This window comes from Oncorhynchus keta, chromosome 4 (assembly GCF_023373465.1).
Source record: "Oncorhynchus keta strain PuntledgeMale-10-30-2019 chromosome 4, Oket_V2, whole genome shotgun sequence".
Taxonomy (NCBI): Eukaryota; Metazoa; Chordata; class Actinopteri; order Salmoniformes; family Salmonidae; genus Oncorhynchus; species Oncorhynchus keta.
The window spans coordinates 13852541-13924629 of NC_068424.1; the positions used below are offsets into that span (position 1 = coordinate 13852541).

At 45.6% G+C, this 72089-nt stretch overlaps 1 protein-coding gene across 1 annotated transcript; it reads right to left on the reverse strand.

Moving 5' to 3' along the window:
* Nucleotides 1-15037: 15037 nt before the first annotated feature.
* Nucleotides 15038-56754, reverse strand: LOC127916483 (uncharacterized). Its single transcript, XM_052498278.1, has 3 exons — nt 55579-56754; nt 27583-27678; nt 15038-15304 (listed from the first exon to the last, which is right to left on the reverse strand). Exons 1-3 carry the CDS (start codon nt 56752-56754, stop codon nt 15038-15040), a joined length of 1539 nt encoding a protein of 512 aa, XP_052354238.1.
* Nucleotides 56755-72089: the final 15335 nt, after the last annotated feature.

A 72089-nucleotide genomic window follows, 5' to 3' on the forward strand; every position in this document is an offset into this window, starting at 1 on the left:
CAGAACAAGAATAGACTGACATGATTCAGGAGAAAAGTATTTGTTTCTGGCCATTTTGAGCCTGTAATCGAACCTGCAAATGCTGATGTTTCAGATGCTCAACTAGTCTAAAGAAGTCCAGTTTTATTGCTTCTTTAACCAGGACAACAGTTTCCAGCTGTGCTAACATAATTGCAAAATGGTTTTCTAATGATCAATTAGCCTTGTAAGAAGATCAACTTGGATTAGCTAACACAATGTGCCATTGGAACACAGGAGTGATGGTTGCTGTTTATTAATGGGCCTCTGTACCTATGTAGATATTCCATAAAAAAATCTGCAGTTTCCAGCTACAATAGTCATTTTACAACATTAGCAATGTCAAACTGTATTTCTGATCAATTTGATGTTATTTTATTGGACAAAAAAAAATGTGCTTTTCTTTCAAAAACAAGGACATTTCTAAGTGACCCCAAACGTTTGAGCGGTAGTGTATATGTGACATAACTCCTCCGTTTCTATTCATAATATCATTAACAAATATAACTCCATAACTTCCATAAACAAAATATAATTTTCAATTATTCGTTAATGAGAACTTGTAATCTGTATAAAGGCAAATAGACATTCTTGAACAAAGGATGATCCTTTCTTAATAATCTACTGTGGAACCATTTTAAGTATAACTTATGTGTGAAGCTTTTAGTGAGAGTTTTAAAGCTTTAATATTTTATCATTTTATCCCTCCCCCCAAACTCATATTTATTACATAAATAGGCACATTTAATTTGTCTGGCTTAGCATTGAAATAAAAAGGAAATATGTTTTGCTCATATGATTTAAATAAATGAGTCATATGTAGTAGGCAGTGCCATTAGTAAGTAAACTGTGATTGGACCAAAAAGTTCATCAATGTGATTTTTCCATAAATATACATACATTTACTGTACCTCTCCATGGTTGCAGAAGCATATCTATTTTTGATAGCTTTCTATTGAAATTGACTGTGGAAAATGCATTTATATTTTTTGAGATGTGAATTCCAAATATGTCTACTACTGTACCATCTACCCATTTTATTGGTAATCTACCAGGTAGTGTAAACACTGTGTTTTTTTATGATCCGATATGTAATATGGTAAACTTGATTATGTTTAATCCAGAGAGGCTAGAAAAGTGATCAATATCTTCAATGAGTGCAGGGATCCTGATTACAGACTTAAGAAAACATTTGCGGCATTGAGCATACATTGAGCATACATTGAGCATACATTGAGCATACAAGCATACATTTTTATCCCCAGGATTTCTAACCCCTTGATGTTCTTGTTGGATCTAATTTTAATAGCTAGCATTTCAATGGTCGTAATAAATAGAAGTGGAGACAACGGACAGCCTTGTTTTACTCCTCTTAAAAGCTCAAGACTTTCTGAGAAGTAACCATTATTTATTATTGTACATCTGGGGTTGCTGTACATAACTGTAACACATTGTATTAGAGATTCACCAACATTAAAGTAATCTAGGTATTTATATATAAATTCTAGTCATACTTTACCAAACGCCTTTTCAAAATATGCTATAAAGACCATGCCTGGTATCTAAGATGTTTCATAATGTTCAATTGTTTCAAGTAATTGTCGCATATTATCTCCAACATATCATCCATGTAAAAAAAAACAGTTTGATCAGGATAAACAATGTCTGATAAAATCTGTTTTACTCTATGTGCTTTTAATTTAGCCAGGATTTTCACATCACAACATTGAAGTGTTAGAGGCCTCCAGTCTTTTTAATGTATTTACATTGCTGTTATTATTATTATTATTATTACTAGGAAATAAATCCTTATAATTAACATAATTCAGGGGAAATGGAGGAGACTGAAAAGAAAACATCTGCTTAAAATATTTAGCTTCCTCTATGAAAATATAATTTGGTGAATCATGGATAACTTATTTTACAATGAGTTTCTGTAACTCCTCTCCTCTCCTCTCCTCTCCTCTCCTCTCCTCTCCTCTTTATTCATCTGAGATGGATTGTTCTTATTAAAATGCAGCATTTGATTTGAGACTCACCCCTCCACCGTCCCTCAATCTACCACCTCCCCCTTCCGCATGTACCATAATGTCTCCCTTTATCCACCAGACAGAGGAAGGCAGATTACTGAACAACATACGATTTCCTGCTGATGAACAAGACAACAAAAATAAAGAGATTGAAGCAGAGGAGAAACGTCATCCTTCTCTCCTCCCCTCATCCTAAGAGCTATCTGTTGGTCCAAGATGGGATGATCTCTTTCTCTCTCTTCCCATCTACCCTCTCTCTCAATTCAATTAAATTCAAAGGGCTTTATTGGCATGGGAAACATATTTTAACATTGCCAAAGCAAGTGAAGTAGATAATATACAAAAGTGAAATAAACAATACAAATTAAAAGTAAATATTACACTCCAAAATAATAAAGACATTTCAAGTGAGTATGTAGTATAGTATACAGTGTTGTATGTATATACGTATACAGTGTTGTAACTATGTGCAAATGGTCAAAGTACAAAAGGGAAAATAAATAAACATAAAAACAATGTTATTTATAATGGTGTTTGTTCTTCACTCGTTGCCCTTTTCTTGTGGCAACAGGTCACAAATAGATATGGCAGTAGATATGGCAGTTCATCAAAATCAGGAATGTTTTCTAATTCTTTGTGGATCTGTGTAATCTGAGGGAAGTATGTCTCTAATATGGTCATGCATTTGGCAGGAGGTTAGGAAGTGCAGCTCAGTTTCCAAGTCATTTTGTGGGCACGGTGCACATAGCCTGTCTTCTCTTGAGTGCCAGGTCTGCCTATGATAACCTGTCTCAATAGCAAGGCTATGCTCACTGAGTTTTTAGATAGTCAAAGCTTTCCTTAAGTTTGGGTCAGTCGCAGTAGTCAGTTATTCTGCCACTGGGTACTCTCTGTTTAGGGCCAAATAGCAGTCTAGTTTGCTCAGTTTTTTTGTTAATTCTTTCACATGTGTGAAGTAATTATCTTTTTGTTTTCTCATGACTTGGTTGGGTCTAATTGTGTTGCTGTCCTGGGGCTCAGTAGGGTCTGTTTGTGTTTGTGAAAAGAGCCCCAGGACCAGCTTGCTTAGGGGACTCTTCTCCAGGATCATCTCTCTGTAGGTGATGGCTTTGTAATGGAAGGTTTAGGAATCACTTCCTTTTAGGTGGTTGTAGAATTGAACTCTTCTATTCTGGATTTTGATAATTAGTGGGTATCGGCCTAATTCTGCTCTGCATCCATTATTTGGTGTTTTATGTTGTACATGGATGACATTTTAGCAGAATTCTGCATGAGTTTCAATTTGGTGGTCGTCCCATTTTGTGAATTCTTGGTGAGCGGACCCCAGACCTCCCAACCATGAAGGGCAATGGGTTCTATAAATTATTTAAATATTTTTTAGCCCGATCTTAATTAGTTTGTCAAATGTTATGTTCCTTTTGATGTTATAGATCTCTCAGATCGTTCACAGCTTTGTGGAAGTTACCTGTGGCGCTGATGTTTAGGCCAAGTAATGTATCATTTTTTGTGTTCTAGGGCAACAGTGTCTAGATAGAATTTGTATTTGTGGTCGTGGCAACTGGAGGGGGGTGGGGAGACCCCACTGCTGTAGGCGCTCATTGGTTGGTGACAGAAGCACCAGATCGTCAAGCAAACAGTAGACATTTGACTTCAGATTCTAGAAGGGTGAGGCTGGGTGCTACAGACTGTTCTAGTGCCCTTGAATATTCATTGATATATATGTTGAAGAGGGTGGGGCTTAAGACGCATCCCTGTCTCACCCCACGGCCCTGTGGAAAGAAATGTGTGCGTATTCTGCCTATTTTAACCGCACATTTGCTTGTGTACGTGGATTTCATAATGTGGTATGTTTTCTCTCTCTTTCTCTTCCCCCTCTCCATCTCTTTCTCGCTCTCTCTCTCTTCCCCTCTATTCCCTGTATCCCACCCTCTTTTTCTCTCTTTCTCTCTCTCTCTGATTTTCTCTTCATCTCACTCTCTTCCTATACTCAGGCAGGTATCACACCTAAAGCAGAAGACCCTATTGACAGTGTTCCAATAAGACGTGTCTGTTTTCTCCCCAAAAACCAACCATTCTATGTGTTCGCTTCTGTGTTCACTTCTGTGTTGTCTTCACTATATTGGCACGTGAGCAAACTCAGAGACATAAACACATGCATGCATACATGCTCATGCATTCACACCCGCACACACACAAACACACACACACACACACACACACACACACACACACACACACACACACACACACACACACACACACACACACACACACACACACACACACACACACACACACACACACACACACACACACACACACACACACACACACACACACACACACACACACACACACACACACACACACACACACACACACACACACACAAAGGCTGTCCCCTCAGCAGATATGTGGAATGTAACAGCATGCGTGAGTACCAGATGCCTCCCCCCTCACACACCTCTGTCTATCTCACACTACACTTCCTGGCCTCTCAGTGCCTCTCACCTCCTCTTATCTGGATGCATACATATCTCGTTTTGTTGTTGGGGGGTGGGGGGGTGAGTTATGAAAAGAGGAAGATGATGATATGAAGGAGAAGAGGTAGAGGAGGGATGTCTGGTCTGTTTACACCCCCCTGGCCCAGCAACAAGTGTCAGTGAGCACTGATTAGTTCCTCTACAGTCATGTCTGCATCTAGTTGGCAACAGGCCAGCTCTTACATCTCCTCTCTGCCCCTTTCCTTATCTCCTCCTTCTCCTCCCAACCTCTATCACTCTCTCCTCCTTCTCCTCCCAACCTCTATCACTCTCTCCTCCTTCTCCTCCCAACCTCTATCACTCTCTCCTCCTTCTCCTCCCAACCTCTATCACTCTCTCCTCCTTCTCCTCCCAACCTCTATCACTCTCTCCTCCTTCTCCTCCCAACCTCTATCACTCTCTCCTCCTTCTCCTCCCAACCTCTATCACTCTCTCCTCCTTCTCCTCCCAACCTCTATCACTCTCTCCTCCTTCTCCTCCCAACCTCTATCACTCTCTCCTCCTTCTCCTCCCAACCTCTATCACTCTCTCCTCCTTCTCCTCCCAACCTCTATCACTCTCTCCTCCTTCTCCTCCCAACCTCTATCACTCTCTCGTCCTACTCCGCCCTCCTCTCCCACTCCTTCACCTCTCCTCCCCCTCTCTCCCTCTCTTCTACGTTTCTCTTCCCTCTCTCCTCCCTCTCCTCTCCCTCTCTTCTCACTCCTCCCTCTCCTGCCCCTCTTTTCCTCACTCCTCCCACTGTCCTCTCCCTCTTCGTTCTGCTTCACATTACCCATTATTACATGCCTGCAATCCTTATGGCATATCAGTGACAAGCGCCAAGTGCCCCTCACCCCCTCGCCCTCACCCCCTCGCCCTCACCCCCTCGCCCCTCGCCCATCACCCCCCGCCCCCAAGCCCCTCTTCTTCCCCCCACCCCACTTCCCTTTTCCCTCCTCGCACCCCCCTCTCTTTTTTTGTGCCCCATCTCCTCCTCCTTTTCTTCACGCCCTTCCTTCCCATGAGCCCCTCTTTCCGCGCCCACTCTGCTACAGCTCTTAGTGTCCAGGTGGCATTGTGTTCCCTCATTCTTCTTGTCCTTGCAGCTCTGCTCCTTTGGCCGCCACGGAAAACTAAAGAGTCGTTGTAAAGTGCCCGGCAAAAACATCCTGTGAGCATCTGGCTGGTTTCATGGTTGTTGTTGTTGGTATTGCCGCTCTCCACAGATCTGTCAATGTTCTGTTGTCAACCAGGATTATCCAATATGGGGATATGCCCTGGGAGCCTGGAACTTTTTCTGAGCTGCTGTTGTTGTCCGTGGTTGCTCATGTCGGGACACTGTCTCCACACACACACACACACGCACGCACGCACGCACGCACGCACGCACGCACGCACGCACGCACGCACGCACACACACACACACACACACACACACACACACACACACACACACACGCAACAGAGCTGAAGCCAAATCTTTTCTCGAGAAGCTCTCTGCCACCACAACCTCAGCCTCTCGCCTGGAAAGAGCTGGGAATGCCACGGGATCTATAACACACAGACAACGCGTGCTCCGAGCCGGCCGTTTGGGGGAAAGTGAATAATCAATTAAGTATTGATTTCTTGTAAGATTTTGTCATTTTCAAAGGCAAAAACAAAGGGGGTAACTCGCAGCAGGGAGGAGAGATGCCGCGGGGGGTAGCTCGCCGAGGGGGAGAGAGACGCCGCGGGGGGTAGCTCGCCGAGGGGGAGAGAGACGCCACGGGGGGTAGCTCGCCGAGGGGGAGAGAGACGCCGCGGGGGGTAGCTCGCCGAGGGGAAGAGAGACGTCGAGGGGGGTAGCTCGCCGAGGGGGAGAGAGACGCCGCGGGGGGTAGCTCGCCGAGGGGGATAGAGACGCCGCAGGGGGTAGCTCGCCGAGGGGGAGAGAGATGCCGCGGGGGGTAGCTCGCCGAGGGGGAGAGGGACGCCGCGGGGGGTAGTTCGCCGAGGGGGAGAGAGACACCGCAATTTAAACGTTAAACACAGACGGGGAAAAAAGGAACGAGCAGACGGGAGACAACCACACTCCTTTCTTTTCTCACTCTTTCTGTCTGTCTAGAATAATTCAAACTGTATGTTGAAAGACAAGGCGAGCATGTGGCGAGCGGGCAGGCAAGGGTTAAAAGTGGGTTAAAAGTGAAAGTTGCAGAGAGAGAGAGTCAGAGAGAGAGAGAGAGCTAGAGAGAGAGAGAGAGAGAGCTAGAGAGTTGCAGAGAGAGAGAGAGAGCTAGAGAGAGAGAGAGAGAGAGCTAGCTAGAGAGAGATAGCTAGAGAGAGAGAGAGAGAGATAGCTAGAGAGAGAGACAGAGAGAGAGAGAGAGAGAGAGAGAGAGGGGGGTAATTATGCAGCTTTCTAAACAGTCCTCATCAGTATGTGGACCATGAAAAAATTGACCAGCTGGCTTTTCTCTGTGGATCAGAAGGCATGCGGAGCAGAAATGAATTAATTACTATTATACCAACAGAAGAGAGGCGGGTTTATGCAAACGAGCAATGGGGAGGGGGAGGACAGAGGAGAGGAAACACAAGGAACGATACAGTGTGGTTTTCAAGAGCCTCCACCACTCCAACACTCCACTGTATGGCTGAAGACCGCATGGAGCATGTACTTCTACACACACGCACTTTCTCACACAATCACCCTCTCATACACACACATAGTCTCTGTCTCATACACACACGCACACACACTCTCTCACACACCCTCTCACACACCCTCTCACACACACACACAGTCTCTCTCACACACACACAGTCTCTCTCTCTCACACACACACACACACACACACACACACACACACACACACACACACACACACACACACACACACACACACACACACACACACACACACACACACACACACACACACACACATTCTCACACACTCTCACACACACACACCCTCACACATACACACACACACCCACACACACACACTCTCTCACACACACACCCTCTCACATACACACACACACACACACACACACACACACACACACACACACACACACACACACACACACACACACACACACACACACACACACACACACACAGTCTCTCTCACACACACACTCACAGTCCGTCCACGCAGTCACACAGTCACACACTCATACACATAGTCACACACTCATACACACAGTCACACACTCATACACACATACACACATTCACTGTCCATCACACACAGTCACACACTCATACACACATTCACACACACACAGTCACACACACACACACAGTCACACACACACACACACACAGTCCGTCCACACAGTCACACACTCACACACACAGTCACACACACACATTCACTGTCCACACACACAGTCACACACCATACACACAGTCACACAGTCACACACATTCACTGTCCGTCCACACAGTCACACACTCATACACACATTCACAGTCCTTCCACACAGTCACACACTCATACACACAGTCACACACTCATACACACATTCACAGTCCGTCCACACAGTCACACAGTCACACACTCATACACACAGTCACACACTCATACACACATTCACAGTCCGTCCACACAGTCACACACTCATACACACATTCACAGTCCGTCCACACAGTCACACAGTCACACACTCATACACATAGTCACACACTCATACACACAGTCACACACTCATACACACATTCACAGTCCGTCCACACAGTCACACACTCATACACACAGTCACACACTCATACACACATTCACAGTCCGTCCACACAGTCACACACTCATACACACATTCACAGTCCGTCCACACAGTCACACACTCATACACACAGTCACACACTCATACACACATTCACAGTCCTTCCACACAGTCACACACTCATACACACAGTCACACACTCATACACATAGTCACACACTCATACACACATTCACAGTCCTTCCACCAGTCACACAGTCACACAGTCACACACTCATACACACAGTCACATACACATAGTCACACACTCATACACACATTCACAGTCCTTCCACACAGTCACACACTCATACACACAGTCACACACTCATACACACATTCACAGTCCGTCCACACAGTCACACAGTCATACACACAGTCACACACTCATACACATAGTCACACACTCATACACACATTCACAGTCCTTCCACACAGTCACACACTCATACACACAGTCCTTCCACACAGTCACAAACTCATACACACAGTCACACACTCATACACACATTCACAGTCCGTCCACACAGTCACACACTCATACACATTGTCACACACTCATACACACATTCACAGTCCGTCCACACAGTCACACACTCATACACACATTCGGAGTCTGTCCCTTACCCACACACAATGCTTCCCTCACTTTCCGTTTGCATACTTGTATGCTAGAAAGGTCTGAACAGCCATATGTAAAACAGCAGAATGCTAAATGGACTGGTGTGCCTGCTATATAGTAATGAGGGGGTGAGGGGGAGAGAGCGGGGAAGAGGGAGGTGAATCAAATTGGGAGGGCTGAGGTGGAGAAGGGTGGGGAGAGGAGGTGAGGAGAGGAGAGTGTCCTGTTGGCACTAAAAGGGTGCATGTGTTTCGGTGAAGAGGGGGTGTGAAACGATGTGGGAGGGCAAAGCGTTGAGTCGAGGTGGTGTTGGTACTTAAAAGGGGCACGTGTCTAGGCGAAGGGAGGGGGTGTGGGAAACAAGAAGGGGTGGGGGGAGCGTGAGAAAGAAGCGGTGATGGGGCATGGGGGGGGCGTGCTGGCGTTACGAGGGGGCGTGTGTACATGGAACACACACACTGTAAACAAACATACAGAAAAATATACTGTCACTGTGCCTGTCACACACACACTCAACAGCCACACACATCTGAGTTCTCAGGGGAGTTTGCCAGAAGGTGTGTCTGCCAGTAAGATGACGAAGTAGAGAAACACCCCCAAGGAACCACGTGGAGAAACACAGATGGAGTGAGCCAGACCGCTGGAGGTGGCACTGAGACGCACACTGAGACACACTGAGACACACGCACTGAGACACACGCACTGAGACACACTGAGACACACGCACTGAGACACACGCACTGAGACACACTGAGACACACACTGAGACACACGCACTGAGACACGCACTGAGACACACTGAGACACACACTGAGACACGCACTGAGACACGCACTGAGACACACTGAGACACACGCACTGAGACACGCACTGAGACACACTGAGACACACACTGAGACACACACTGAGACACGCACTGAGACACACTGAGACACACTGAGACACACTGAGACACACTGAGACACACTGAGACACACTGAGACACGCACTGAGACACACTGAGACACACGCACTGAGACACGCACTGAGACACACTGAGACACACTGAGACACACTGAGACACACGCACTGAGACACGCACTGAGACACACTGAGACACACGCACTGAGACACGCACTGAGACACACTGAGACACGCACTGAGACACACGCAGTGAGACACATTGAGAACACTGAGACACACTGAGACACACTGAGACACACTGAGACACGCACTGAGACACACTGAGACGCACAGACGCACTGAGACACACTGAGACACACTGAGACACACGCACTGAGACACGCACTGAGACACGCACTGAGACACACTGAGACACACTGAGACACACTGAGACACACTGAGACACATGCACTGAGACACACGCACTGAGACACGCATTGAGACACACTGAGACACGCACTGAGACACACTGAGACATACTGAGACACACTGAGACACACTGAGACACACTGAGACACGCACTGAGACACACTGAGACACACTGAGACGCACTGAGACACACTGAGACACATTGAGACACACTGAGACACACGCACTGAGACACGCACTGAGACACGCACTGAGACACACTGAGACACACTGAGACACACTGAGACACACGCACTGAGACACGCACTGAGACACACTGAGACACACTGAGACACACTGAGACACACTGAGACACACGCACTGAGACACAATGAGACACACTGAGACACACGCACTGAGACACGCACTGAGACACACTGAGACACACGCACTGAGACACACTGAGAAACACTGAGACACACTGAGACACACTGAGACACACTGAGACACACTGAGACACATGCACTGAGACACACACTGAGACACACTGAGACACACTGAGACACACTGAGACACACACACTGAGACACACTGAGACACACTGAGACACACGCACTGAGACACGCACTGAGACACACTGAGACACACTGAGTCACACGCACTGAGACACACCGAGACACACTGAGACACACTGAGACACACGCACTGAGACACGCACTGAGACACACACTGAGACACACACTGAGACACACACTGAGACACACGCACTGAGACACACTGAGACACACGCACTGAGACACACTGAGACACACACACTGAGACACACGCACTGAGACACACTGAGACACACTGAGACACACTGAGACACGCACTGAGACACACACTGAGACACACTGATACACACTGAGACACACGCACTGAGACACGCACTGAGACACACTGAGACACACTGAGACACACGCACTGAGACACACTGAGACACACTGAGACACACTGAGACACACACTGACACACACTGAGACACACTGAGACACACTGAGACACACTGAGACACACACACTGAGACACACTGAGACACACTGAGACACACGCACTGAGACACACTGAGACACACTATGACACACTGAGACATGCACTCTCACACTGAGACATGCACTGAGACACACTGAGACACACGCACTGAGACACACTGAGACACACTGAGACACACTGAGACACATGCACTGAGACACACTGAGACACACTGTGACACACTGAGACATGCACTCTCACACTGAGACATGCACTGAGACACACTGAGACACACTGAGACACACTGAGACACACACTGAGACACACTGAGACACACTGAGACACGCTGAGACACACTGAGACACACTGAGATATGCACTGAGACACACTGAGACACACTGAGACACACTGAGACACGCTGAGACACACTGAGACACACTGAGACATGCACTGAGTCACACTGAGACACACTGAGACACACTGAGACACACGCACTGAGACACGCACTGAAACACACTGAGACACACTGAGACACGCTGAGACACACTGAGACACACTGAGACACACTGAGACACACTGAGACATGCACTGAGACACACTGAGACACACTGAGACACGCTGAGACACACTGAGACATGCACTGAGACACACTGAGACACACTGAGACACACTGAGACACACTGAGACACACTGAGACATGCACTCTCACACTGAGACATGCACTGAGACACACTGAGACACACGCACTGAGACACACTGAGACACACTGAGACACACTGAGACACATGCACTGAGACACACTGAGACACACTGTGACACACTGAGACATGCACTCTCACACTGAGACACACTGAGACACACTGAGACACACTGAGACACACACTGAGACACACACTGAGACACACTGAGACACGCTGAGACACACTGAGACACACTGAGATATGCACTGAGACACACTGAGACACACTGAGACACACTGAGACACGCTGAGACACACTGAGACACACTGAGACATGCACTGAGACACACTGAGACACACTGAGACACACTGAGACACACGCACTGAGACATTCACTGAGACACGCACTGAAACACACTGAGACACACTGAGACACACTGAGACACACACTGAGACACACTGAGACACACACTGAGACACACTGAGACACGCTGAGACACACTGAGACACACTGAGACACACTGAGACATGCACTGAGACACACTGAGACACACTGAGACACGCTGAGACACACTGAGACATGCACTGAGACACACTGAGACACACTGAGACACACTGAGACACACTGAGACATGCACTCTCACACTGAGACATGCACTGAGACACACTGAGACGCACTGAGACACGCACTGAGACACACTGAGACACACTGAGACACACTGAGACACACTGAGACATGCACTGAGACACGCACTGAGACACACTGAGACACACTGAGACACACTGAGACATGCACTTTCACACTGAGACACACTGAGACACACACTGAGACACACTGAGACACACTGAGACACACTGAGACATGCACTCTCACACTGAGACACACTGAGACACACACTGAGACACACTGAGACACACTGAGACACGCTGAGACACACTGAGACACACTGAGACACACTGAGACATGCACTCTCACACTGAGACACACTGAGACACACACTGAGACACACTGAGACACACTGAGACACGCTGAGACACGCTGAGACACACTGAGACACACTGAGACATGCACTCTCACACTGAGACACTGGTGTTGGCAACGAGCCAGGGACAGAGACTGTGTGCTAGGAGAGACGCTGGAGCTGTTTATCACCTCAACTGGGATATTTTAATCAGCTGTGTCGGAGCCAGCTCTGCATCTTAGCATGTTTAACATGTTTGTGTATACACAGAGTTCACTGTTGAAACTTTCTGTGGAACATTTAATATTATTTTTTCTGTTTTTCCAGAATTTTCATCAAATAATTGTATCAGACAATGTGACATAGGCTGTGAAACACAGGTTCTACCTCCTTCATTGCACCCTGTACTTCCAAAAACAACAGAGATGTGCAAGACAGTTACCCAACACATGTTCAGTGTTGTTGATGATTATGATCAGGTTGCATACCATTTTAAATATATAGATTTTTTTACCTTAATTTCGAAAGGCAAGTCAGTTAAGAAAAAATGATTATCTGCAATGATGGCCTACCCCGGCCAAACCCCTAACCCGAACGGCTTTGGAACAATTGTGCAACGCCCCTTGGGACTCTCAATCACAGCTGGTTGTGATACAACCAGGGATCGAACCAGGAACATTAGTGATGCCTCTAGCACTGTGATGCAGTGCCGTTGACCGCTACGCCACTCGGGGGCTGTATACAGTTGAAGTCGGAAGTTTACATACACCTTAACCAAATACATCTTAACTCAGTTTTTCACAATACCTGATATTTAATCCTAGTAAAAATACCCTGTCTTCGGTCAGTTAGGATCACCACTTTATTTTAAGATTGTGAAATGTCAGAATAATAGTAGAGAATGATTTATTGCAGCTTTTATTTATTTCATCACATTCTCAGTGGGTCAGAAGTTTACATACACTGAGTTGACTGTGCCTTTAAACAGCTTGGAAATCTAATCTATTATATTCACTTTCTCCTACACAACAAAACTTTAAGTTGTAAGCTATCTTAGCTTTGGGGCGGCAGCGTAGCCTAGTGGTTAGAGCGTTGGATTAGTAACCGGAAGGTTGCGAGTTCAAACCCCCGAGCTGACAAGGTACAAATCTGTCGTTCTGCCCCTGAACAGGCAGTTAACCCACTGTCAGGCACCCAGGCTGTCATTGAAAATAAGAATATGTTCTTAACTGACTTGCCTGGTTAAATAAAGGTAAAATTTAAAAAAATTAATTTCAGCCATGCTAAATTAATCATCTGCATTGGGTTCCTTCTAATACTCCCTAACACTGGCCAAAGGTGACTTAAAGGCCTTTTTATCAAACACACTAATATAACGCACATGCACACACACACCCACACACCACACACACACACAGATCTATAGCAGACTCATCAGGACATTAAACTCTATTTCCTACCACAAATCTCATTCTAAGAAATCATTAAGCTAGGGCATAATAAACAGGCTAATGCTAGCTAGCTGCTAATGGAGATCTGAGTAAGCTAACGTCGTTACTGGGGCCTGGAATAGCAATGGCTTCTGCATGAGCACGGTTCACAGTCTGGTTGGAGAGGAGACATGGTGGATGGAGTGATGATTGTGTTTCTCTGTCTGGCTATAAATTCATCAATTATATTTTCAGTCAGTTAAATTGTATTCATACGGCCCTTTATACAACAACATTTGTATAAGTGCTTTACAGTATTACATTATCCCGGGTTAGACAGTCAAAGAGCAAGCATCAGCACAGTTCTTAGAAGGAAGAACCCTTTAGAGGAAACAGACTGAGAGAGGTAGTGATGGAGACTGGTGGAGGCTGGTGGTGGTGAAGAATGGTGGTTGTGGAGGGTAGTTGAGTCTGGTGGAGGCTGGTGGGGGCTAGTGGTGATGAAGGCTGGTGGTTGTGGAGGCTAGTTGAGTCTGGTGGAGGCTGGTGGGGGCTGGTGGATACTGGTGGAGGCTGGTGGAGGCTGGTGGAGACTGGTGGAGGCTAGTGGAGGCTGGTAGAGACTGGTGGAGGCTGGTGGAGGCTGGTGGAGACTGGTGGAGGCTGGTGGAGAGTGGAGGCTGGTGGAGGCTGGTGGAGACTGGTGGAGGCTAGTGGAGGCTAGAGACTGGTGGAGGCTGGTGGAGGCTGGTGGAGACTGGTGGTGGAGGCTGGTAGAGGGGGAGGCTGGTAGAGGCTGGGGGGCTGGAGGCTGGTGGGGGATGGTGGGGGCTGCTGGTGGTGGAGGCTGCTGGTGGGGGCTGGTGGAGATTGGTGGAGATTGGTGGTGGTGGAGGCTGGTGGAGGCTGGTGGTGGTGGAGCCTGGTGTTGTTGGAGCCTGGTGGTGGTGGTGATTGGTTGTTAGTGGAGGCTGGTGCTGGTGGAGGCTGGTGGAGGTTGGTGGAGCCTGGTGTTGTTGGAGCCTGGTGGTGGTGGTGGTGGTTGGTGGTGGAGGCTGGTACTGGTGGAGGCTTGTGGAGGCTGGTGGTGTTGGAGGCCTGTGGGTGGTGGTGGATGCTGGTGTTGATGGATACTGGTGCTGCTGGTGGGGTGGAGGGGGAGGTGAGTACTGTCGTCCTCTGGCTATGCAGTGACATTAGGAATATAATGCTTTATAATTGTCAATGTGTAGGCCTGTGTGTGTTGCCCGCGGTGTCTAAGCTAAACAATAAACTATAATTGAATTGATGGGTAAATGCAGCATTCTATCTAATGTAGCTCTTACCCCAGGCACCGCAATACCGCACAGCCCATGTGTCATATCTTTAAAAGACGGAGAGATAAGGAAATAATCGAATGAAAAGAAATGCTGTTCTTTTCTCTCTCTTGTAAATGACGACAGTCTTGGTGTGTTTCCTTCTGCTACAATGGCTGTATGTAGAAACGTGTAAACATTACAGATGTGGAAGAGTAGTGTTTTCTGCCGGCATTTAGAATACACAGATCTGAGCATTCTGATTCTAGAAGTGTAGAACTTCAGGATAGAACACTGCCAGGGGAATCACCATGAATAGGGCAGAGAGATGCTGAATGTTTAGCTTGTGTTGGTCGTCACTACCTGATCATGCTACAAAGAATATATTCTGCCTAATAACAAATGTGATTTTATGCACTCACCCCTGATCATAACTGTAACCATGAACCCAATAATCAGTACGGTTAGTGCATTCTTAAGCAGTTTTGTATTGCCACCTTTGTCCTTTCTGCCACGGATCTACCATGTTAGGTCGTCCTCTGAAACATGACATCAGTCTCAATACAGTTCAACACACACACACACACACACACACACACACACACACACACACACACACACACACACACACACACACACACACACACACACACACACACACACACACACACACACACACACACACACACACACACACACACACACACACACACACACACACACACACACACACACACACACACACACACACACACACACACACACACACACACACACACACACACACACACACACACACACACACACACACAGACAGACACACACACACATCTCTGTTTCTCATCACACTAGGGTTGGACGGGGCCACCTCAAACAAAGGCTTTTTATTAGTGGCTGTGCTGTGCCCTCCCCATAGACAATGTGGTTCTCATTTGTAAACGCATATCTGAGAGAGTATAACATGGATTTGATGTAGAACACAGGGGAAATCATGTGTTTGCTGGAACACACACATACACACTCCCTGCCATTATTACCTCTAGAGATGTTCCAACAGTATATGATTTGTGTCAAACATGGCAGAGTGATTTGACTGGCTGGTGGTGAGGACAGTAACATGAATAAACAGTGTCTGTGCTGTGATCTCCTGAAGACTAGTGTTTAATGATAAACCAGTTGGCAAGGCCAAGGGCTCGTATCAGGGGAAACCTTTAAACTGCGGATGTCATCACATGCTGTCTCAAGGTCTTCATTATCCACCAATTTGAGGCTTAGACATGATGTCATCTGTTGAAAATTCTAAGTGTGGCTTATTGATGACATCACTATGGGATGCTCGTTTGAATGTTCATGGAATTTATTGAATAGAATCCTGCAAAAAAACAGTCAGAAACAATCTTTTTCAATCAAATATCTGTCTCAAACCAAACGATAAAACACATCCAAGAGACACAGTGAACAAATCCTTCCTGCGCTCTACCTTCCGTGACATGTACTGTGAATATGTCTGATTGCTTGGTTCAACAGCATTATTGGGTTTCTTGTCAGTCTCAGATGAGGAGTGTATCTTCTGTAAAATGGAGGCAGAACATTTCTCTCTTTGAAGCCTATGCTTCAATTCCTTCCATCTCTGAAGGTTATGATGTCATCTGACATAAAGGGTTTTTACTTTTCAGTCATTTTACGATCTGCCCATGAAACCCAATACCCTCCCGTTCCTATGAAAGAATTCTCATTTTTTTACAAGAGGGAACTGATAGATGTTAAAAAAGATGGGTTTTCCCTGCGCTTTGTTCTGGTCACCCAGTCCAGACAATGTTTATTAGATTAGAAATCTGTCACTCTGACACCGGGAAAGCACAAAAAAATGCTAAACACGAAAGGGAGAGAGCGTAGCCTGTCACTGCAACCTCTCCTCTTCTTCTGGTCTTTTTACTTCAAATTGAGGCCAAATAGCTTTGGAATGCAGAGGGGGGATCCATTGGTCAGTGATTCAAGCCAGCAATATGTAGTATAGTATTTATTATGAAAGCTCCTCAGTGCGTCTGACAATTAAGGGGGGTGTAATGACTTTATAATCACATTCAAACAGGGTATTTCGGTATTTTTTTGGTATCCCCAGTAGCTGTTGCGAAAGCAGCACCTACTCTTCCTGGGGTCCACACAAAACATGAAACATGACATAAAACAGAACATTAATAGACAAGAACAGCTCAAGGACAGGACTATACATACATTTGAAACCGGGCACACACAGCCTACATATCAATACATACACACAAACTACCTAGGTCAGAGGGGAGCGGCATTGTGCCGTGAGATGTTGCTTTATCTGTTTTTTGAAAGCATTTTTGCTGTTCATTTGAGCAATTTGCGATGTAAGGGTACTCCATGCAACAATGGTTCTATATAATACTGTACATTTTCTCGAATTTGTTCTGGATTTTGGGAACGTCTGAGCTGTGTGTAAGTTTACACCGCAAACAATTTGAAATTTCCAAATCATTATTGTTTGTTATAAAAGAAGAAGTCTGTCCTCACATCTTAGCCATCTGATTACAATTAAGAGCATGACATGTCACTCTGTTCTGGCCAGCTGCAGCTTAACCATGTCTTTCTTTGCCAACTTGCCCACATGACTGGACAATAATCAAGTCAAGACAAAACTAGAGCTTGCAGGACTTGCAGTTTGGAGTGCCATGTCAAAAAAGCAGAGCGTCTCTTTATTACAGATGCACAATCGAGAGCATCCTGGCGGGCTGTATCACTGCCTGGTACGGCAACTGCTCCGCCCTCAACCGTAAGGCTCTCCAGAGGGTAGTGAGGACTGACAGTTCACAATTACCTGCCCTCCAGGACACCTTCACCAACGTTGTTACAGGAAGGCCATAAAGATCATCAAGGACATCAACCATCTAGTGAACCACTGCCTGTTCACCCCGCAATCATCCAGAAGGCGAGGTCAGACAGGTGCATCAAAGCTGGGACCGAGAGACTGAAAAACAGCTTCTATCTCAAGGTTTTCAGACTGTTAAACAGCCACCACTAACATTGAGTGGCTGCTGCCAACACACTGTCATTGACACTGACCCAACTCCAGCCACTTTAATAATGGGAATTGATGGGAAATTATGTAAATATATCACTAGCCACAGGGCCTATAGAGCTGGCCTGCGGTACGCCATACTTTACATGTTTGACATTAGAGAAGCTTCTATTAAATAAAACCCTCTGAGTTATATTAAATGGATAGCTCTGAATCTACATTATGGCAGTTGATAAGCCATAAAACAAACGTTTTCTCAACAACAGGTCATGCTCAATAATATCAAAGGCTACACTGAACACTACAGCTCCCGCAATCGTATTATTAACAATTTCATTCAACCAATCATCCATGATTTCTGTTAGTGCAGTACATGTTGAGTGCCATTCTCTATAAGCATTCTGGAAGTCTATTGTCAATTTGATTACAGAGAAATAGTATTGTACTTGGTCAAACCCATTTTTTTTACAACAGTTTGCTAAGAGCTGGCAGCAAGCTGATACTTCTGCTGTTAGACCCAGTAAAGGCATCTTTACCACTCTTGGGTAGAGGAATGACTTTGCTTCCCTCCAGGTCTGAGGACAAACACCTTCCTCTAGACTCAGATTAAAGATATGACAGATAGGAGTCGCAATATAGTCAGCTACCATCCTCCAGTAGCTTTCTATTTAAGTTGTCAATGCCAGGAGGTTTGTCATTATTGATTGACAACAACATTTGTTCAACCTCTCCTACACTGTGACTGTGTTTAATAGCAATGAGAGAGGAGAGAGTAGTACAGGACTAAGTGTTATATTCAATGAGATCCGCTTTAGCCGAGATCTGCATAGAGGTTGTTTTGGATTGGCGGTGTCGGAGGTGGAACTGCTAGAGCTGATAAATACGTGCCAGAGGAGATGGCTGCCGTTTTAGGGGCTCCTAACCAAATGTGCTGTTTGTGTTTCTTTCACGTTATTTGTAACTTATTTTGTACGTCATGAGCGAAAATAGCTTCTGGATATCAGAACAGCGATTACTCACCTCAATATGGACAAAGATTTCTTTCTTTAATGAGTTGGACGCTAAGGATTTACACCATATTCCCGACCAGACCCAAAATCTCTATTGCACTCAATACTGCCCTTTCCCACCTGGACAAAAGGAACACCTACGAGAGAATGCTGTTCATTGACTACAGCTCAGCGTTCATCACCATAGCGCCCTCAAATCTCATCACTAAGCTAAGGACCCTGGGACTAAACTCCTCCCTCTGCAATCGGATCCTGGACTTCCTGACGGGCCACCCCCAGGCGGTAAGGGTAGGCTAGGCTGCCATGCTGATCCTCAACACAGGGACCCGTCAGGGGTGTATGCTTAGTCCTCTCCTGTACTCCCTGTTCACCCATGGTAGTGTGGCCAAGCACGACTCCAACAACATCATTAAGTTTGTTGATGACATAACGGTGGTAGGCCTGATCACCGACGACGATGAGACAGCCTATAGGGAGGAGCTCAGAGACCTGGCAGTGTGTTACAGGACAACAACTTCTCCCTCAACGTGATGAAGACATAGGAGGAGATTTTAGGGCTGTTGCAGTGGCCGTATTACTAACACCGGCGGTCACAAGTCATGAATGCAGTCAAATTCCACGTGACCGTTTAGTCATGTTAATTAGGCTTCTCCAAGCTCAGATGCTGCTGATGGTCATTGGTAACCTACCAAACGTGCTAACTGCCTGGCACGTAGCACTGTATTGTCCCTGTAATCAGTCTGACATAAATGCAAATGTATTTTCAAATCTAATGAAAAACTTAATGAGAGCCCATGAGCTCATGTTGTGCAACATTTCAATAGGCTACGCAATTGCACGAGCAAACAGAGTGATGGCCTCTACTAAAAGGAGGTGGATCCCATCAGCTTTCTATAGGCTAGGCCTACTCTATTTATTTATTAACTTCCCTAATGTTAAGCACATTACTTGTCTTTACAACAGGACTATAGGCTACCTGGCTGGCATGAACATAAACCACAGGGAAACGAGTCATCCATTTGCTATTTAAGTGCATAGATGCAATGCATGTGTTCCGCTGCCCCTGTTTAGAGACAGGTGCATGATAATGGTCCATTCTAAATCACATCGGATCATAGTCACACACCTCATGTAGCTTAGCCAATGGGCCTGTATGTTTTAATAAGGTTTGTATCACAGCCAAAGATGCATTACGGCCGCAGTCATGTCACCCCTGCCTACATGTATATATTACCTCAATTACTCCGACTAACCTGTACCCCAGCACATTGACTCGGTACCGGTACCCCCTGTATATAGCCTCACTACTAACCTGTACCCCAGCACATTGACTCGGTACCGGTACCCCCTGTATATAGCCTCACTTACTAACCTGTACCCCAGCACATTGACTCGGTACCGGTACCCCCTGTATATAGCCTCACTTACTAACCTGTACCCCAGCACATTGACTCGGTACCGGTACCCCCTGTATATAGCCTCACTTACTAACCTGTACCCCAGCACATTGACTCGGTACCGGTAACCCCTGTATATAGCCTCCACATTGACTCGGTACCGGTACCCCCTGTATATAGCCTCCACATTGACTCGGTACCGGTACCCCCTGTATATAGCCTCCACATTGACTCGGTACCGGTACCCCATGTATATAGCCTCCACATTGACTCTGTACCGGTACTCCCTGTATATAGCCTCCATATTGACTCGGTACCGGTACCCCATGTATATAGCCTCCACATTGACTCGGTACCGGTACCCCCTGTATATAGCCTCCACATTGACTCAGTACCGGTACCCCCTGTATATAGCCTCCACATTGACTCGGTACCGGTACCCGCTGTATATAGCCTCCACATTGACTCGGTACCGGTACCCCCTGTATATAACCTCCACATTGACTCGGTACCGGTACCCCCTGTATATAGCCTCCACATTGACTCTGTACCGGTACCCCCTGTATATAGCCTCCACATTGACTCTGTACCGGTACCCCCTGTATATAGCCTCCACATTGACTCTGTACCGGTACCCCCTGTATATAGCCTCCACATTGACTCTGTACCGGTACCCCCTGTATATAGCCTCTACATTGACTCGGTACCGGTACCCCCTGTATATAGCCTCCACATTGACTCTGTACTAGTACCCCCTGTATATAGCCATGCAAATGAACTGAATCCCCCAAAAACATTTCCACTACATTTCAGCCCTGCCACAAAAGGACGAGCTGACATCATGTCAGAGATTCTCAGGTGTGAGCGTTGACGAGGACAAGGCTGGAGATCACTCTGTCATGCTGATTGAGTTCAAATAACAGCCTGAAAGTTTCAAAAGGAGGGTGGTGCTAGGAAACATTGTTCTTCCTCTGTCAACCACGGTTAATAGCAAGGAAACACATGCCGTCATCATTGCCTTGCACAAAAAGGGCTTCACAGGCAAGGATATTGCTGCCAGTAAAATTGCACCTAAATCAACTATTTTTTGGATCATCGAGCACTTGTTGTGAAGAAGGCTTCAGGGCTCCCAAGAAATTTCAGCAAACGCCAGGACTGTCTCCTAATGTTGCTTTAGCTGCGGGATCGTGGCACCACCAGTACAGGGCTTGCTCAGGAATGGCAGCAGGCAGTTGTGAGTGATACTGCACGCACAGTGAGGTGAAGACTTTTGGAGGATGGCCTAGTGTCAAGAAGAGCAGCAAAGAAGCCACTTCTCTCCAGGAAAAACATCAGGGACAGACTGATATTCAGCAAAAGGTACAGGGATTGGACTGCTGAGGACTGGGGTAAAGTCATTTTCTCTGATGAATCCTCTTTCCGGTTGTTTGGGGCATCCTGAAAAAAGCTTGTCCAGAGAAGACAAGGTGAGCGCTACCATCAGTCCTGTGTCATGTGAACAGTAAAGCATCATGGGACCATTCATGTGTGGGGTTGCTTCTCAGCCAAGGGAGTGGGATCACTCACAATTTTGCCTAAGAACACAGCCATGAATAAAGAATGGTACCAACACATCCTCAGAGAGCAACTTCTCCCAACCATCCAGGAACAGTTTGGTGACGAACAATGCCTTTTCCAGCATGATGGAGCACCTTGCCATAAGGCAAAAGTGATAACTAAGAGGCTCGGGGGAACAAAACATTGATATGTTGGGTCCATAGCCAGGAAACTCCCCAGACCTTAATCCCATTGAGAACTTGTGGTCAATCCTCAAGAGGCGGGTGGACAAACAAACACCCACAAATTCTGACAAACTCCAAGCATTAATTATGCAAGAATAAGCTGCCATCAGTCAAGTTGTGGCCAGGGCAGATTGCAGAGGTCTTGAAAAAGAATGGTCAACACTGCAAATTTTGACTCTTTGCATCAACTTCATGTAATTGTCAATAAAAGCCTTTGACACTTATGAAATGCTTGTAATTATACTTCAATATTCCATAGTAACATCAGACAAAAATATCTAAAGACACTAAAGCAGCAAACTTGTGTAAATTAATATTTGTGTCATTCTCAAATCTTTTGGCCACGACTGTACACATCGATTAGGATGATAGAAATCCTCATTATTTAGTAAATTATTTTGAATTTGAGCATCATTATTTCTACACAGCCTACACTTTCTCATTCTGAACTTTTAATTCAAGTGGGACGGGGTGCGGCATCATGACGATGATCAAGAGCAGCTGCTCACCGATTTGACAGCTCCAATTACACCTCCGACGTCGTCCAGACATCAGCTATTCTGGTGTCGGCAGGTTAACACTTGATCTGATTGAATCTCAGCCTAAGAATATACATATGTGAAACATTAAGCAAAAATGAAGAGGGGGGGGGCATGGCACATTTAAAAGTGATTGTGGGTTCCTGTGACGTCTGTAGGTGTTATATTACGGAATTCTACATGTCCTTATGGAAAGGAATCCTAAATCAAATTCCCCATTTCTATTTGAACTGTCAACACTAGGCATGACCTCTTCATAGCTCCTTAGTCTCCACACACACACACACGCACGCACGCACACACACACACACACACGCACGCACGCACGCACGCACGCACGCACGCACGCACGCGCGCGCGCACACACACACACACACACACACACACACACACACACACACACACACACACACACACACACACACACTAACACACACACTAACACACACACACAAACGCACACACACTACACACACACACACACGCACACACGCACACACACACGCACGCACGCACACACACTAACACACACACACACGCACACACACACACACACACGCACACACGCGCACGCACGCACACACACGTGTTATGTGTTATAATTTGACTTAATTCCTGTTGAGCCACAGTCAACACTCTCAGGAACGGCCTAGCACTCCCATCTCCCATCCCCCCTCTCTCTCTCTCCCATCATCTCTCTCTCTCTCCCTCTACCACTCTCTCTCTGGTGTCTGACCATCAAATAGACCTCCAAATCTAACTTTCATGGTGATCATTGATCTGTGTGACCCAGCAGGGTTCCTAGTCAGCAGGGTAATGTCCTCATTATGTTTGGGCCTCGTCAGTGATCAATCTCTGATTATCATATCTCATTAAATTAGCCTGACAGGGGAGAGAAGGACCTGTCACCCAGAAGCACCACATCATACTGTCTGCATGGCCAGGAGAAGACACTGGGGATGGAGTATTGAATACACACTTTATTGTAATTAGAATAGAGATGCTTACGGAGGAGAGTTCTGATGAGTCACAGATTATCCTCTGAGAGTCTTTTATGTTTTGGGTGATAAACACGAATCAAATAATATTATTTAGATTGAATCTAGGTGGTTATACAGTGACTTAGCATGCCACCATTTTGTACATAGGGAAAGAGGGATCTGCCACAGCAAAAAAGGGCTAAAAGCAATACATAGACTTTTGTTATTCTGTTGGTAGATTTTAGAGAGCTCAGCAGATTTGATGTCTTCTGATTATGTCTGACTGCTTTTGGGGACATCTGAGAGACTGAGCCAGGATCTACAGAGAGGTTTCACTGACCTACGTCTGTTTTATTTACTCCGACATACTTTGTGTGTGTGTGTGTGTGTGTGTGTGTGTGTGTGTGTGTGTGTGTGTGTGTGTGTGTGTGTGTGTGTGTGTGTGTGTGTGTGTGTGTGTGTGTGTGTGTGTGTGTGTGTGTGTGTGTGTGTGTGTGTGTGTGTGTGTGCGTGCGTGCGTGCGTGTGTGCGTGTGTGAGAGTGGATCTTTGGGGAGAGAGGCTGAAAATCCAGAGGTAATCTCAGGCACAAAGGCAATGTCATTATAGACAGGGGGAACATTATTCTAAAATAGCAACCGATGCAGCCTCGAGACAGGAGATAAGGTGCTGCTAAAATATGGAAGGGAGAGAAAAGAGGGGACAGGGTGGAGGAGAGGAGAGAGGGGATAGGGTGGAGGAGAGGAGAGAGGGGACAGGGTAGAGGAGAGGAGATGAGAGAGGGGACAGAGTAAAGGAAGAGGAGATGAGAGGGGGGACAGGGTAGAGGAGGAGGAGAGGAGAGGGGGGACAGGGTAGAGGAGGAGGAGAGGAGAGAGGGGACAGGGTAGAGGAGGAGGAGAGGAGAGAGGGGACAGGGTAGAGGAGGAGGAGAGGAGAGAGGGGACAGAGTAAAGCAAGAGGAGATGAGAGCGGGGTAAGGGTAGAGGAGGTAGAGGAAAGGACAGGACAGAGGGGACCGGGTGGAGGAGAGGAGAGAGGGGACAGGGTGGAGGAGAGGAGGGAGGGGACAGAGTAAAGCAAGAGGAGATGAGAGAGGGGACAGGGGACAGGGTGGAGGAGAGGAGAGAGGGGACAGGGTAGAGGAGGAGAAGAGGAGAGAGGGGACAGGGTCGAGGAGGAGGAGAGGAGAGAGGGGACAGGGTAGAGGAGGAGGAGAGGAGAGAGGGGACAGGGTAGAGGAGAGGAGAGAGTGAGCACTAGCATGTGTCACAGATAGATAAAACAGGAAAGGAGCCGGGCTGCGTTGATAGCATTGTTTTTTTCTCTCTCTCTCTCTCTCTCTCTCTCTCTCTCTGTCTCTCTCTCTCAGCGCTCTCTCATCTCTCTATCACTCTATCTCACTCTCTCTCTCAGCTCTCTATCACTCTATCTCACTCTCTCTCTCAGCTCTCTCTCTCTCTCTCTCTCTCTCTCTCTCTCTCTCTCTCTCTCTCTCTCTCTCTCTCTCTCTCTCTCTCTCAGCTCTCTCTCTCAGCTCTCTCTCATCTCTCTCTCTCATCTCTCTCTCTCTCTCAGCTCTCTCTCTCTCAGCTCTCTCTCATCTCTCTCTCATCTCTCTCTTTTTGAAGTTTATCTGACATACAACGGCAGTTTTATATGAGTAGACAAAGGAGGGGTGACCTTGAAGGAGAAGAAGAGTAGATGTCGTCTGTGTCTGCTAGCTGGTCTGGCTAACTCTGGCCAGGGATTACAGTATGTAGACTACTGCATAGGTTTTCTCTGTCTGTGGTTTAAGCATTGACTCAACACATTACCCACGTACGTATGTTTTGTGTACAGAGAAGCATGTTTTTTTTGTATAAAGAAGCATGTTTTGTGTATAGAGAAATGTTTTGTGTATAGAGAAATGTTTTGTGTATAGAGAAATGTTTTGTGTATAGAGAAATGTTTTGTGTATTGACAAACTTCACTTACTGCAGAGAAGGTATACTGTATAGAGTGCATTTGGAAAGCATTCAGACCCCTTGGCTTTTTCTACGTTTTGTGACATTACAGCTGTATTCTAAAATGGATAAAATAGTTTTTATCCCTCATCCATCTAAACACAATACCCCATAAAGACATTTTTGAATATATCACATTTACATAAGTATCTCGACCCTTTACTCAGTACTTTGTTGAAGCACCTATGGCAGCGATTACAGCCTCAAGTCTTCTTGGCTATGAAGCTTGGCACATTTGTATTTGGGGAGTTTCTCCCATTCATCTCTGCAGATTCTCTCAAACTCTGTCAGGTTGGATGGGGAGCGTTGCTGCACAGCTATTTTCAGGTCTCTCCAGAGATGTTTGTTCGGGTTCAAGGCCGGGCTCTGGCTGAGTCACTCAAAGACATTCAGAGACTTGCCCCAAAGCCTCTCTCTTAGTTTTTCTTGGCTGTATGCTTAGGGTTGTTGTCCTGTTGGAAGGTGAACTTTCGCCGCAGTCTGAGGTCCTGAGCTCTCTGGAGCAGTTTTTCATAAGGATCTCTCTTCATCTTTCCCTCGACCCTGAATAGTCTCCAGTCCCTGCCGCTGAAAAACATACCCGCAGCGTGACGCTGCCACCACCATGCTTCACCATACGGATAATGCCAGTCTTCCTTTAGACGTGACACTTGGCATTCAAGCCAACTAGTTCAATCTTGGTTTCATCAGATGAGAGAATCCAGAGGTCATTAGAAACATTTTTTTCAGAGAGAGAAGCTGGTGTTGAAGGAACATCTTACACTTTGGAAGATAAAGAATTTTCCGAATATGAGGATCATGTCTCTGTCAATTCAGAGTCTGACAGTGAGTTGGAAGAAGAGAATGAGATTGACCCTAAACCAGCCTAGGACCAGCCCATTAGCAGCCAGCCCCAGGACCAGCTACCCAGCAGCCAGCCCCAGGACCAGCCCGTCAGCAGCCATCCCCAGGACCAGCCCCTCAGCAACCAGCCCCAGGACCAGCTCGTCAGCAACTAGTCCCAGGACCAGCTCGTCAGCAACCAGCCCCAGGACCAGGACCGTCAGCAGCCAGCCCCAGGACCAGCTCGTCAGCAACCAGCCCCAGGACCAACCCGTCAGCAACCAGTCCCAGGACCAGCCCGTCAGCAGCCAGCCCCAGGACCAGCTCGTCAGCAACCAGCCCCAGGACCAACCCATCAGCAACCAGTCCCAGGACCAGCTCGTCAGCAACCAGCCCCAGGACCAGCTCGTCAGCAACCAGTCCCAGGACCAGCTCGTCAGCAGCCAGTCCCAGGACCAGCTCGTCAGCAACCAGCTCATCAGCAGCCTACAGGAGGAGAAATATGCATGTCAGAAATTTTGAAATTGAGTGGCCTTCTTGCCTAAGGAATGAGCCACCCTGCGTGGCTGCCAATGTGATAAGGATGTAACCAGGGCCGACGCGGATGGTGGTTACTCATCTGCAGGACATAAAGTATTTTGTTAACTTCTTGCGTCGAGCCATCCCAGATCCGGGATCGTGAATACAGCCTCAAGCTCATTACCATAACGCAATGTTAACTATTCATGAAAATCGCAAATGAAATGAAATTAATCTATTTGCTCTCAAGCTTAGCCTTTTTTTAACAACACTGTCATCTCAGATTTTCAAAATATGCTTTTCAAACATAGAAAACTAACATTTAGCGCTTAGCGGTTAGCGTTAGCATTTAACGTTAGCATTTAGCATTAGCATTTTGCGTTAGCATTAGCAGGCAACATTTCACAAAAACCAGCAAAAACATTCAATACATCATTTACCTTTGAAGAACTTTGGATGTTTTCAATGAGGAGACTCTCAGTTAGATAGCAAATGTTCAGTTTTCCTGGAAGATTAGTTGTGCAGGAGAAATTGGTCCGTTTTCTGCGTCATGTTTGGCTACCAAAAGAAAAAGAAAATTCATTCATCCAAACGCCAAACTTTCTTCCACATTAACTCCATAATATCGTCTGAAACATGGTAAACGTTGTTTAGAATCAATCCTCAAGGTGTTTTTCACATATCTCTTCATGATATATCATTCCTGGAAGTCTCCTCTCTGTCTCAATCACATGGATGAATGCGAGCAGCTTGGAGATTATGCAACAATTTCAACAAAGGACACTGGGCGGACCCCTGGTAAATGTAGTCTCTTATGGCCAATCTTCCAATGATATGCCTACAAATACGTCACAATGCTGCAGACAACTTGGAGAAACGGTAGAAAGGGCAGGCTAATTCGTGGCGCTTTCACAGCCATATAAGGAGACAATGGAAAACAAAGCCTCAAAAATCCTGCTCATTTCCTGTTTGAGGTTGGATCTTGGTTTTGCCTGTAAGATCAGTTCTGGGGCACCCACAGATAATATCTTTGCAGTTTTGAAAACGTCAGAGTGTTTTCTTTCCAAAGCTGGCAATTATATGCATAGTCAAGCATCTTTTTGTGACAAAATATTGCGCTTAAAACGGGCACGTTTTTTTATCCAATAATGAAATAGCGCCCCCCTAGCTTCAACTGGTTAAGTCGGTTATAGTACCCAATGCCCTCTATGTTTGTGAGTTCTGGGGTCCGCTAACCAACCAAGATTTTACAAAATGGGCCAAAACGGAAGAGATGCCCAAACATTCCACCACAAAGCCCTCACCTACAGAGAGATAAACCTAGAGAAGAGTCCCCTAAAATATATGACCTTATTTTTGTTCATCCATAGCTATATTAAAATCCTTTTGTCGTTAATATATCTATTTTCTGCTTGTGAAGCATCCTAAGTGTCCCGATAAGTGGAGGTGGTTTGCGAGGCCAGGCCTTGTATGGTTTATAGGGACAAAGGAGGGACAGAGGAGCTGATATATGGCGGACAGGGACTCCATTAAAAACAAGACCTGGGCCATATGGGAAAATGAAGGTTGCTGGTGCTGAGGTCAGTTGACCTATAAAAATCGAACTTTTCCTTAATATCTGCTCGTATATCACTTCCACCACTCTTAAACAATAGGGCGGCTTTTAAGGCAAAGTGTCGTGAGAGTCGGAAGTTTGCATGGTGTTGGGGGAGAAATATCTTTTGATGAATGTTCTGTATCTGATTCTGTGTTGAGGAAGAGGAAGCATTCTGGGAGAGGAAGACACAGGCTGGTGGTTTTCTACTGGGAGAGGAAGACACAGGCTGGTGGTTTTCTACTGGGAGAGGAGGACACAGGCTGGTGGTTTTCTACTGGGAGACACAGGCTGGTGGTTTTCTACTGGGAGAGGAGGACACGGGCTGGTGGTTTTCTACTGGGAGACACAGGCTGGTGGTTTTCTACTGGGAGAGGAGGACACAGCCTGGTGGTTTTCTACTGGGAGACACAGGCTGGTGGTTTTCTACTGGGAGAGGAAGACAGGCTGGTGGTTTTCTACTGGGAGAGGAAGACACAGGCTGGTGGTTTTCTACTGGGAGAGGAGGACACAAGCTGGTGGTTTTCTACTGGGAGAGGAGGACACAGGCTGGTGGTTTTCTACTGGGAGACACAGGCTGGTGGTTTTCTACTGGGAGAGGAGGACACAGGCTGGTGGTTTTCTACTGGGAGAGGAGGACACAGGCTGGTGGTTTTCTACTGGGAGACACAGGCTGGTGGTTTTCTACTGGGAGAGGAAGACACAGGCTGGTGGTTTTCTACTGGGAGAGGAGGACACAGGTTGGTGGTTTTCTACTGGGAGAGGAGGACACAGGCTGGTGGTTTTCTACTGGGAGAGGAAGACACAGGCTGGTGGTTTTCTACTGGGAGAGGAAGACACAGGCTGGTGGTTTTCTACTGGGAGAGGAGGACACAGGCTGGTGGTTTTCTACTGGGAGACACAGGCTGGTGGTTTTCTACTGGGAGAGGAGGACACAGGCTGGTGGTTTTCTACTAGGAGAGGAAGAGACAGGCTGGTGGTTTTCTACTGGGAGAGGTAGACACAGGCTGGAGGTTTTCTACTGGGAGAGAAAGAGACAGGCTGGTGGTTTTCTACTGGGAGAGGAGGACACAGGCTGGTGGTTTTCTACTGGGAGAGGAAGAGACAGGCTGGTGGTTTTCTACTGGGAGAGGTAGACACAGGCTGGTGGTTTTCTACTGGGAGAGAAAGAGACAGGCTGGTGGTTTTCTACTGGGAGAGGTAGACACAGGCTGGTGGTTTTCTACTGGGAGACACAGGCTGGTGGTTTTCCACTGGGAGAGAAAGACACAGGTTGGTGGTTTTCTACTGGGAGACACAGGCTGGTGGTTTTCTACTGGGAGAGGCAGACACAGGCTGGTGGTTTTCTACTGGGAGAGGAAGACACAGGCTGGTGGTTTTCCACTGGGAGAGAAAGACACAGGTTGGTGGTTTTCTACTGGGAGACACAGGCTGGTGGTTTTCTACTGGGAGAGGCAGACACAGGCTGGTGGTTTTCCACTGGGAGAGAAAGACACAGGTTGGTGGTTTTCTACTGGGAGACACAGGCTGGTGGTTTTCTACTGGGAGAGGCAGACACAGGCTGGTGGTTTTCTACTGGGAGAGGAAGACACAGGCTGGTGACTTTCTACTGGGAGAGGAAGACACAGGCTGGTGGTTTTCTACTGGGAGAGGAGGACACAGGCTGGTGGTTTTCTACTGGGAGAGGAGGACACAGGCTGGTGGTTTTCTACTGGGAGAGGAAGAAACAGGCTGGTGGTTTTCTACTGGGAGAGAAATACACAGGTTGGTGGTTTTCTACTGGGAGAGGAAGAGACAGGCTGGTGGTTTTCTACTGGGAGAGGAAGACACAGGCTGGTGGTTTTCTACTGGGAGAGAAAGAGACAGGCTGGTGGATTTCTACTGGGAGAGGAAGACACAGGCTGGTGGTTTTCTACTGGGAGAGAAAGAGACAGGCTGGTGGTTTTCTACTGGGAGAGGAAGACACAGGCTGGTGGTTTTCTACTGGGAGACACAGGCTGGTGGTTTTCTACTGGGAGAGAAATACACAGGTTGGTGGTTTTCTACTGGGAGAGGAAGAGACAGGCTGGTGGATTTCTACTGGGAGAGGAAGACACAGGCTGGTGGTTTTCTACTGGGAGACACAGGCTGGTGGTTTTCCACTGGGAGAGAAAGACACAGGCTGGTGGTTTTCTACTGGGAGAGGAGGACACAGGTTGGTGGTTTTCTACTGGGAGACACAGGCTGGTGGTTTTCTACTGGGAGAGGCAGACACAGGCTGGTGGTTTTCTACTGGGAGAGGAAGACACAGGCTGGTGGTTTTCTACTGGGAGAGGAGGACACAGGCTGGTGGTTTTCTACTGGGAGAGGGAGACACAGGCTGGTGGTTTTCTACTGGGAGAGGAAGACACAGGCTGGTGGTTTTCTACTGGGAGAGGCAGACACAGGCTGGTGGTTTTCCACTGGGAGAGGAGGAAACAGGCTGGTGGTTTTCTACTGGGAGAGGAAGACACAGGCTGGTGGTTTTATACTGGGAGAGGAGGACACAGGCTGGTGGTTTTCTACTGGGAGAGAGGAGGACACAGGCTGGTGGTTTTCTACTGGGAAAGGAGGACACAGGCTGGTGGTTTTCTACTGGGAGAGGAAGACACAGGCTGGTGGTTTTCTACTGGGAGAGGAGGACACAGGCTGGTGGTTTTCTACTGGGAGAGGAGGACACAGGCTGGTGGTTTTTCTGGGAGACACAGGCTGGTGGTTTTCTACTGGGAGAGGAGGACACAGGCTGGTGGTTTTCTACTGGGAGAGAAAGAGACAGGCTGGTGGTTTTCTACTGGGAGAGGTAGACACAGGCTGGTGGTTTTCTACTGGGGACACAGGCTGGTGGTTTTCCACTGGGAGAGAAAGACACAGGTTGGTGGTTTTCTACTGGGAGACACAGGCTGGTGGTTTTCTACTGGGAGAGGCAGACACAGGCTGGTGGTTTTCTACTGGGAGAGGAAGACACAGGCTGGTGGTTTTCCACTGGGGAGAAAGACACAGGTTGGTGGTTTTCTACTGGGAGACACAGGCTGGTGGTTTTCTACTGGGAGAGGCAGACACAGGCTGGTGGTTTTCCACTGGGAGAGAAAGACACAGGTTGGTGGTTTTCTACTGGGAGACACAGGCTGGTGGTTTTCTACTGGGAGAGGCAGACACAGGCCGGTGGTTTTCTACTGGGAGAGGAAGACACAGGCTGGTGGTTTTCTACTGGGAGAGGAAGACACAGGCTGGTGGTTTTCTACTGGGAGAGGAAGACACAGGCTGGTGGTTTTCTACTGGGAGAGGAGGACACAGGCTGGTGGTTTTCTACTGGGAGAGGAGGACACAGGCTGGTGGTTTTCTACTGGGAGAGGAAGAAACAGGCTGGTGGTTTTCTACTGGGAGAGGAAGACACAGGCTGGTGGTTTTCTACTGGGAGAGGAAGAGACAGGCTGGTGGTTTTCTACTGGGAGAGGAAGACACAGGCTGGTGGTTTTCTACTGGGAGAGAAAGACACAGGCTGGTGGATTTCTACTGGGAGAGGAAGACACAGGCTGGTGGTTTTCTACTGGGAGAGAAAGAGACAGGCTGGTGGTTTTCTACTGGGAGAGGAAGACACAGGCTGGTGGTTTTCTACTGGGAGACACAGGCTGGTGGTTTTCTACTGGGAGAGAAATACACAGGTTGGTGGTTTTCTACTGGGAGAGGAAGAGACAGGCTGGTGGATTTCTACTGGGAGAGGAAGACACAGGCTGGTGGTTTTCTACTGGGAGAGAAAGAGACAGGCTGGTGGTTTTCTACTGGGAGAGGAAGACACAGGCTGGTGGTTTTCTACTGGGAGACACAGGCTGGTGGTTTTCCACTGGGAGAGAAATACACAGGTTGGTGGTTTTCTACTGGGAGAGGAGGACACAGGTTGGTGGTTTTCTACTGGGAGACACAGGCTGGTGGTTTTCCACTGCGAGAGAAAGACACAGGTTGGTGGTTTTCTACTGGGAGACACAGGCTGGTGGTTTTCTACTGGGAGAGGCAGACACAGGCTGGTGGTTTTCTACTGGGAGAGGAAGACACAGGCTGGTGGTTTTCCACTGGGAGAGAAAGACACAGGTTGGTGGTTTTCTACTGGGAGACACAGGCTGGTGGTTTTCTACTGGGAGAGGCAGACACAGGCTGGTGGTTTTCCACTGGGAGAGAAAGACACAGGCTGGTGGTTTTCTACTGGGAGAGGCAGACACAGGCCGGTGGTTTTCTACTGGGAGAGGAAGACACAGGCTGGTGGCTTTCTACTGGGAGAGGAAGACACAGGCTGGTGGTTTTCTACTGGGAGAGGAGGACACAGGCTGGTGGTTTTCTACTGGGAGAGGAAGAAACTGGCTGGTGGTTTTCTACTGGGAGAGAAATACACAGGTTGGTGGTTTTCTACTGGGAGAGGAAGAGACAGGCTGGTGGATTTCTACTGGGAGAGGAAGACACAGGCTGGTGGTTTTCTACTGGGAGAGAAAGAGACAGGCTGGTGGTTTTCTACTGGGAGAGGAAGACACAGGCTGGTGGTTTTCTACTGGGAGAGAAAGAGACAGGCTGGTGGTTTTCTACTGGGAGAGGAAGACACAGGCTGGTGGTTTTCTACTGGGAGACACAGGCTGGTGGTTTTCTACTGGGAGAGAAATACACAGGTTGGTGGTTTTCTACTGGGAGAGGAAGAGACAGGCTGGTGGATTTCTACTGGGAGAGGAAGACACAGGCTGGTGGTTTTCTACTGGGAGAGAAAGAGACAGGCTGGTGGTTTTCTACTGGGAGAGGAAGACACAGGCTGGTGGTTTTCTACTGGGAGACACAGGCTGGTGGTTTTCCACTGGGAGAGAAATACACAGGTTGGTGGTTTTCTACTGGGAGAGGAGGACACAGGTTGGTGGTTTTCTACTGGGAGACACAGGCTGGTGGTTTTCTACTGGGAGAGGCAGACACAGGCTGGTGGTTTTCTACTGGGAGAGGAAGACACAGGCTGGTGGTTTTCTACTGGGAGAGGAGGACACAGGCTGGTGGTTTTCTACTGGGAGAGGAAGACACAGGCTGGTGGTTTTCTACTGGGAGAGGAAGACACAGGCTGGTGGTTTTCTACTGGGAGAGGCAGACACAGGCTGGTGGTTTTCCACTGGGAGAGGAGGAAACAGGCTGGTGGTTTTCTACTGGGAGAGGAAGACACAGGCTGGTGGTTTTATACTGGGAGAGGAGGACACAGGCTGGTGGCTTTCTACTGGGAGAGGAGGACACAGGCTGGTGGTTTTCTACTGGGAAAGGAGGACACAGGCTGGTGGTTTTCTACTGGGAGAGGAAGACACAGGCTGGTGGTTTTCTACTGGGAGAGGAGGACACAGGCTGGTAGTTTTCTACTGGGAGAGGAGGACACAGGCTGGTGGTTTTCTACTGGGAGACACAGGCTGGTGGTTTTCTACTGGGAGAGGAGGACACAGGCTGGTGGTTTTCTACTGGGAGAGAAAGAGACAGGCTGGTGGTTTTCTACTGGGAGAGAAAGACACAGGTTGGTGGTTTTCTACTGGGAGACACAGGTTGGTGGTTTTCTACTGGGAGAGGAGGACACAGGTTGGTGGTTTTCTACTGGGAGAGGAGGACACAGGCTGGTGGTTTTCTACTGGGAGAGGAGGACACAGGCTGGTGGTTTTCTACTGGGAGAGAAAGACACAGGTTGGTGGTTTTCTACTGGGAGAGGAGGACACAGGCTGGTGGTTTTCTCCTGGGAGAGAAAGACACAGGTTGGTGGTTTTCTACTGGGAGACACAGGCTGGTGGTTTTCTACTGGGAGAGGAAGACACAGGTTGGTGGTTTTCTACTGGGAGAGAAAGACACAGGCTGGTGGTTTTCTACTGGGAGAGGAAGACACAGGTTGGTGGTTTTCTACTGGGAGAGGAAGACACAGGTTGGTGGTTTTCTACTGGGAGAGAAAGACACAGGTTAGTGGTTTTCTACTGGGAGAGGAAGACACAGGCTGGTGGTTTTCTACTGGGAGAGGAAGACACAGGCTGGTGGTTTTCTACTGGGAGAGGCAGACACAGGCTGGTGGTTTTCTACTGGGAGAGGAGGACACAGGCTGGTGGTTTTCTACTGGGAGAGGAGGACACAGGCTGGTGGTTTTCTACTGGGAGAGGAGGACACAGGCTGGTGGTTTTCTACTGGGAGAGGAGGACACAGGCTGGTGGTTTTCTACTGGGAGAGGAGGACACAGGCCGGTGGTTTTCTACTGGGAGAGGAAGACACAGGCTGGTGGTTTTCTACTGGGAGAGGAGGACACAGGCTGGTGGTTTTCTACTGGGAGAGGACACAGGCTGGTGGTTTTCTACTGGGAGAGAAAGACACAGGCTGGTGGTTTTCTACTGGGAGACACAGGCTGGTGGTTTTCTACTGGGAGAGGAGGACACAGGCTGGTGGTTTTCTACTGGGAGAGGAGGACACAGGCTGGTGGTTTTCTACTGGGAGACACAGGCTGGTGGTTTTCCACTGGGAGAGAAAGACACAGGTTGGTGGTTTTCTACTGGGAGAGGAAGACACAGGCTGGTGGTTTTCTACTGGGAGAGGAAGACACAGGCTGGTGGTTTTCTACTGGGAGAGGAAGACACAGGCTGGTGGTTTTCTACTGGGAGAGGAGGACACAGGCTGGTGGTTTTCTACTGGGAGAGGAGGACACAGGCTGGTGGTTTTCTACTGGGAGAGGCAGACGGAACAGCTGTGTGGGTGGATGGCAAAGTAATCTCTCTCTCTCTAATTCTTTCTCTTTTTCGCTCTTTATTTAAGCATCAAATCAAATGTGATTTGTCACATGCGCTGAATACAACAGGTGTAGACATTACTGTGAAATGCTTACTTACGAGCCCCTAACCAACAATGCGGTTCAAGAAATACAGTGAAGAAATATTCACTCAATCAACTAAAGTAAAAAAAATCTAATAAAATCAAAAGTAACACATGAAAATTACATAACAATAACGAGGCTATATACAAGGGGTATCGGCACAGAGTCAATGTGCGGGGGTACAGGTTAATTGAGGTCATTTGTAAAGTGAGTATGCATAGATAATAAACAGTGAGTAGCAGCAGTGTAAAAACAAAGGGGGGATCAATGTAAATAGTCCGGGTGGCCATTTGATCAATTGTTCAGCAGTCTCATGGCTTGGGGGCAGAAGCATATCCTTCCCCCACTGCCTTTCTCTAACTTTTTTCTCATCCTCTCTCATCTCTCCCTCTCTTTCTTTAGGACCTGTCAGTGTCCTGGCTCTCTGTCTATGCTCCCCGGGGTAGTATTTTTAGGCCTCATTTGTTTGAGGGTTTTTAATCTGGAGACATTCAGAAGCTCAGCCCGCTGTGCTCTCCTCAATCACTTCAGGACGAAAGGGGGAGGAGATGAAGAGAGAGAGAGTGAGCGAGAGAGAGAGAGAGGGGTGATGGTGTGATTAGTTATCTGTCCGCTCTCCCTGGCGGGCCGCCTGCAGTATCCTTCCATCACTCTCTCTTTCTCTTTCTCTCTCTCTCGTTCTCTCTCTCTGTCTTTCTCTCCCCTTCTCTCTTCCTGTCTCTCTCTCTGTGTCTGTGCAGTGTCCACAATGCCAGCCTGTATAGACAGCTGGCTGTCAGTCCCTGCACCTCTCTCTGTGCCTGTGCAGTGTCCACAATGACAGCCCGTAGAGCCATAGAACCTTCTGTCCTTGTCCTTTCATCTGTCTGTATGTCTGTCAGAGCCTCTGGGCTCTTTTTGTCCACAGACACCTAAGAAGAACCATGAAACACACACTCATATTACCAGAGACAGAGACAGAGAGGGAGAGAAAGAAATTGAGCGAGAGAGAGAGAGAGAGAGAGAGAGAGAGAGAGAGAGAGAGAGAGAGAGAGAGAGAGAGAGAGAGAGAGAGAGAGCAAGAGAGCAAGAGAGCAAGAGAGCAAGAGAGAGAGAGAGAGACAGAGGGAGAGAGAGACAGAGAGAGAGAGAGAGAGAGAGAGAGAGAGAGAGAGAGAGAGAGAGAGAGAGAGAGAGAGAGAGAGAAGAGAGAGAGGGAGAGAGAGAGATCTCTATTCCTTTGGAACTTTTGTAAGTGTAATGTTTACTGTTGATTTTATATTGTTTATTTCACTTTAGTTTATTATCTATTTAACCTGAGTTGGCAATGTAAAGATGTTTCCCATGCCAATAAAGCCCTTTGAATTGAATTGAAAGGGAGAGAAAGAGAGAGGAGAGGAGAGGGGGAGATGAAGAGAGAGAGAGCAAGAGAGAGAGAGATAGAGAGGGGGGAGAGGGAAAGCAAGGGGGCAAGAGAGAGAGACTACTCAAAGAGAAGAAAGGACAAGAAGGACAGCAGCAGTTTGAACTTCTGAAGTAAAACTTAATTATAGAACACAATGTGGGTTTGGACTGTCCAGGGGCGTTCAATAATGAACCCCCCTACCTGGCCGGAGGTTATTGACGGAGGAACTCTTGAACGCACCCCGGGCCCAACCATGGGGTCTATGAATTTTTTAAGTGATTGACGGTGGAGGCAGTAACAAAAGAGAGGGAATGATTGCACATAAAGGGCGTGATGATTTTGATGAAAAAAATTCCAGGGGATCACAAAAAGGATGAGCATCGTTGGTGAATAATCTAAAAGGTTACAGAGACCAGGGATGGAGGAAGGCTTTGATTCTCACTAATAGTCACTTCAAACACGCCGGACGAGAGGGGAGGGTCCAGAATGACACCAGGGCTAAAGGACAGAGAACACACACACAGGGCGAGGACACACAACAGAAGACCTGGATAAAGCCCTGTTTATACCAGGTTCTAACATGCGTCCTTCGTCCCGCTTTTGTCCTGATTGTCACGCCCTGACCATAGTTTGCTTTGTATGTTTCTATGTTTTGTTTGGTCAGGGTGTGATCTGAGTGGGCATTCTATGTTACATGTCTAGTTTGTCTCTTTCTATGTTTGGCCTGATATGGTTCTCAATCAGAGGCAGGTGTTAGTCATTGTCTCTGATTGGGAACCATATTTAGGTAGCCTGTTTGGTGTTGGGTTTTGTGGGTGATTGTTCCTGTCTCTGTGTTTGCACCAGATAGGGCTGTTTTAGGTTTTCACGTTTCTTGTGTTTGTTAGTCTGTTCATGTATAGTTTTCTTCATTAAAGAACCATGAATAGAAACCACGCTGCGTTTTGGTCCACCTCTCCTTCCTCGCAAGAAAACCGTTATACTGATCTTGTCCCGTTTACACTTATAAGATCTGATCACAATCAAATCACTTAGCGACTTTTAATTCATCGTCTACACCAATCTAAAAATGTGGGCACAATCAGAAAGTGGACAAGATTAGGACAAAGGACACATGTTAGACACCAAGTATAAACGGGGCTGAAGAGATCCCATGACGGACAGTGTAGATGAGGACTGAAAACACACAACCATAAAGACACACACACACACACACAAACTCATAGCCCTAAAGATCAGGGTCCTTGGGTGTTGTTGGACGGCTGGCATTTCATTCCTTATCTCCAGCTTATCGCGTCCCTCTCTCACATCAGCCACACACACACACACACACACACACACACACACACACACACACACACACACACGAATACTGTCTGGGTTTTTCTCAGGGATTCTGTATCCTCTGTCTACGCTGGCCTTTCCTGTGAAGGGCACACAAGCAAAGGTTTATTGGTAGTGAGACAGAGTCTGGGTTAGAGTTTAATATCGCAAAATGTATTTACTCTGTCGGTGTACTCACCCCCCCCGCCCCTCCCACACACACACTCACGCACGTACACACAAACACATACACACGTACACACTCCCCAGTTGCAATATAAATCTTCCTTAAGGCCCAGCCTCGCATACTTTTCAGCAAAGCTACCTCTCATCTATAGAGGCACTAGAAGTTGGACACACACACACACACACTAACCTCATCCACACAGCCCATACTTCCCCTCTCAATTTGGGCCAATTACAAAGAATAGTGTGAGGTAGATCACACACAACACAAATCAATATCTTTGAAGGTAATATTCTGATGTGACCCAGCCTCATACTCATTTTAACATAGATTATTTTGATGCGGGACGTTTCTGTGTTAGGGAGATTGTTTCATGTGAAAAAAGAACGTACATATATTTACTCTCTGAAGATCAAGGAGAGGCCAGAGAAAATGAATATTGAGTTTTAAGGTAAGCGTGTGTGTATATGATTCAATATTCAGATATAGCACTTTGCTTCCCAGTTGTCCCAATGCATTGTCTCAATCTGGGGGCATTGGAAATATAAACCTGTGTTGGTGTGATTGGCTGGTAGCTGTGAGGGTGTTTTGCAGACACGGTAGGTGCCTTGGAGAGATAGTTGAAATCAATGATTTGTAGTGAAATGATATGTTTGTGGTTGATGTTTAGTTTCCGTAAAGATTAAACATGACTTAATATTAGAAGAGACTGGTATGTTCTCTCCTTAATAAATCCCTCAACAACAACAAACATACTGACAAAAGGAGGACACCCATCGATCAATCCTTCGGAGTCATTCAGATACATTTGATGTCATTTACTCTAGTCTATGTCTTACATAGCATAATATTAGTTAAACCAACGTTTGGATTAAAATTAACAATTCCCTATATAATATTAGTTGAGACAAGCTTGGGATTAATATTATCAGAGCCATATATATTATTAGTTTAGAAAGAATTGGGATTAATATTAACAATTCCCTATATAATATTAGTTTAGACAAGGTTGGGATTAATATTATCAGAGCCATATATATTATTAGTTTAGACAAGGTTGGGATTAATATTATCAAAGCCATATTGTTACGAATAACTATGAGTGGTGGATGGAATCAGGCGCAGAGAGCAGGGTTCTGTCGTTTATCAAATTTATTACACCGGTGCAACCGAAAATGATCACGCCAACACACAGGGCGTATATAGGTTGCCAGTCCAAAACAACAGGACAAAATAGACCAGAGAATAAAGATAAGAAAACAAATCACACCATCAAACACAGAGTAACAATAAACAAGCCCGCACAAATACCCAGCGGGCCTAGTGCCCTTAAATACCCTACAAACAAACCCTAATACAAAACAGGTGTACCCAATTAACCATTAACCAACACAAACGGAAAAGGAATCGATGGCAGCTAATAGGCTGGTGATGACGACCGCCGAGCCCCGCCCGAACAGGAAGAGGCACCCTCTTCAGCGAGGTTCGTGACACATATATAATATTAGTTACGAGAAGGTTGGGATTAATATTACCAGAGCTCTTCTTGAAAGATACACATCACATCACACACATCATTTATGATATGTTTATGCAACAAGACTCAAGACTCAAGAATTATGATGCTGATTTCTCTTCTGTGATTTGTGGGGTGGCGATAAACACAACCACACACACACAAATGCATACACGCGTATACAGACACACACATGCTCTTCTGTGGTTTGGGACGTGTAAAGTGGCGTCCCTAAACCCAGTTTAGCTTCAGGTTATACTTTTTTTGCACGCAGGGGGTGAAAGGGGACCTGGACACACTCACAGACACACACAATCAGAAAACACACGGACAAGCATAACACACACACACACACACATAAAGACACACACACACACACACACACACACACACACACACACACACACACACACACACACACACACACACACACACACACACACACACACACACACACACACACACACACACACACACACACACACACACACACACACACACACACACATAAAGACACACACGCACACATAGGACTAGGTTTAGCTATGAGCACACACCAAGGTTTAGCTATGAGGATGAAATAGTGCTGCTGTCTGGTCTGATAACACTAACCCTATTGAGGAATGATAGATCTGTGACTGCATCTCTTTTTCCCCCTTCTCTCTCCGAGACAATTTCATGTCTTCCTTTTCTGCTCAGCACTCTTTATGTTTATTTTCATTTTTCCATTTGCTTACAATGTTACAATGTTTGCGTATCGCAGTTGAAGGGGATGTGTGCTACTCAGAGGTCTATAGAGTAACACAGGATTAATTGTGAGCAACTCTGACTCACATTACCCTCTAATCGCTGAAAAAGAAACAGATACATTTTCAGTCTAGGATTGGGAGCTGATATATATATGTATATTTATTCATAAACTGGGTGGGTCGAGCCGAGAATGCTGATTGGCGGACAGCCGTGGTATATCAGACCATATAGCACGGGTATGACAAAACATTTATTTTTATTCTAATTCCGTTGGTAACCAGTTTATAATAGCAGTAAGGCACCCCAGGGGATTGTGATATATGGCCACGACTAAGGGCTGTGTCCAGGCACTCTGCATTGCCTCGTGCATAAGAGAAGCCCTTAGACAGGGTATATTGGCCATATACCACACCTCCTCAGACCTTATTGCTTAAATACATTATATTGATATCAATAAGAAGGATACATGAAAAGATGGAGATCTTCATTTGTTCTCTCCTTCCATTGGTCGACCCGCGTTCAATTGGCAAATGTGATGGCCATCTATGATGGATAAGGTGATTATTGTGTGATCTCTCATTGTGTGATCTCTCATTGTTCTCAGTGTCCAGACCTGAGTGTGTGCATGTGCATGTGGGTGTGTGTGTGTTTGTTTACATTCGTGCCGGTCTGTGTGTTTGATGGGATTATCTCATTCAAATCCATCTCTATGAGTTCTTCTCCTCTATTCCTGCCCCTCTCCTCTCCTCCTCCCTGAACTTTGGCTAAGTTTTAAACAAACGCTGATCAGATTTTCTCTCTGGAAATGAAATTTCGACTGACTCAGTTCATGTAAAGACGCTCTGCCTGACCTTTGCTTTTGAGCAGACCGTCTCCCACTCAGCTAGGGCCTTTCACTCTGTCTTTCATTCTTTTTCTCTTTCGTTCGTCTCTCTCACTTTCTCTTTCTTATTAAAGTCTCAGCTATAAAGGCCCTGGCATTCATTCACTCTCTTTTCATCTCTTTCTCTTTGGTTAATTTGGCCTGTCATGTACCTATAGGGTATGTGAAGGTTTGTGATGGACAGTGACACAGGGGGCAAGGGAGGAGGAGGATGAAGAGAGAGAGAGAGAGAGAGAGAGAGAGAGAGAGAGAGAGAGAGAGAGAGAGAGAGAGAGAGAGAGAGAGAGAGAGAGAGAGAGAGAGAGAGAGAGAGAGAGAGAGAGAGAGAGAGAGAGAGAGAGAGAGGGACACAGAGAGACAGAGACAGAGAGAGAGAGAGAAAGAGAGAGACACAGAGAGAGAGAGAGAGAGAAAGAGAGAGACACAGAGAGAGAGATAAACAACATATACGTGTACAAGGCAGCAGTACCCGCCTTCGCCAGGACCATATAGGACATAACAACACCTCACACAGAAGCAACAGATCAACAGACACCCCACCCAGATCAGCCAGACTCTCTAACTGATCTGCGGGATCCCCTACACATAGAGGACCCACGCCGAGAGGACCAGATGCTGAGCATCTGGTACATGCCATTGGCATGAGGCCAAATCCCACTACCAACAACATTGGACACTTTATGGAACACAAAGCCTTCACTATCTCATCCTGGAATATCTAAGGCCTGAGGCTTTTGGCCGAAAGAGCATGAACATGGACTTTAAAAAAAATGCTCCTGTATGCTACCTATATCCCACCACTAGAATCCCAATACTTTATTGAAGACAGCTTCTCCATTCTGGAGTGGGAAATCAATCATTTCCAGACCCGGGGACATGGACCTGACACCCTCAGCACACAGGGGGACAAACACCTGCCTGCAGGTGACAGCATTCCCTCCCCCATATGCCCCCCTTGGTATAACTACGATACTATAACCAACAAAAACGGGTCACAACTCCTATAGCTCTGTCCCACGCTGGGTATGTACATAGTCAATGGTAGGCTTCGAGGGGACTCCTACGGTAGGTACACCTATATCTCATCTCATGGTAGCTGTAATGTAGACTACTTTATCACTGACCACAACCCAGAGTCTCTCAGAGTGTTCACAGTCAGCCCATTGACACCCCTGTCAGATCACAGCAAATTCACACTCTACTTGAACAGAGCAATACTCAATCGTGAGGCATCAAATCCAAGGGAACTGAATAATATTAAGAAACACTATGGATGGAAGGAAAGCAAGTGTGGAAACCTACCAAAACACAATTAGGCAACAACAAATTATATCCCTTTAGGCAACCTTCTGGACAACATTTCACTGTAATAGTGAAGGCGTAAACATCGCAGTAGAAAACCTAAACATTATATTTGACCTCTCAGCTTCCCTATCAAATCTAAAAAAATTCAAGCAGAAAACCTGAGAAAATTAACAACAATGACAATTGGTTTAATGAAGAATGCAAAACCTAAGAAATAAATTGAGAAACCTGTCCAACCAAAAAAACTGAGTCTAAACCTTCACTATGGTGAATCACAAAAACAATACAGAAATGCACTACAAAAAAAGAAGGATTCCATAGACTCTATACACTTCTGGGAAAATTGGAAAACACTAAACAAACAACCGCACGAAGAGTTATCTATCCAAAACGGAGTATTTGTGGATAAACCACTTCTCCAATATTTTAGGCCCTATAACACAGAACAAACAGCAACAACATATACATGATCAAATACAAATCTTAGAATCAACTGTTAAAGACTATCAGAACCCACTGGATTCTCCAATAACATTGAATGAACTACAGGACAAAATACAAACCCTCCAACCCAAAAAGGCCTGTGGTGTTGATGGTATCCTCAATGAAATGATCAAATATACAGACCACAATTTCCAATTGGCTAAACTAAAACTTTTTAACATCATCCTTAGCTCTGGCATATTCCCCAATATTTGGAACCAATGACTGATCACCCCAATCCACAAAAGTGGATACAAATTTCACAACCAATAACGCCGTGGGATATGCATCAACAGCAACCTTGGGAAAATCCTCTGCATTATAATTTACAGCAGACTAGTACATTTCCTCAGTGAAAGTACTGAGCAAAAGTACTGAGCAAATGTCAAATTGGCTTTTTACAAAATTACCATACGACAGATCACGTATTCACCCTGCACACGCTAATTGACAATCCAAAAACCATAACAAAGTCAAAGTCTTCTCATGATTTGTTGATTTCAAAAAAGCTTTTGATTCAATTTTGGCACGAGGGTCTGCTATTCGAATGGATGGAAAGTGGTGTTGAGGGGAAAACATACGACATTGTAAAATCCATGTACACAAACACGGCCATGGGGTGATACAGGGATACAGATTAAGCCCCAACCTCTTCAACATGTATATCAACAAATTGGCTAGGACACTAGAACAGATTGCAGCACTCGTCCTCAGCCTACTAGAATCTGAAGTCAAATATCTACTGTTTGCTGATGATCTGGTGCTTCTGTCTCCAACCAAGGATGGCCTACAGCAGCACCTAGATCTTCTGAATAGATTCTGTCAGACCTGGGCCCTGACAGTAAATTTCAATAGGACCAAAATAATGGTGTTCCAAAAAAGTTCAGGTTCCAGGCCAACAAATACAAATTCCATCTAGACACCGTTGCCCTAGAGCACACAAAAACTGGCTTAACATCAGCACCGCGGGTAACTTCCACAAAGCTATGAACGATCGGAGAGACATGGCATGAAGTGCCTTCTATTTCATCAAAAGGAACATAAAATTTGACATACTACTTAGGATCTGATAAAAAATACTTGAATCAGTTAAAGAACCAATTGCCATTGATGGTTGTGAGGTCTGGGGTCAAAATGGGAGAAACACCTAATTGAGATGCAGAATTTCTGAAAAAATATACATTGTTGTCACGCCCTGACCTTAGAGAGACGTTTTATTTCTGTATTTGGTTAGGTCAGGGTGTGATGTGGGGTGGGCATTCTATGTTTAGTTTTCTATGTTTCTTTACTTTTATGTTTTGGCCAGGTATGGTTCTCAATCAGGGACAGATGTCTACCCTTTTTCCCTCCTTTCAGTGTGGGTAGTTTACTTTGTTAGTGGCACTATAGCCCTCGGAAGCTTCACTGTAATTTATTTTGGTTCTTGTTTTGATGGCGACATTCTATAATAAAAGGAAATGTACACTCACCACGCTGCACTTTGGTCCACTTCTTTTGACGGCCGTGACAGTTGTGTACAACGTAAAACACCATTTAATACATGCAGTGCAGAATTACGCTGATACCCGCTAATGATCAATATCCAGAAAAGAGCGGTTAAATTCTAAAACCACCTAATGGAAAGTAATTCCCAAACCTTCCATGACAAAGCCATCACTTACAGAGAGATTAACCTGGGGAAGAGTCCCCTAAGAAAGCTGGTCCTGGGGCTCTGTTCACAAACACAAACACAAACAGACCCCACAGAGCCCCAGGACTGCAACACAATTAGACCCAACCAAATCATGAGGAAACAAAAAAAATATTACTTGACATATTGGAAAGAATCAACAAAAACACAGAGCAAACTAGAATGACATTTGGCCTTAAACAGAGAGTACACAGTGGCAGAATACCTGACCACTGTGGCTGACCCAAACTTAAGCCTGTACCAAATGTATGACCGTATTAGATACACATATTTCCCTGAGATTACAAAGACTCCAAAATAAATATAAAACAAACCTAATTTTGATAACTTCCCATATCTATTGGGTGAAATACCAGTGTGCAATCACAGCAGCAATATTTGAGAGAGAAACAGAGAGAGGAGAGAGAGTGAGAGGAGAGAGTGACAGAGAGAGATATAAAGAGAGAGAGAGACAGAGACCGAGAGAGTGCAGTACAACAGGAAGCAACTGCCACTTATTGAGGAGTCTGTAAACAGAAATAACTTTTGGCAAAATTAGAAGAACCTTAAAAAATACAAAATGGTGACATAAGGATGGACTCTAGCGATACAATATGGTGACATAAGGATGGACTCTAGCGATACAATATGGTGACATAAGGATGGACTCTAGCGATACAATATGGTGACATAAGGATGGACTCTAGCGATACAATATGGTGACATAAGGATAGACTCTAGCGATACACAATGGTGACATAAGGACGGACTCTAGCGATACACAATGGTGACATAAGGACGGACTCTAGCGATACAATATGGTGACATAAGGATGGACTCTAGCGATACAATATGGTGACATAAGGACGGACTCTAGCGATACAATATGGTGACATAAGGATGGACTCTAGCGATACAATATGGTGACATAAGGATGGACTCTAGCGATACAAAATGGTGACATAAGGATGGACTCTAGCGATACAAAATGGTGACATAAGGACGGACTCTAGCGATACAATATGGTGACATAAGGATGGACTCTAGCGATACAAAATGGTGACATAAGGATGGACTCTAGCGATACAAAATGGTGACATAAGGATGGACTCGAGCGATACAATATGGTGACATAAGGATGGACTCTAGCGATACAATATGGTGACATAAGGATGGACTCTAGCGATACAAAATGGTGACATAAGGATGGACTCTAGCGATACAATATGGTGACATAAGGATGGACTCTAGCGATACAAAATGGTGACATAAGGATGGACTCTAGCGATACAATATGGTGACATAAGGATGGACTCTAGCGATACAATATGGTGACATAAGGATGGACTCTAGCGATACAAAATGGTGACATAAGGATGGACTCTAGCGATACAATATGGTGACATAAGGATGGACTCTAGCGATACAAAATGGTGACATAAGGATGGACTCTAGCGATACAATATGGTGACATAAGGATGGACTCTAGCGATACAATATGGTGACATAAGGATGGACTCTAGCGATACAATATGGTGACATAAGGACGAACTCTAGCGATACAATATGGTGACATAAGGATGGACTCCAGCGATACAATATGGTGATATAAGGATGGACTCTAGCGATACAATATGGTGACATAAGGATGGACTCCAGCGATACAATATGGTGACATAAGGACGGACAACCCATTTTAAAACACTCTACAACATCTTTCAAATTGATGCTAATGCAGAACAATGCCAAATTCATGAGACGTTGAATGGATTACAAAAAGCTATAAAGGACAATCAATATTGATTGAAATCCCAATTACTGACCAGGAGCTCTATAAGAAACTTCAGAAACCATGCGGACCTGATGGCATCCTAAATGAGATGCTCAAATTCACTATTGCAAAATTTCTACTGACTATATTAAAATGGTTTTATTTGATCCTGAGTGTAGGTTATTTCCCTGACATCTGTAATTAAGGACTCATAACCCAAATATTTAAGAACGGAGACAAATTTGACCCCAACAATTTCAGAGGCATTTGTGTGAATAGTAACCTGGGGAAGGTTTTCTGTAGTATTATCAATGTAAGAGTACTAGACTTCCTTAATCAGCACAATGTCTTGAGTAAAAGCCAAATCGGATTTATACCAAAATATCGCAGGACTGATCATATTTACACCGTACACACCCTGATAGATAAACATGATCGGACCCTTTCTTTGCCTAAAATGTCATACCCAAATCAAACTGTCTGTAGCTCAGGACCTGAAGCAAGGATATGCATATTATTTATACCATTTGAAAGTAAACACTTTGACATTTGTGGAAATGTGAAGCTAAGGTAGGAGAATATAACACATAACATCTGGTAAAAGATAATGCCAACAAAAAAACATGCATTTTCTATTTTATTGTTTTGTTCAATCATCTTTGAAATGCATGAGAAAGGCCATACATTCAGATCGGGGTCTGTGTGTAATTTATTGTGTGTGCGTGTGTGTGCAACGTTTCAGAGTGATCCAATGAAGAATTACATTCCTACACAATATTTTATTTTGTATCATGTCTGCCAGGAGTTTGCCCAAATGGATCAATTGATGCATTTTCAAGTACATAACTATAGGAAACACACACAAATGCTATGGTAATAAAAATGCCATAGATTAACATGTCCACCAAATAATACCAAAATGTATGCTTGCTTTATCGACTGTAGGGGGTAAAACATGATGCCTTGAGATGACTTGTGCCTGCTGTCACCCACATCACATGGCCTTCAGCAGAGCCTAGACCTGAAGAGCAGTACTGTCAGACCTGGTCCCTGGCAATAAACCCCCAAAATGACAAAAATAATGATTTTCCAGAGAAGATCCAGATCTCAGCGAATTAGACCAAAGTTCTCAATTGGTACAACATATATATAGAGAGTACTCCATACACTAACAATAAGCTAAACTGGACAACTTAATGAGGCAGTGAATGAACAAAGAGAGAAAGCACGCAGGGCATTCTACACCATTTAAAAATGTCAATTGAAATACTAATTAAAATGTGGTTAAAACTAATTCCATGTGTCACTGAACCAATTGCACTTCATGGCATCGATGTGTGGGGTCCACTTGCTAAACAAGAGTTCACCCAATGGGACAAACATCCAATTGAAACCTGGAAGGGATCTCGTCCTCCTCTTCTGAGGAGGAGAAGCGAGAAGGATCGGAGGGCCAATGCGCAGCATGGTACGTGTCCATAATGTTTATTTTAAAACATAAACTGAACACTACGAAATACAAAACAATAAACGTGAAATAAACTAAACAGTCCCGTGTGGCGACAAACACTGACACGGAAGACTAACACCCAAATCCTAAAACTGAAACCCAGGCTACCTAAGTATGATTCTCAATCAGGGACAACAAATGACAGCTGCCTCCAATTGAGAACCATACTAGGCTCAAAAACCAACATAGAAAAACAAACATAGACTGCCCACCCAACTCACGCCCTGACCATACTAAAACAAAGATAAAATAACAGAACAATGGTCAGAACGTGACAAAACCCTGCATGCAGATTTCTGTAAGATTCTCCTACAAAACTATAAACAATGCATCTAAGGCAGAACTAGGCCAAAATCCACTAATAATAAAAACTCAAAAAAGAGCAATTACATTTTGGAAACATCTAAAAATTCAGTGACCTCCTCTCATATCATTACCAAGCCCTGCAATGCCAAGAGCTGAGCAAAGAAAAGAGTCCCCTCATCCAGCTGGTCCTGAGTTCACACACCTGTTCTACTAACGCACTGAAGCCTCAGGACCAGAACATCCAATCAATCAGGATAAATCAAATTACAACACAGTCAAAACAATACTATATTGCTTATTGGGAAACACAAGCACAAGCACAAAGCTAAATGCAGTGCTATCTGGCCCTAAATCGACAGTACACCCTGGCTAACTATTTGACCAGAGAGAGAGAGAGAGAGAGAGAGAGAGAGAGAGAGGTAGAGAGAGAGAGAGAGAGAGAGAGACCCCCAACCCACCTAGATAGGGCAGGGTAATGGCAGCAACCAGTGATTAAGTTCAGTGATGATGGATCATTTGTCTATGCTTTATCATGTGATTTCTCCCAGCGTCCATTAGTAAATCCCGAAGTCGAACGTTCCAAGGATAACATTCCCTTTTTACTCCAGAGGCACACGGCCTCATGACAAAATAAATGTGAAATGAATAGATACACACTAATACTATAAAGAATTAGGTCTATATGTGAACATTTGAGACCTTAGAATGGTTAGAGGGTTTACCATGTGTAGGCTGGCTGGCTTTCTTGTGGTGTTGCAATGATCCAATACCTATTGGCCCATTGACGTTCTTGATATCAATAAAAAAATCTATAAGATCACAGTCTTATTGTGTCTCTGTGTCCACATGCAATTTACAAACAACAACCCATAATGTCAAAGCGAAAACAGGTTTATAGAAATGTTTGTGAATTGATTTAATTTAAAAAACAGAAATACCTTATTTACATAAGTATTCAGACCCTTTGATATGATACTCGAAATTGAGCTCAGGTGAATCCTGTTTCAATTGATCATCCTTGAGATGTTTCTACAACCTGATTGGAATCCACCTGTGGTAAATTCTATTGATTGGACATGATTTGTAAAGGCACACATCTGTCTATACAAGGTGCCACAGTTGACAGTGCATGTCAGAGCAAAAACCAAGCCATGAGGTGGAAGGAATTGTTCGTAGAGCTTCGAGACATGATTGTGTCGAGGCACAGATCTGGGGAAGGGTACCAACATTTTTTGGCAGCAATGAAGGTCCCCAACAACACAGCATGTTCCATCACTCTTAAATGGAACACGTTTGGAACCACCAAGACTCTTCCAAGAGCTGGCAGTTGAGCAATTGTGGGAGAAGTGCCTTCTTCAGGGAGGTGACCAGAGCTCTAGTGTAGTCATGAGTGAACAGGGAGTGCAGGAGGGGACTGAGCACGCACCCCTGAGGGGTCTCCTTGTTGAGGATCAGCTTGGTGGATGTGTTGTTACCTACCCTTACTACCTTTGGGCGGCCCATAGGGAAGTCCAGGATCCAGTTGCAGAGGGAGGTGTTTAGTCCCAGGGTCCCTACCTTAGTGTTGATCTATGAGGGTACGATGGTGTTGAACGCTTAGCTGTCGTCAATGAATAGCATTCTCGCATAGGTGTTCCTTTTGTCCAGGTGGGAAAGGGCAGTGTGGAGTGAGATTGAGATTGCATCATCTGTGAATCTGTTATGGCGGTTTGAAAATTGGAGTGGGTCTAGGGTTTCTGGGATAATGGTGTTGATGTGAGCCATGACCAGCCTTTAAAAGCATTTCATGGCTACAGAAGCGAGTGCTACGGGTCGGTAGTCATTTAGGCAGGTTACCTTAATGTTCCTGGGCACAGGGACGATGCTGGTCTGCTTGAAACGTGTTGGTATTACAAACTCAGACAGGGAGAGGTTGAAAATGTCAGGGAAGACACGTGCCGGTTGGTCAGCTCATGCTCGGTTCACACAGTCGTCCGGAACAGCTGATGCTCTCATGTATGTTTCAGTGTTACTTGCCTCAAAGTGAGTATAGAAGTTATTCAGCTCTTCTGGAAGGCTCGTTTCACTGGGCAGCTCTCAGCTGTGCTTCCCTTTATACTCTGTAATAGTTTGCAGGCCCTGCCACATCTGACGAGCGTAGGAGCCGGTGTCGTCTCTGCCTGTGTCTCTGTCTCTCTTGTCTGTCACTCGGCCCCATATCCACTACCTTAGATCTCTCAGTTTGCTGTCTTACATTGAGATTCGAATGCATACTGTGGTTATTGATCAAGCAGCTTAGAAAAAAAGTGAATGTAAAGTGTTTATTGATAAATGAGAAAAAAGTCAATTTTACAAATCACCACGTTCACCACTGATACAGAAACAGTTGTTCTCACGTTCTTTCAGTTATACACTCCAAAGCAGAAATCAATAATGTTTGAAGTAGTCTTCCCTTCTTTCTCCAACCTTATGGGACAGAGCAGTAGCAGGGCAGGAACAAACACCCCACTCCATCTATTCCAATTCAACATCTATTCCACGTTGGTTCAACGTAATTTCATTGAAATGACGTGGAAACAACATTGACTCAACCAATATGTGCCCATTGGGACATAACAGTGGTAAGACATCAAGCGAGGCATGTTTGTGTGATATAGAGTATGCTTTCAAATGTTTGAAAGGCCAGCGAGAGATCCAACTGTTGAAGTATTGAGCAGGTAAGGCATAGCAAGTCACAGAGTTAGAGTGAGTGGCATGTGGACATCACAACAGATGGCGATAAGAAAAGGGCCAAGATGGAAGACTGAGATCAGGAAAATGTGCTTCCCAAACTTTCATTGTTCATTTTTGGTTAGAGATCAGACATCTGAGCTTCCCAACCTTTCATTGTTCATTTTTGGTTAGAGATCATACATCTGAGCTTCCCAACCTTTCATTGTTCATTTTTGGTTAGAGATCAGACATCTGAGCTTCCCAACATTTCATTATTCATTTTTGGTTAGAGATCAGACATCTGAGCTTCCCAACCTTTCATTGTTCTGGTTGTTCTGGTCCTTCTGTAGCTCAGTTGGTAGAGCATGGCGCTTGAATCGCCAGGGTAGTGTGTTCGATTCCCGGGACCACCCATACGTAGAATGTATGCACACATGACTGTAAGTCGCTTTGGATAAAAGTGTCTGCTAAATGGCATATATATGGTTCATTTTTGGTTAGAGATCAGACATCTGAGCTTCCCAACCTTTCATTATTCATTTTTGGTTAGAGATCAGACATCTGAGCTTCCCAACCTTTTGTTTGATACACTTTGTTTGCGATTGACTTGCCAGTACGATGGTTCTACTTCATACAGGTTTATTAGACAACAGTACCAGTGGACGTGGGCGACTTGGAATGATTTGTTTAGACGGCGTACAACATTCTAGAAATGATGACATCAGAGGACTTCAGGATCTCTCCACAAAGAGCTGTAGCATTAACATTCTTAGAACGTATTTCATTAGAACGTAATCTTAAAAGGGTTAAAATTATAGAGCCTTGAAACATTGAAGGTCAGACTTTGTCAATGATTGGACAATCATCACAACTATGATTGGCTAGTAGGATTTCGACCACACCACCTCTATAACCACATATCAATGGTTTACCACATCTCTTTACATCTCGTTTGTTTGAGAGAGGCAGATTTAATTTCCTAGTCATATGCCACCATTTCCCCATAATGTGTACATTTCCCCTAATACGGACAATTATCATAAATGACAACATATGGAATTGCAGAGGATTATTCACAAACGTACTTCCCCATATCTATATTGGACCGTTGGCTCATTTCCAGACACTCATTTCCCATTTCAGACAGTGTCAGTGGGTCTTCGCTGAGGCGTCCATTACGCAGAGGTCAGCGAGTGATGATGTCCATGCTGAGAATCACGACTATAAAATGGCTGCCCGGTAGGAGAGTGAAATGGCTAGCATTATTATTCCATCTCCCCCTCGGGGAATTGGCCTGAATAAATACACAACATTATAAAACATGGTTATTATCTGTGCTAGGGTAACAGCCTATTGGCCACCCCTCCCCCCGTCACACACAAATAGATGCTCAATGCGCACACACACACACACACACACACACACACACACACACACACACACACACACACACACACACACACACACACACACACACACACACACACACACACACACACACACACACACACACACACACACACACACAAACACATTATAAAACATAGTTATTATCTGTGCTGCTGAGTAACAGACTGTCTGCTGTGTGTATCGCACCAGTGCTTTCTGGGAGAATCCTACTGCCCCTGTCTGTGTTGTTTCTTTTCTCTTTTTCTCTGTTCATCTTGTTTTCTCTTTTTCTCTGTTCATCTTGTTTTCTCTGTTCGTCTTGTTTTCTCTGTTTGTCTTGTTTTCTCTTTTTCTCTGTTCATCTTGTTTTCTCTTTTTCTCTGTTCGTCTTGTTTTCTCTGTTCGTCTTGTTTTCTCTGTTTGTCTTGTTTTCTCTTTTTCTCTGTTCGTCTTGTTTTCTCTTTTTCTCTGTTCGTCTTGTTTTCTCTGTTCATCTTGTTTTCTCTTTTTCTCTGTTTGTCTTGTTTTCTCTTTTTCTCTGTTCATCTTGTTTTCTCTTTTTCTCTGTTCATCTTGTTTTCTCTGTTCATCTTGTTTTCTCTGTTCATCTTGTTTTCTCTTTTTCTCTGTTCATCTTGTTTTCTCTGTTCATCTTGTTTTCTCTGTTCATCTTGTTTTCTCTTTTTCTCTGTTCATCTTGTTTTCTCTTTTTCTCTGTTCATCTTGTTTTCTCTATTTCTCTGTTCATCTTGTTTTCTCTTTTTCTCTGTTCATCTTGTTTTCTCTGTTCATCTTGTTTTCTCTGTTCATCTTGTTTTCTCTTTTTCTCTGTTCATCTTGTTTTCTCTTTTTCTCTGTTCATCTTGTTTTCTCTTTTTCTCTGTTCATCTTGTTTTTTCTGTTCATCTTGTTTTCTCTTTCATCTTGTTTTTCTGTTCATCTTGTTTTCTTTTTCTCTGTTCATCTTGTTTTTCTGTTCATCTTTTTCTCTGTTCATCTTGTTTTTTCTTTTCTCTGTTCATCTTGTTTTCTCTGTTCATCTTGTTTTCTCTGTTCATCTTGTTTTCTCTTTTTCTCTGTTCATCTTGTTTTCTCTTTTTCTCTGTTCATCTTGTTTTCTCTTTTTCTCTGTTCATCTTGTTTTCTCTTTTTCTCTGTTCATCTTGTTTTCTCTGTTCATCTTGTTTTCTCTGTTCATCTTGTTTTCTCTTTTTCTCTGTTCATCTTGTTTTCTCTTTTTTCTGTTTGTCAGGGATAGAAACCAATAATATCCCTCCATGCAACACCTCTCTCTCTCTCTCTCTATCTCTCTCTCTATACCTACCTCTCTACCTCTCTACCTCTACCTCACGCTTTCTCTCAAATTAAATTAAATGTAAGGGCTTTATAGGCATGGGAAACATGTTTACTTCGCCAAAGCAAGTGAAATTAACAGTAAAACATTCACAGTAAGCAAAACACTCACAAAATATCCATAAGAATAAATACATTTCCAAAGTCAAATTATGTGAAAATAGTTTAAAAAAAAAATGTAACATTTTATTTACAATGTGGTTTGTTCTCCACTGGTTGTCTTTTTCTTGTGGTAACAGGTCTCTCTCTCTCTCTCTCTCTCTCTCTCTCTCTCTCTCTCTCTCTCTCTCTCTCTCTCTCTCTCTCTCTCTCTCTCTCTCTCTCTCTCTCTCTCTCTCTCTCTCTCTCTCTCTCTCTCTCTCTCTCTCTCTCTCTCTCTCTCTCTCTCTCTCTCTCTCTCTCTCTCTCTCTCTCTCTCTCTCTCTCTCTCTCTCTCTCTCTCTCTCTCTCTCTCTCTCTCTCTCTCTCTCTCTCTCTCTCTCTCTCTCTCTCTCTCTCTCTCTCTCTCTCTCTCTCTCTCTCTCTCTCTCTCTCTCTCTCTCTCTCTCTCTCTCTCTCTCTCCCTCCCCCATCTCTCTCTCTCTCACATTCTCTCTCATTCTCACTCCCTCTCTCTCATTCTTGCCCTCTCTCATTCTCTCTCACATTCTCTCTCATTCTCACTCCCTCTCTCATTCTTGCCCTCTCTCATTCTCTCTCCCTCTTTCTCTCATTCTCTCTCCCTCTCCATCTCGCTTTCTCTATCTCTCTTTCTCTCTCATTCTCTCTCCCTCTCTCCTTCTCTCATATCAGTCACAGGCTGATGACTTACAGTATGGTTGTGTTTCTGGTGGGAGTTAGAGAGAAATGGGTTGGGGGAAGGGGAGTCAACAGTAATTCATAACTGCCACCAACAGCTGTCAGATTCACAATTGCCAAGGTACACTGGGACTGGGGCTGCATGGGGCTGCATGGGGCTGTGTGGGGCTGCATGGGGCTGAATGGGGCTGTGTGGGGATGCATGGGGCTGCATGGGGCTGTGTGGGGCTGCATGGGGCTGTGTGGGGATGCATGGGGCTGTGTGGGGATGCATGGGGCTGCATGGGGCTGCATGGGGCTGTGTGGGGATGCATGGGGCTGTGTGGGGATGCATGGGGCTGTGTGGGGATGCATGGGGCTGTGTGGGGCTGCATGGGGCTGCATGGGGCTGCATGGGGCTGTGTGGGGATGCATGGGGCTGTGTGGGGCTGCATGGGGCTGTGTGGGGATGCATGGGGCTGTGTGGGGATGCATGGGGCTGCATGGGGCTGCATGGGGCTCTGTGGGGATCTCATGGGGCTGCATGGGGCTGTGGGGCTGCATGGGGCTGCATGGGGCTGGTGGGAGCATGGGGCTGCATGGGGCTGCATGGGGCTGTTTGGGGCTGCATGGGGCTGTGTGGTGCTGCATGGGGCTGTGTGGGGCTGCATGGGGCTGTGTGGTGCTGCATGGGGCTGTGTGGGGATGCATGGGGCTGCATGGGGCTGCATGGGGCTGCATGGGGCTGTGTGGGGATGCATGGGGCTGTGTGGGGATGCATGGGGCTGCATGGGGCTGCATGGGGCTGTGTGGGGATGCATGGGGCTGCATGGGGCTGTGGGGATGCATGGGGCTGTGTGGGGATGCATGGGGCTGTGTGGGGATGCATGGGGCTGCATGGGGCTGCATGGGGCTGTGTGGGGATGCATGGGGCTGCGTGGGGCTGCATGGGGCTGTGTGGGGATGCATGGGGCTGCATGGGGCTGTGTGGGGATGCATGGGGCTGTGTGGGGCTGCATGGGGCTGCATGGGGCTGCATGGGGCTGTGTGGGGATGCATGGGGCTGTGGGGCTGCATGGGGCTGTGTGGGGCTGCATGGGGCTGCATGTGGTGCTGTGGGGATGTGTGGGGCTGCATGGGGCTGTGTGGTGGATGGGGCATGGGGCTGCATGGGGCTGTGTGGTGCTGCATGGGGCTGTGTGGGGCTGCATGGGGCTGTGTGGGGATGTCTGAACTAAAGAGAAATATGAATCTGAGCCTGTCCTGAACTACAGAGAAATATGAACAGCCCATCCTGGAACCACTATGGCTAGCCCATCCAATCTACAGAAATCAATTGAGCCTGTACTGAAACAGAGAAATTTACTTGATGCCCATCCATTCTTGATTGAATCTGAGCCCATCCTGAACTACAGAGAAATATGAATCTGAGCCCATCCTGGACTACAGAGAAATATGAATTTGAGCCTGATGACATGCAAAAATATGAATCTGAGCCTGTCCTATAATCCCTATGAATCACCTTCCTGGACTACAGAGTCTATGAATCTGAGACCATCTCCATCTCTCTATCTTTGAGCTATCTCTCTATCTCAGATAAATATTTTTTTACCTCTTTCTCTCAGTAGAAATGTTCATGATGACTTTTCTCCATTTATTTAACTAGGCAAGTCAGTTAAAGAACAAGTTCTTATTTTCAATGACGGCCCAGGAACAGTGGGTTAACTGCCTGTTCAGGGGCAGAACAACAGATTTGTACCTCTGTTTCTCTATCTCTCTCTCTCTCTCTCCCTCTTTCTCTCAGTAGATATGTCATGATGACTTTTCTCCATGTATAATACCTACATAGAAACACACCTTCTCTCTCCATCTCTCTCTCTCCATCTCTCTGTCTCTCTCTCTCCCTCTTTATCTCAGTACATTTGTGTCACAATGACTTGTCTCCACCCATATAATCCCTGTGTAGATTCATACATCCACATCTCTATATGAAGCAAAGGACTGACACAAAGGTCATTTTAGAGAAAACGCAACACTCTCTCTCCCTCCCGCCTCTCTCCCCCTCCCCTCTCTCTCTCTCTCTCTCCCGCTCTCCACTCTTCTCCAGGTCCTCTCTAATTCCCTCCTTCATTCATGAGCCTGACCCCATAGGGTTGGTGGGATGGTGATGGTAGGGTGTGTGTGTGTGTGTGTGTGTGTGTGTGTGTGTGTGTGTGTGTGTGTGTGTGTGTGTGTGTGTGTGTGTGTGTGTGTGTGTGTGTGTGTGTGCGTGCGTGCGTGCGTGCGTGCGTGCGTGCGTGCGTGCATGCGCGTGTGTGTGTGTGTGTGTGTGCGTGTGTGCAATGGGGAGCAAGGCAGACTTTAAATAAAACATCTGAATCCTGAATGGCTCGGCTGCTAGAATGGATTTTCCGAAGTGCAGTGTTTTTCCGAAAGGGATTTTGATGAGGGCTGCGATTGCTTGAGCGAGAAGAGAGTGTGTGTGGTTTTGTTATTCTTGCTGGCTCTGCAATATTGCTCTATATCCTCTGAATCAAAAAGTCGAAATTCATTGAAGAGAAAGATATTCTGAAGTCAACATATACTCAGAAGATTACAAAATGTCTGGTATAAGAGCAAATAATGTCATATCATATTTTTAATTTTTCAGATTTTGTCACGAAATATGGCTAGTAATATGTGTATATTTATAAACACATATTGCTTTGCTGTATTATAATGTTGTCAATGTCACGTTCGGACCTTTTTGGTCTCTTCGCTTACAATAGTGTGGAAGTTAAGCCTAGGCATTATTTCAGGGGGCTAATGCAAGTCTTCAGGTCTCAAGTAGGATTCCTCATAGACAGAGAAAGAGGCTTTGTGTCGCAGTGTGTTTTCATCTGTATTTGTGTCTGTCGCTGACTCCATCATAGCTCCATAGCCAGACATCTCCAGCAGCCTTTGCTGACCTAAATAACAAATAAAAAATCTGATATAAACCACAGGAATTTGATCTGTGTGAAGGCCCTGACACACAAACACACACACCAAATCTGACAAGGCGTAGGTAGGTATTTGATGTGTGTGATCTGACTGATAAATATGCTAAGACTACTCCAGGTGAACAGAGCCTGACTCGCACTGGAGCCTTTGGTGTGACTGAGACGGGATCAGTGCTTTGGCACATCACCAAGTCCAACCTGTCACCAAAGCCCAGCCTCGGAGCATCTCTTCAGGGTAGCTTTAGCTAACACCCCTGGGTCTTCCTCCCCCTCTCCACTAGCCACTCCAAAGGCCCTGACACACACTCACCTCTGGGATGTGGGGATATGGTGTTGTTGTAGGGATGACTGTCTGCTTAATAACCTCATGGAGATTACAGGCCAAAGATGGAAAGATAAAGGTTCTACTGAAACACAGGGAGGAACTTTCTACTCTTCTCTTCTCCAATATCTCCCTCCCTCCATCACACACACACACACACACACACACCTAATGACCACTGTGTGACATGGAAGTCTCAGCCCCTCTATGCCCAGTCTTATTTGACTCCTCCCCTCGTGTGTGTGTGTATGTGAGAGAGAGAGAGTGTGTCCTGTTTCACTCTGTAAGGTCTATTGATTTAACTCTCACCACAAAGCCAGGTCACAACAGATCCAATGCAGTTTTTGATGCTCGTCCAGGTTCCCAGTACGTCTGGAGATGCCCTCAATGCCACCCACTAGGGGCAGCGGTGAGCGCTATTACCAACAAGTAGACTCACGGCTTGCTAGGGGGTTGTGTAAGCCGCATGCTCCAGCTCTGAGGATCGTGGGTTCAATCCCAGTGCTACGCACATTATTTGATTTATTTTGTTTGAACCCTGTCCCAAACCTTAACCCTTATATTAACCATTCACAATGACTGTCTAAACGTAGTGGTTGAACCCTATCCCAAACCTTAACCCTTATATTAACCATTCACAATGACTGTCTAAACGTAGTGGTTGAACCCTATCCCAAACCTTAACCCTTATATTAACCATTCACAATGACTGTCTAAACGTAGTGGTTGAACCCTATCCCAAACCTTAACCCTTATATTAACCATTCACAATGACTGTCTAAACGTAGTGGTTGAACCCTATCCCAAACCTTAACCCTTATATTAACCATTCACAATGACTGTCTAAACGTAGTGGTTGAACCCTATCCCAAACCTTAACCCTTATATTAACCATTCACAATGACTGTCTAAACGTAGTGGTTGAACCCTATCCCAAACCTTAACCCTTATATTAACCATTCACAATGACTGTCTAAACGTAGTGGTTGAACCCTATCCCAAACCTTAACCCTTATATTAACCATTCACAATGACTGTCTAAACGTAGTGGTTGAACCCTATCCCAAACCTTAACCCTTATATTAACCATTCACAATGACTGTCTAAACATAGTGGTTGAACCCTATCCCAAACCTTAACCCTTATATTAACCATTCACAATGACTGTCTAAACATAGTGGTTGAACCCTATCCCAAACCTTAACCCTTATATTAACCATTCACAATGACTGTCTAAACATAGTGGTTGAACCCTGTCCCAAACCTTAACCCTTATATTAACCATTCACAATGACTGTCTAAACATAGTGGTTGAACCCTATCCCAAACCTTAACCCTTATATTAACCATTCACAATGACTGTCTAAACATAGTGGTTGAACCCTGTCCCAAACCTTAACCCTTATATTAACCATTCACAATGACTGTCTAAACGTAGTGGTTGAACCCTATCCCAAACCTTAACCCTTATATTAACCATTCACAATGACTGTCTAAACGTAGTGGTTGAACCCTATCCCAAACCTTAACCCTTATATTAACCATTCACAATGACTGTCTAAACGTAGTGTTTGAACCCTATCCCAAACCTTAACCCTTATATTAACCATTCACAATGACTGTCTAAACGTAGTGTTTGAAACCCTGTCCCAAACCTTAACCCTTATATTAACCATTCACAATGACTGTCTAAACGTAGTGGTTGAACCCTGTCCCAAACCTTAACCCTTATATTAACCATTCACAATGACTGTCTAAACGTAGTGGTTGAACCCTATCCCAAACCTTAACCCTTATATTAACCATTCACAATGACTGTCTAAACGTAGTGGTTGAACCCTATCCCAAACCTTAACCCTTATATTAACCATTCACAATGACTGTCTAAACGTAGTGGTTGAACCCTATCCCAAACCTTAACCCTTATATTAACCATTCACAATGACTGTCTAAACGTAGTGGTTGAACCCTATCCCAAACCTTAACCCTTATATTAACCATTCACAATGACTGTCTAAACGTAGTGGTTGAACCCTATCCCAAACCTTAACCCTTATATTAACCATTCACAATGACTGTCTAAACGTAGTGGTTGAACCCTATCCCAAACCTTAACCCTTATATTAACCATTCACAATGACTGTCTAAACGTAGTGGTTGAACCCTATCCCAAACCTTAACCCTTATATTACAGTGCGGGGCATTGTGGGATGTTTCCGAAGGTAGAGCTGATGGCGGCAGGTAGCCAAAAGGTTAGACTGGTGGGCCTGTTAGCAAAAGGTTGCTGGTTCAGATCCCTGACCCAACAATGTGAATAATCTCTCCTTGTGCCCTTGAGCAAGGTACTTAACCCTAATTGCTTATGTTGCTCTGGATACGAGTGTCTGCTAAATAATTGAAATGGAGAAAACTTTAAACCTAACTTTTAAAACATGATATACTAACAATTGATTTAAGAGTATATAATAATAATAATATATGCCATTTAGCTGACGCTTTTATCCAAAGCGACTTACAGTCATGTGTGCATACATTCTACGTATGGGTGGTCCCGGGAATCGAACCCACTACCCTGGCGTTACAAGAGCCCTGCTCTACCAACTGAGCCACAGAAGGACCGCTATATAATTTGGGAATGTTTTCTTGGGTTGTATACTAGTATATGCGTTTCAGACATATAATAGTAACACTACCTTTCACCCTGTCTCAAACCTTAACTCTTAATTAACTGAACAAATTAGAATGAATGCCTAAACTTAACCGTCAAAACTCAACGTTTATCCCCAGCCTGGACAAACGTTGAACACGAAAGTCAGACCGTATCACACAGTGAGATCTTGTTGCAACACAATCTATAAATCTATTGTATGGCCTTAAGTGTTTCATCTATATCTTTCTCTATCAGTAGTTCATATATCAAACCTAATAATAATAATAACAGTATGGTAATATTTTCTGATAAGAAACAGGAGGTTTATCTCATCATAAAACCATGAAGTTGTTTTTTGTAATAATGACATTGTTGTTGGCTGGTGGGTGGTGGGTGGTGGCTGGTGGCTGGTGGCTGGTGGCTGGTGGCTGGTGACTGGTGGCTGGGCTGGTGAATGGTGGCTGGTGGCTGGTGGCTGGGCTGGTGAATGGTGGCTGGTGGCTGGTGGCTGGTGGCTGGTGGCTGGTGGCTGGTGAATGGTGACTGGTGACTGATGGCTGGTGACTGGTGGCTGGGCTGGTGGCTGGTGGCTGGTGGCTGGTGACTGGTGAGTGGTGGCTGGTGGCTGGTGGCTGGTGACTGGTGGCTGGTGGCTGGTGGCTGGTGGCTGGTGGCTGGTGGCTGGTGGCGTGGCTGGTGGCTGGTGGCTGGTGGCTGGTGACTGGTGGCTGGTGGCTGGTGGCTGGTGACTGGTGGCTGGTGGCTGGGCTGGTGAATGGTGGCTGGTGGCTGGCTGGTGAATGAATGGTGACTGGTGGCTAGTGGCTGGTGGCTGGGCTGGTGGCTGGTTGCTGGTGGCTGGTGGCTGGTGACTGGTGGCTGGTGGCTGGGCTGGTGGCTGGTTGCTGGTGGCTGGTGGCTGGTGACTGGTGGCTGGTGGCTGGTGGCTGTGGCTGGTGACTGGTGGCTGGGCTGGTGGCTGGGCTGGTGGCTGGGCTGGTGGATGGTGGATGGTGGATGGTGACTGGTGGCTGGGATGGTGGCTGGTGACTGGTGGCTGGTGACTGGTGGCTTTTGCTGGTGGCTGGTGGCTGGTGACTGGTGGCTGGTGACTGGGCTGGTGGCTGGGCTGGTGGCTGGTGGCTGGTGGATGGTGGATGGTGGATGGTGGCTGGTGGCTGGTTGCTGGTGGCTGGTGACTGGTGGCTGGTGGCTGGTGACTGGTGGCTGGGATGGTGGCTGGTGGCTGGTGACTGGTGGCTGGTGGCTGGTGACTGGTGGCTGGGATGGTGGCTGGTGGCTGGTGGCTGGTGGCTGGTGACTGGTGACTGGTGGACTGGTGGCTGGTGGCTGGTGACTGGTGGCTGGTGGCTGGTGGCTGGTGGCTGGGATGGTGGCTGGTGGCTGGTGACTGGTGACTGGTGGCTGGTGGCTGGTGACTGGTGGCTGGGATGGTGACTGGTGACTGGTGGCTGGTGGCTGGTGACTGGTGGCTGGGATGGTGGCTGGTGGCTGGTGACTGGTGGCTGGGATGGTGGCTGGTGACTGGTGGCTGGGATGGTGGCTGGTGGCTGGTGGTTGGTGGCTGGTGATGGCTGGTGACTGGTGACTGGTGGATGGTGGATGGTGGATGGTGGCTGGTGGCTGGTGGCTGGTGGCTGGTGACTGGTGGCTGGTGGCTGGTGACTGGTGGCTGGTGGCTGGTGACTGGTGGCTGGTGACTGGTGGCTGGTGACTGGTGGCTGGTGACTGGTGGCTGGTGGCTGGTGGCTGGTGGCTGGTGGTGGCTGGGATGGTGGCTGGTGACTGGTGGCTGGTGGCTGGTGGCTGGTGGCTGGTGACTGGTGACTGGTGACTGGTGGCTGGTGACTGGTGGCTGGTGACTGGTGACTGGTGGCTGGTGACTGGTGGCTGGTGGATGGTGGCTGGTGACTGGTAGCTGGTGGCTGGTGGCTGGTGGCTGGTGACTGGTGGCTGGTGACTGGTGGCTGGTGGCTGGTGGCTGGTGGCTGGGATGGTGGCTGGTGGCTGGTGGCTGGTGACTGGTGGATGGTGGCTGGTGACTGGTGGATGGTGGCTGGTGGCTGGTGGCTGGTGGCTGGTGGCTGGTGGCTGGTGACTGGTGGCTGGTGACTGGTGGCTGGTGACTGGTGGCTGGTGGCTGGTGGCTGGGATGGTGGCTGGTGGCTGGTGACTGGTGGCTGGGATGGTGGCTGGTGACTGGTGGCTGGGATGGTGGCTGGTGGCTGGTGGCTGGTGGCTGGTGACTGGTGACTGGTGACTGGTGACTGGTGACTGGTGACTGGAGGCTGGTGGCTGGTGACTGGTGGCTGGTGACTGGTGACTGGTGGCTGGTGACTGGTGACTGGTGGCTAGTGGCTGGTGGTGGCTGGTGGCTGGGCTGGTGGCTGGTTGCTGGTGGCTGGGCTGGTGGCTGGTGGCTGGTGACTGGTGGCTGGTGGCTGGTGGCTGGTGGCTGGTGGCTGGTGGCTGGTGGCTGGTGGCTGGTGGCTGGTGGCTGGTGGCTGGTGACTGGTGGCTGGTGAATGGTGGCTGGTGGTGACTGGTGACTGGTGACTGGTGACTGGTGGCTGGGATGGTGGCTGGTGGCTGGTGGCTGGTGGCTGGTGGCTGGTGGCTGGTGGCTGGTGGCTGGTGGCTGGTGACTGGTGGCTAGTGGCTGGTACTGCAGAGATGTTTGTCCTTCTGGAAGGTTCTCCCTTCTCCATAGAGGAATTCCCCTGATTGCTCAGAGTGCCAGGACGGCCAGCTCTTGGAAGTGTCTTGGTGGTTCCAAACTTCTTCCATTTAGGTATGATGGAGGCCACTGTGTTGTTGGGGACCTTCAATGCTGCAGACTTTTTTTGGGACCCTTCCCCAGAGATCTGCCTCGACACAATCCTCTATGGACAAGTCCTTCGACCGCATGGCTTGGTTTTTGCTCTGACATGCACTGTCAACTGTGGAACCTTATATAGACAGGTGTGTGCCTTTATAAATCATGTTCAATCAATTGAATTTACCACAGGTGGACTCCAATCAAGTTGTAGAAACATTTCAAGGGTGATCAATGGAAACAGGATGCATCTGAGCTCAATTTAGAGTCTCATAACAAAGGGTCTGAATATGTAAATAAGTCATTTATTTGAAATTGTTTTGCTAAATATGAAAACATTTCTAAAAACCTTTTTTCACTTTGTCATTATGTTGTATTGTGTGTAGATCAATTATACATTTTTTAAATCAAAATGTAAATTGAGAAAATTAGGAAAATGTCCAAATTCAGTCCTCAAGGTTACAGCTCAAGATACAGCATAATCACTCAATTCATTACCTTCATTAATGAACAGCCAACTACAAAATCCTAGGAGGGCTATAAATTGATCATTAAGACTCCGTTTAATTGATCTTTAGGAGTTAGGATCGTTAGGTTTAGTGGCAGGATACAAGGTAAAAGTGGCTGGTCGATGTGAATAACACTGTGTAAGAAGCTAGCCAGGTGCAAGAAGCTAGCCAGGTATAAGAAGCAAGCCAGGTATAAGAAGCTCGCCAGGTATAAGAAGCTCGCCAGGTGTAAGAAGCTAGCCAGGTGTAAGAAGCTAGCCAGGTGTAAGAAGCTAGTCAGGTGTAAGAAGCTAGCCAGGTATAAGAAGCTAGCCAGGTGTAAGCAGTTAGCCAGGTATAAGAAGCTAGCCAGGTGCAAGAAGCTAGCCAGGTGTAAGAAGCTAGCCAGGTGTAAGAATCTAGCCAGGTGTAAAAAGCTAGCCAGGTGTAAGAAGCAAGCCAGGTGTAAGAAGCTAGCCAGCCTGTTGGTTCTTTCTCTATGGTTCCATAACAGAACAAGGTTAAATATGCAGGCTATGTATGGCTATAGGGACTTGTCACGCAGCCATTCAATTGAGACGGTATTTACATTTACATTTAAGTCATTTAGCAGACGCTCTTATCCAGAGCGACTTATTCATGCTACATATAAATGTCATAGAAATATATGATCCAAATTAGATTTATAATCTGAGGAGCTTTTATTGAATAGCACATACAGTGGGGAGAACAAGTATTTGATACTCTGCCGATTTTGCAGGTTTTCCTACTTACAAAGCGTGTAGAGGTCTGTAATTTTTTTTATCATAGGTACACTTCAACTGTGAGAGACGGTATCAAAAACAAAAAAACTGAAAATCACATTGTATGATTTTTAAGTAGTTAATTAGCATTTTATTGCATGACATAAGTATTTGATACATCAGAAAAGCAGAACTTAATATTTGGTACAGAAACCTTTGTTTGCAATCATATGTTTTCTGTAGTTCTTTTCCAGGTTTGCACACACTGCAGCAGGGATTTTGGCAGACTCCGCCATACAGACCTTCTCCAGATCCTTCAGGATTCGGGGCTGTTGCTGGTCAATACGGACTTTCAGCTCCCTCCAAAGATTTTCTATTGGGTTCAGGTCTGGAGACTGGCTAGGACCTTGAGATGCTTCTTATGGAGCCACTCCTTAGTTGCCCTGGCTGTGTGTTTCGGGTCGTTGTCATGCTGGAAGACCCAGCCACGACCCATCGTCAATGCTCTTACTGAGGGAAGGAGGTTGTTGGCCAAGATCTCACAATACATGGCCCCATCCATCCTCCCCTCAATACGGTGCAGTCGTCCTGTCCCCTTTGCAGAAAAGCATCCCCAAAGAATGTTTCCACCTCCATGCTTCACGGTTTGAATGGTGTTCTTGGGGTTGTACTCATCCTTCTTCTTCCTCCAAACACGGCTAGTGGATTTTAGACCAAAAAGCTCTATTTTTGTCTCATCAGACCTCTGGATCATCCAGCTGGTCATTGGCTAACTTCAGACTGGCCTGGACATGCGCTGGCTTGAGCAGGGGGACCTTGTGTGCGCTGCAGGATTTTAATCCATGACGGCGTAGTGTGTTACTAATGGTTTTCTTTGAGACTTTGGTCCCAGCTCTCTTCAGGTCATTGACCAGGTCCTGCTGTGTAGTTATGGGCTGATCCCTCACCTTCCTCATGATCATTGATGCCCCAACAGGTGAGATATTGCATGGAGCCCCAGACCGAGGGTGATTGACCGTCATCTTGAACTTCTTCTATTTTCTAATAATTGTGCCAACAGTTGTTGCCTTCTCACCAAGCTGCTTGCCTATTGTCCTGTAGCCCATCCCAGCCGTGTGCTGGTCTACAATTTTATCTCTGATGTCCTTACACAGCTCTCTGGTCTTGGCCATTGTGGAGAGGTTGGAGTCTGTTTGATTGAGCGTGTGGACAGGTGTCTTTTAACAGGTAACGAGTTCAAACATTTTCAGAATCAGAGACCATTTTTATGCCTAATATGTAATAATAATAAATCATTATATTGTTATTATGGTGGTCATGAATTTGAGAACTTCAGAGGCAGTGGATCAACTATTGTCACGCCTTGGTCATTGTATTTTGTGTTTTCGTTATATATTTGGTCAGGCCAGGGTGTGACATGGGTTTATGTTATTGTATTTTCGTATTGGGGTTTGTTGTATATTTGGGATCGCGGCTGATTAGGGGTGTTGTTAGGCTTGGCTGCCTGAGGCGGTTCTCAATCAGAGTCAGGTGATTCTCGTTGTCTCTGATTGGGAACCGTATTTAGGTAGCCTGAGTTTCGCTTTGTATTTCGTGGGTGATTGTTCCTGTCTCTGTGTAGTTTCACCAGATAGGCTGTAATTAGGTTTCACGTTCCGTTTGTTGTTTTGTATTTTGTATCGTTATTTCATGTGTCACTTTTTTCTATTAAAGTCATGAGTAACCACCAAGCTGCATTTCGACAAACGAAGAACGCCGTTACAACTATGACTCCCCTCTGGAGTCACATGGTCCTGAAATGAGCTGGCTCATGGCAAATTGTGCTAGTGTTATTTTATGACCTCTCTTTCTATCGTTGCTCTGTCTCTTCTCTCTATTATCCTCCCTTTCTCTCACACATGCACATACAAACTCACACATGCACATGTGCACACACATGCACACACACTAATCAACAGAATATGTCTCATAGATAGAGATATCACAGCAGTAGCTATATTATAATGCATGACAAAGTAGGAGAGCAATCTGGAATGGATACAGACTGAGGTGTGTAGGTTAAGACACACACACACACAATATCTGAGATGTGTGTGAGGAGGTGATACAGGGAGGGAGACAGGGAGGGACACAGGGAGGGAGGGAGACAGGGAGGGAGGGAGGGAGGTGCTGTTAATTCTTTCCAATGTGTTATCTTTTTGTTTTCTCATGACTTGGTTGGGTCTAATTGTGTTGCTGTCCTGGGGCTCTGTAGGGTGTGTTTGTGTTTGTGAACAGAGCCCCAGGACCAGCTTGCTTAGGGGACTCTTCTCCAGGTTCATCTCTCTGTAGGTGATGGCTTTGTTATGGAAGGTTTGGGAATCGCTTCCTTTTAGGTGGTTCTAGAATTTAACGTCTCTTTTCTGGATTTTGATAATTAGTGGGTATTGGCCTAATTCTGCTCTACATGCATTATTTGGTGTTCTACGTTGTACACCGGGGATATTTTTGCAGAATTCTGCATGCATAATCTCAATTTGGTGTTTGTCCCATTTTGTGAAGTCTTGGTTGGTGAGCGGACCCCAGACCTCACAACCATAAAGGGCAATGGGCTCTATGACTGATTAGAGTGTTTTTAGCCAGATCCTAATTGGTATGTTGAAATGTATGTTCCTTTTGATGGCATAGAATGCCCTTCTTGCCTTGTCTCTCAGATCGTTCACAGCTTTGTGGAAGTTACCTGTGGCGCTGATGTTTAGGCAAAGGTATATATAGTTTTTTGTATGTTTTGTTTTGACTGTGTTGTAATTTGGTTTATTTTGATTGATTGTATGTTCTGGTCCTGAGGCTTCAGTGCGTTAGTAGAACAGGTTTGTGAACTCAGCCCCAGGACCAGCTGGATGAGGGGACTGAGGCTTCAGTGCATTAGTAGAACAGGTTTGTGAACTCAGCCCCAGGACCAGCTGGATGAGGGGACTGAGGCTTCAGTGCGTTAGTAGAACAGGTTTGTGAACTCAGCCCCAGGACCAGCTGGATGAGGGGACTGAGGCTTCAGTGCGTTAGTAGAACAGGTTTGTGAACTCTGCCCCAGGACCAGCTGGATGAGGGGACTGAGGCTTCAGTGCGTTAGTAGAACAGGTTTGTGAACTCTGCCCCAGGACCAGCTGGATGAGGGGACTGAGGCTTCAGTGCGTTAGTAGAACAGGTTTGTGAACTCAGCCCCAGGACCAGCTGGATGAGGGGACTGAGGCTTCAGTGCGTTAGTAGAACAGGTTTGTGAACTCAGCCCCAGGACCAGCTGGATGAGGGGACTGAGGCTTCAGTGCGTTAGTAGAACAGGTTTGTGAACTCTGCCCCAGGACCAGCTGGATGAGGGGACTGAGGCTTCAGTGCGTTAGTAGAACAGGTTTGTGAACTCAGCCCCAGGACCAGCTGGATGAGGGGACTGAGGCTTCAGTGCGTTAGTAGAACAGGTTTGTGAACTCAGCCCCAGGACCAGCTGGATGAGGGGACTGAGGCTTCAGTGCGTTAGTAGAACAGGTTTGTGAACTCAGCCCCAGGACCAGCTGGATGAGGGGACTCTTTTCTTTGCTCAGCTCTTGGCATTGCAGGGTTTGGTAATGATATGAGAGGGGCTCATTGTATTTTAGATTTTTCCAAAACCTAATTGCTATTTTTTGAGTTTTTATTATTAGTGGATATTGGCTTAATTCCACCCTGCATGCATTGTTTGTAGTTTTCCTCTGGACATGTAGGAGAATCTTAAAGAACTCTGCATGCAGGGTTTCAATGGGGTGTTTGTCCCATTTGATTAAATCTTGTTTTGCAAGTGGACCCCACACCTCGCTGCCATAAAGTGCAATTGGTTCAATGACATATTCAATTAGTTTTAGCCAAATTTTAATAGGTGTTTCATTTTGAATGAGCTTTTTAATGGTGTAGAATGCCCTGCGTGCTTTCTCTCTCAGCTCATTCACTGCCTCATTAAGGTGTCCAGTCTCTCTTCCTCTTTATTTCTTTTTTTTGTCTCTCTTTCTCTCAATTTGCTTTGCTTGTATGCTGGTTTATGGTATCTATCTTTCTATCTTTATGTCTCTCTCTCTCTCTCTCTCTCTCTCTCTCTCTCTCTCTCTCTCTCTCTCTCTCTCTCTCTCTCTCTCTCTCTCTCTCTCTCTCCATTTCCTTTGCTTGTATGCTGATTTAACGTAAATGTAATACCCTGTTATTAAATGTGTAGTGAGACTTGTGTTGTTATATACAGTATTTTGTTCATAAAACCAGTAAACACGTATGATCACAAAAAATGGTTGTTGTTTTTGTATTGAGGCTGTAGGTTGAGCAGCTGTACTAAGCCAGGGGTTCCCATAATGCATTGGGGCAAGGGACCATTTGGGATAGCAAATTCATCAGGGACCCCCTCATAATCAGAACACAACTGGAGTGTGATATAAATAGCACACAAGGAGATTTACTTGGACGTTTGCAGTGCACGGTTGGACAGACAGAGTCTTGGGCCCTGGGAAATAACTTCAAAATCCCACTTCCCAAATGGCATTGGTGAGAATATTTCTCCATTTTCAAGCTTATTTCATGCAATTCTAAACATGTTGCCGTAGGCAGAGAGAAAGCGTTGTTGTTTTAAAGATGAAATTACAGTGCGTTTATGATCAAAACAACATTTTGTGGAAATACAAGTATTGAACTGAAAATGTGATAATTGGTGGACCACTGTGGATCCCAAACCACTTACCATGTAGATTAATAATATGACCTAATAGTGTAGTGTTGTATTGTATTGTTTTGGGTTGTAATTGTACTGTAATGTAATGTATAGTATTGTATAGAATAGCAGTGCATTGTATAGAATTGGAGTGTTTTGTACTGTATTGTACAGAATTGTAGAGTATTATACTGTACTGCATAGAATTGTACAGTAATGTACTGTATTTTATAGAATTGTAGTGTATTGTACTGTATTGTATATAATTGTAGAGTATTGGTTTGTAATGTACTGTATTGTATAGAATTGTAGTGTATTGTACTGTATTGTATATAATTGTAGTGTATTGTATTATACTGTACTGTATAGAATTGTCGTGTATTGTATAGAATTGTACTGTGATGTACTGTATTGTATAGAATTGTAGTGTATTGTACTCTATTGTAGAATTTTCATGTTGTGTGCTGTATTGTATAGAATTGTTGTGTATTGTACTGTGTTGTATAGAATTGTAGCTTGTTGTATTGTAGTGTACTGTATTGTATTGTAGTGTACTATACTGTATTGCACTGCACTGTATTGTATAGAATTGGAGTGTATTAAACTGTATTGTATTGTACTGTACTGTACTGTATATCATTGTAGTGTATTGTATTGTACTGTACTGTCTTGTATAGAATGGTAGTGTATTTTACAGTATTGTATTTTACTGTAGTAAATTGTATAGCATTGTAGTGTATAGGTCTATATTGTACTGTATTGTTTTTGCACTGTATTGTATAGAATTGTATTGTATTCCACTGTACTGTGTTGTATAGAATTGTAGTGTATTTTACTGTATTGTATGGTATTGTATAGAATTGTACTCTATTGTATAGAATTGTAGTGTATTGTACTGTACTGTATTGTATATAGTTGTAGTGTATTGTACTGTACTGTATTGTATAGAATTGTAGTGTATTTTACTTTACTGTATTGTATATAGTTGTAGTGTATTGTAGTGTATTATACAGAATTGTAGTATATTGTACTGTTTTGTATAGCATTGTAGTGTATTGTACTGTATTGGACTGTACTGTATTGTATTGTACTGTACTGTACTGTACATAATTGTAGTGTTTTGTAGTGTATTGTATTGTACTGTACTGTACTGCATAGAATTGTAGTGTATTGTATATAATTGCAGTGTATTGTACTTTTTTTCTGTATAATTGTACTCTATCGTGTAGTATTGTATAAAATTGTAGTGTATTGTACTGTATTGAATATAATTGTAATGTATTGTATAGAATTGCAGTGTGTTGTACTGTATTGTATAGAATTGTAGTGTATTCTACTGTTTTGTAAAGAATTGTACTCTATTGTGTGGTATTGTATATAATTGTAGTGTATTGTACTGTATTGTAGAGAATTGTACTGTATTGTACTGTATTGTATACAATTGTACCGTATTGTAATGTATTACCCTCTAAACGTATTCCATGGATCCCTTGGCCAAAACTTTTTAAATATGTTGCTATTAGAAGTATTCATTACAAAAATATATATATATATATTTATATATAGAAGTGTATTAGATTTCCAGATCTGACGCAGAACCCTGGCAGTACTTCTGCAGACCCTAGTTAGGAAACCCTGTACTAAGCTTCACCAAAGTATGGACTGTGCTGTGGCTGTAGAATATTCATGAAAGATGACGCCTCAAGAAATGTCTTCATATATTCTGGCCGGACTGTATATATTACAGTATACTACAGTATATATTAAGACTACAGTTAAGGGCTAAAGTCCCTGTGGATGACTTCTCTTTCAGATGAAGGTCTCCTACTCTGTAATAGCTCCCTGCCATACATATTTCACTGGTTTGTTTATTTATTTCCACAACTCATTTTATTAGAAGGAATATTTC

Excerpts from the sequence above, each read along its gene's own strand:
- LOC127916483 (XM_052498278.1), bottom strand. The coding sequence starts at position 56,754 with ATGGGCTGTTCATATTTCTCTGTAGTTCAGGACAGGCTCAGATTCATA. Across the intron at positions 27,679-55,578 it reads CAATTGTGAATCTGACAGCT|GCTGCTGATGAGCTGGTTGC; the intron begins GTTGGTGGCAGT and ends CTCCTCCTGTAG. Across the intron at positions 15,305-27,582 it reads ACGAGCTGGTCCTGGGGCTG|CCTCCACCAGCACCAGCCTC; the intron begins GTTGCTGACGAG and ends AACCTCCACCAG.